Below are 69,323 nucleotides of genomic sequence, written 5' to 3'. Positions count from 1 at the left end.
GCTCGAACCCACAGACGGTGAGATCATGACCTGAACCGAAGTCGGACACTCAACCGACGAGCCACCCAGGCGCCCCGGGGTTAGCTTTTCTTAAGGATGGAGGGCAGATGAGGAAAGAAAACCTAACAGTAGATTCCTTCATTCTCCAAGGATGGTTTTGAAATGTCTCCAAGGGAACAGAGAGGCATGGACAAGAATCCCTATATCCCCAGAATCCTTACGTCCTCAAGAATTCGTATCAGTCCCCCCTGGACACTTGGAAGGACTGTGGGGTTTCAATTTTCTCTTCAAGAGAGAGGTGAGGACAGAGCAGGTGCAGACTGGGCCACAGGACCAGCGCCACCCGGGGCAAATCCTAGAGCCCACGAATCCATTCTCTTCCTCTTCCTCTTCCAGCTCCCCCCTCCCATTACAGCGAGGAAACTCAAGTCTAGGGCACAAGTTGACTTGTCCCGCATTCCTCAGTGACAGAGCTTTGTCTTGTCTCCTGAACGTTTCTGATAATTATCAACCGAAATGATGGATTGTATTGGTGCACTGGCACACACTTTGCAAAGCACGCTCATACCCACTCTCATTTAATCACGAAAAGGACGGGTGTGTGTGTGCACATGTACCTCGTTTAGAACGGGCTGTCAATAGGAGACCATTCTTCACCTTCCCCTCAAGTACTTCGTAGATGCCTGCTGTCCTCTCGGTCATTGAAAGGATATTTGTGTTCCGTAAATATTTGGATCGAAAGCCACAGACATCTCTAAAAGGCTTCTGCCTGTTTCTGTCTGGAACCTCGCTTCTTGGTTGTCTTGAGACAGTTTCTTTACCCTCGGCTTCTTTTCTTGGGGACTCAGTAGGCTGGAGGTGGCGAGGAATGAATTGGTTCAGAGGGACTTTGTAGTCTTGGGTCAGTTACTTATTCTTCCTGTGGGGTCTCACGAGAGTCACTAGCCTGTATGCACCCCCCCCCCATGTGATCATGCCCATTCCTTCCTAAAACCATGTTGGAGGTTCTGAGGGTGATGCGCAAAGGGTCCCCAAACAGCTAAGATGCCTTGGCGGTCCTTCTGGAAGGTGGGGCAGGGATTAGTCCTGCCACCTCACAGACAGGACAACTGAGGGTGGAGAAGGGCAGCAGGAATGGACAAGTGACTCAGCTCAGCCCCTCCCTCATCTCTAGCTCCCTGGCTTCCCCTGGTCCCCCTCACAGGATTCTTCCTTCCCATATCTCCGAGCAGGACAAGGGAGCCAAGGAATTTGCTCCCCTCTCGTTTGGGTTTGCAAGCCCACCTCACTGCCCCCTCAAAGGGTTGGGTCAGGGGAGACTGGTGCATTGGTGAGGCCGGCTCAGGAGGAGAGAAGGGAAGGAGAAATTCTCTCTGTGGCCAGATTCTCACCCCTGCCTCCAGTTCACCAGAGTTCCTGCTCTTTCCTGACAAGCGTGTTTTGGCCCCAGACAGGGCTTCTGCCTCTTGGACTAGACCAACCCACCTTCCAGAGGCTTGGCTTCCCTCCAGCCCCTCCGACCAGTGCCACCCTCCACAATCTTGGCATCTCTCCTGATGTTACCACTTTCTTGTGTCCTCTATCCCTGGTTCCTGTGTTGGTCCCCAGTCTTCCCACCGCCATCTTGGGGTAGAAAGTCACCAGGAAGACCCAGGTTTGATTCTGTCATTTGCTAGGTGTGGGATCTTGGGAAAAGCAGTGAACATTCTTTCCCATCACCAGCCTCAGTTTCCTCTTCAAAGTGGGATGATGATATCTACCTGCACCAAATTGTTGTAAAGGCCAAATACATTAGGTGCTCGAGTGAGCTCTTTTATTTAAAAATTTTTTTAATGTTTATTTTTAAGAGAGAGAGAGAGAGAGAGAGAGAGAGAGAGAGTCAGAGCATGAGTGGGGGAGGGGCAGAGGGCCATGGGTAGAGAGGGAGGGCTCCACACAAAGGAAGCCTTCCCACGAATACAGGACGTGGAAAGTGATGGCAGAGAATTTGGAAAAGCGGAACGTGTACACTGTTTTCAAGGTTCAGCTCTTAGACATCATCCAGCCCAAATCCCTCTTTTATGGGAGGAAAATAAAGGTCCCGGTGGGGAAATGTTTGCCCAATAATCTGCAGGGAGTTAATGGCAGAGCCAAGATAAGAATCTAATGGAGTCAGATAGGCCTGAGTTTGATTCCTGGTTAGAAGCTGTATGATCCTGGGCAAATTAGTTTTCCATTCCTTTTTTATTTTTTTTTGTTAAATTAATCTCTTTATTTTGAAAGAGAGAGAGCACGCACGCATGCGCAAGCAGGGGAGGGGGCAGCGAGAGAGGGAGAAAGAGAATCCCGAGCAGTTCGGAGCCTGGCATGGGCCTCGAACTCGTGAACCCTGAGATCATGACCTGAGCCAAAGTCAAGAATCAGATGCTTAACTGACTGGACCACCCGGGTGCCCCTAGTTTCTCATTCTTCAGCCACAGTTCCCTCATTGATAAAAACAGGGATGGTAAGAGTGAAATGAGATGGTGAGTGTGAATACACATACAGGTGCCCAGGTGTGGGGAAGAGGCTCTGTGAATGTGGCTGGACTTTCTCTCCTTTTTTCCGTGCCCACCGTATTTGTCCTTGCCTGTGTTTGAGGCTACATGGTGACCAGTGTGGTCTAAAGTCCTAAGGTTAGCCGTTTGGGTTGTTTAGGCATTGTCAGTTACAGACCTGGGGGCTTGTGAAATGTGGGTAAGCCTGTGTATTTTTTATCGACCACTCAATACCCAATTGAGAACAGAAAAAAAAGTGTTGTCAGTCTCAGGAATGAAGGGAAAACAACAGGCAGGGAAATAAAAGAAAGGATAGAAAAGTTAATGATTCAGAAATCTAGAAACTTGGCTTCAGTCCTCTCTTGGTGGCGGGGGGGAGGTGGTGTAGGAAGAGGACCGAACGGGATAGGAAGCTTCTCTGGTCCCTAGCGCTGCCACAGAGATACTCTGAGGTCTTCGGCAGTTAGTTGATCCTCTGTCCGCGCTTCGGCTCCTCGTAAGCAGGAGGAAAGGGCAGAATGAGCTGCCTGCCAGGTCTCTGCCAGCCAGGAGATCTGTGTCTGGACCTGAGAATGCTCTCCTTTGCAGTCCTAGCCTGTGTGGATGGGGAAATGCCTTCCCTTTCCCAGTTCCCAACCCTCGTGCCCGTTGGGGATTTCACACAACACAGAAGGTGCTCTCAGGGAGCTGGGGGTTTCTAGGTCACCTTTGTTTGTAGTTCCTTTAAAACTCAGAGACAAACCACCCCCTAATTCATGCACTGCTGGGAAGGGGAATCTGCCTTTTAAAAATCCAAAGGAAGCCATTTAACCAAGTTGGTAACCATTGTGACTCATAATAAGCTTTTCTCTGTAAAAAATGAGTCAGAATGACTTTCCAGGAAGTTTGGTTACTTTAATTAGCTAGCTCTTTTTTCTTGCCCTTAAAAACCTACAGTAATTTGATGATCACCTAAGTATGGGTGCTACCAGCCACGGCGCTGAGTCCCTAGAAGTAAAGAATCTAGGGGGTGAAGTTCCAGACAGCACAAACTTCTTGGTCTCCATGGAGTAGAAGAAGACCCACACAGAATCCTTTGCTGAATGTGAAATGAGAAAAACCAGCCTCCAGGGCTGACCCACTTGGCCTGACGAGAAGGGCACCCCAGCTACCGGGAGCCCCAAAGTGCTTAGCCCTGACGTGCATTCTGTAAACTCCAGAATCACAGAATCTTGATGACGCCATCAGAGGTAATGATCACAGTGGCCATGTGTCAAGCACCGTGCTAAACATCATTGCAGTGAGCTCTCAACCCACGCTCTAAGTTGGGCATTAATTGCCCCCCCTGTACAGAAATGACGAGGCTAAATTAACTTATCAGATCATACAAGTGGTGAGCAGCTAAGCTGTGATTTTTTACCCTAGGTCTGTGTGATTCTAAATCCATACCCTTCAAAGGTCTTCTATTGCTGCCTCCTAAGGAGGCAAAGTGGCTGGTAGAAGGTCACGTACGAAACCGGAGGACAGTCAGATTCCCAAAGTCCCAGCTAATGTTCGGATTCTTTCTCCTTCAACTTAGTCTGCACCTAGCTCCCGCGGTCCCAGAGAGGAGGCTAGAAAGCGCTCGGTTTATCTCTAACGCCTTAACCTTCCTAACCCCCACCAGGGATCTGAACTCCATTTCTCCCCTGGCTCACCTCCTAGGGTCCCACGTAGCTCCTTCCCACTCCCAACATTGTTAACCCTGAACTTGGTTGCGTCACTGGTAACAGAACACCCGTGCCAGCCTGCTAAGTGTGGTCTTCCCACACTGGCACTCTCTTAGTTGTGGCCCCACACACCGGGGGCAGTACAGCTGGCCCAGGTGAGCAGAGGTGGCTCCCGCCAGCCTGCTAACCAGGAAAGGGCCGCCCAGCTTCTCCCGAATAGTGGCTTCTGGAGTCTGATTCTTGTCCGGGGAAAAGGCTGCGCCTACCACTCTCCAGCTGAACTGATTTTAAAGCCTTGCTCCAGTTCTTCAGGTTGGAGGGAATTTTCTTCTCAACCGGGGAGAAAATGTGCCCCCTTCCGCAGACCCTCAGTAAGACATACTCAGCGGTTAAATCAATTGAAAATTGAGTGGAACTGGCCCGTATTCTCCTAGCCCAGCTGTCCGTGCTCACAAAGCAAAATATAAAACCTACAGCTCCAATGCGTATTGCTACCCGTGCGATAGGCATTGTTTCGATATTAAATAGGGCGGCAGAAAAGCTTATGGTAAACGTATCCTCCAGATGCCCCCGACAAGACCCCCAATTATCTTGTCCTCGACCCAAGCTTCTAGAATGGAACTAGACTGCACCTGAAGACTTGGGAAAAGAGTTTAGCTCTGGGGGACATTGATTCTCTTCCACTTCTAATTTCTATGTCTCTAATGATCCAGATGAAAGACTAATTGAGGTCTTGTTGGAAGGCTATTAAAGTTATTTGGTGGTGTTACAATTTATACTCATGTTTCTCTAAGTTCTTTTTAATTATATGGAGCTTTCAAAGCAAAGCTTGGACGGTGGAGTTAAAAGCAGAGTGCTACGAAACTTTCTTCTCAATTCTTTCCTGTCCTCTTTCTCTTCTTCACAAAGCAAAGTCATCTCCAGGCACCAAGCCTTTCTTTCTGGGTCTATTTACCACCCACATGCACATAATTTGGCCTCTTGGCTTGTTCCTTGCCTAGGCCTATTGAGAAATCTGGGGTTAAAAGGCCTTAATCCCCATCTACTGAAGGCAGGTCATGCTTCCTATCAGTCAGCAGCAGCTAGAAACACAGCCTGGTGCTTCTAAGGGTGTTGGAATGGCATATCAAAAAGTCAGTCTCGGGGCGCCTGGGTGGCTCAGTCGGTTAAGCGCCCGACTTTGGCTCAGGTCATGATCTCGCAGTTTGTGAGTTTGAGCCCTGCGTCGGGCTCTGAGCTGTCAGCACAGAGCCTGGAGCCTGCTTCCGATTCGGTGTCTCCCTCTCTCTCTCTGCCCCTTGCCCTCCTCACGTCTGTCTCTGTCTCTCAAAAAGTGAATAAATGTTAAAAAAAAAATAACAATAATAAAATAAAATAAAATATGTCAGTGTCTTCCCTAACTTTTCTGTTTCCATTTTGTTTTTGAGGATCTGGCCCTTTCCTAGACTAGTCCCAGAGATTGTGTTCCACCCTAGACCAACATCTAGTGTTGAAAGACTCCAGGGGCATATCCCAGGTCTCTAAGGAATTCCTTCATTTCCTAAGACTCTCAGCTTTGGGGTCTGATTGGCCGAAAGACTGAGTGAGAAAAAATACCGCATTGTTCGATGATTTTCAACAACTCTCTCCTGCCCGGGCTTTCTTGTTGCAGTCCCCAGAAGAGAAGACCCTTACCTGTCTCCACCTGGCTGAGGGCACTTCGAGCATCCGTGGAATCCGCTACATCCCCACTCATCTTGATATCTGCAGGGAAAACACAACTGATTTTAATAACAGGTCACAATTTTTCTTGCTATGACATATGTGGCTTTAGCTAAACAGCAAAGATGAATGTGTAATTACAACAACCATCAGACTTTCAAATTCCTGATTCCCCGAACATACAACCATTAGAATATTCATGAGCTCAGGGCACAAATCCCCTCCTCCCAGGCTTGCCTCCTTTCCCTGGCCTTTCTTCCCCCTCCCCACGGCTACTGTGGGATCTCTCACCTTTTGCATCCTTCATGGCCACTTCCTTCAATCACCAGTCTCAGTTGGTAAAAATTTAACAAGGGGAGGGGTACAGCGAGGTGGGGGGTGGGGGAGAAGGCTTCCCATTTTCAATCCTCGTTTCCTTTGGGATTGGGGGGATTTATTTTATTTTATTTTTGTAAGTAGCGTAAGAAATATCTGTCTCTCCCTCACCCCTGCCCTGTCATAACCCTACCCTGGGGGTTAAGAGTACCCTTGAGCCAAGGCTTGCCTTTCTCACCTTTCTTGCCCAACTCCTGCCCCTGTTCTCTATCTGGCTCTCGGAGGTCTGCCCACCGTCTGGGGATGAAATCCTAGCCCCTGTGTGGCCCCTCCGGAGATCCTCTCCTCTGGGGATCCTTACCTTCTTTCCTACTCCTTCAACGTGCTCAGTGAGAAAGGGATGGTGGGTGGGTCAGTGCCCCGCAGAGAGAGAATACCTACACCAGGCCTGATCTCAGCCCCCTAGTGCTGCTGGTCCGGCCTCTCTGCCCTGCTTCATTTCAATAAATTAAACATTTACCCTTAACAGACAGCTGCCACCACCTAAGAGGCCCCTAAGTCTCCTCCAGGATCAGCAGAGAGAAGCAAAGAGGCAACTTTGAACTAACTCACTCTTCTCAGCTCCTCTCCTTATTAAACCACCCAAATACTGAAGCCGTTAAAGACAGAAGAATATTTTATTCAAATCGTGTTGACCCCCCCCCCCCACACACACACCACCCCCACCCTCTTCTCTGGGGCAGCACTTTAACTCTTTCAAACCAGATAAAGTCTTGGTGAGGCAATTTGCATACCCGGCTCCCCAGCCAATCCCAGTGAAGCAGGCAGTCTTAATTTGCATCAGGTAATCAGGCAGTTGGCAGTGTGGACCCCGGAGGTCTGGAGATGATCAGGATGAGGAAAAAGGGCGGACCTCTGCCCCAGGAAAAGCGGGGGAAAAAAACTACTTTTTTTTTTTTTTAGGGCAATGATGTGTGTGACTCTGGCAGAGATTTCCACTGTGGCCCCTGGGGGTGTAGTGACTATAGTGCAGGAGGGGTGACTGTCATGCCAAGCAAGACAGAGACGGAGTGGGGGGGGAGTGGGGGGGCATGTGGTGGGAGGCAGATTCAGACAGAGGCTCTCCAACCCTTAGAACAACCCAGAAGCAGAGGCTGGAATAAGCAACTTTAGGAGCCACCGTGACTTGAGGAATATTTTGAGACCCGCCAAAGCGATGACTCCCAGGTAAATGCTCGGAGCCCCACGCGGCCCTCTCTAGACAGCCACGCTGGCCTGCGCGGTCACAGACCCTGAGGGGAGACCCTGCACCCCTACCCACTGCACTACGTTTAGGAAGGCATTTCTTGAGCCTAACGTAAGTCCTTCCGGCTGCAGTTTGAAACTCTCTGTACTGTCGTGCGTGAACATGCAGAATAACTAGCGTGGGTCACCTGGATGCATCTGCAAAGGGCTTCAGCTGCGGCTCACCTTCTGCTCCAATAAAGAAGTGGGCTTTGCTTCGTTCCACCCCTGGAGCTGGGCATTACCAAACACAGATCTGCTCAGCTCACACTCCCCCATGGGGTTCTTCAGGGGTGCCGAGGAAGAGGTCTGAGACTGCCCGGAAGGTAGGGGAGGGGGCAAGTCCTCCCTTTCAGGAGTTTTTTTTTTTTAACCTGCTTCCGTAGCACACGGAATTCAGAGCACTGGTTTTGGTGGCAGACAGACCGGGATTAAAATCCCAGTGCTATAGTTAACTAGCTGGGGGACCCCGGCTACCTATTTGAACCTCAGTTTTCCCAAGTAAAAAAAAAAGGGGGGGGAATAATGCTCCTTCCTAGAGTTCTTTCAAGGAGCAAACCAAATGCTGAATGAAAACTGCCTGGCTCAGTTCCTGGTGCAAAGTAAGCACGGGATAAATGAATGAACTAAACAGATACCTCAGCTTTATGTTAGCCCCCTTCTCCCATAACAAGAAATAGCTTTGGTTTTCTGTCTCGGCGCTATTGTAATTTGTCCTTTACCTGGAAAGCCTTAGGCGTCCTCCAAATGCTGACTTCACAGGGAAGGAGCTCATGGGGACAGTAAGAGTTTAAGAGGCAGTAAGGCTGGGATTGATGACCAGATTCTCAAATCAACCTGTTTCCAATTCCTGACATTTAAGCAGGGTAACTGTTGAGCTAAACCATAATTTCATGCCCGTAACCCAGACTCCCTTCTGACACCCTTTCCCCGCATTGCCTTTAAATATAGCCAAGAGTCATCTCACATATCCTTTAAATTAGCTTAAAAGGTAGTCCTAATCATGTCTAAAAATGACTTTTTTTTAAATTTTTTTTTCAACGTTTATTTATTTTTGGGACAGAGAGAGACAGAGCATGAACGGGGGAGGGGCAGAGAGAGAGGGAGACACAGAACCGGAAACAGGCTCCAGGCTCTGAGCCACCAGCCCAGAGCCTGACGCGCGCGGGGCTCGAACTCACGGACCGCGAGATGGTGACCTGGCTGAAGTCGGACGCTTAACCGACTGCGCCACCCAGGCGCCCCTAAAAATGACTTTTGAAGGAGGCAAAGGGCCGTACTCTGCCAGGACATCTTCTCGTTTGATGTACCCACACGGGAGCGACATGGTGACGCTTTGGGATTGGACAGGGATTGGAGCCTGAATGGAGGGGCAGACTGAGATGATCTACAGAAGCCCTTCAGAAGTCCCACAGGATGCTAAGATACTGAGAACCAGTTCTTGTGGGTAGGAGGCTGATGGGTGGGACGAGCTCTTGGGTCTCAGCCTAAAAATGGGCCAACACCGAAACTCCCCAAGCCACCATAGCCGAATGCCTGTCTGACAGCACTAGCCGGGGGTTGAGTGAGAGAGGTGTGGGGTGGGGCTAGCCTTCCCGGCTGTTCTTATCTCTGCAGGCAGGCGACTGAGTAGGCTCCTGGCCATCACTCCCTTCCCTGGGGAGGCTCGGCTGCTCTGTACATGTATCCGTGTGGATCCCAGTTACCAGACACAAGACCCTCATCTGCCTCACCGGCACCACCACACCCTGAAGCTGGGGCAAGACGTCGGCCTTGCCCTCCCTGTGCCTCGGCATGACCTATGAGCGGCCCCTCTTCACACATCTGTGAATCGGGGTGTGCACGTGAGCCTGAAGGAGCCAAGTCCAAGGGACGGTATTTCTCCCAGGCTACAGGCCGAGTGTCCATAGTGTCCTGAACCCCCAGTTCCAGGCTATGCCGGGAAAGAAGAGAGCCCACCCTTCTGTCTTCTACTGTCCATATCCATCTCTGTGAAGGAGGTCCCTCCTGACTTCTTCCTCACACACTCGCTGACGGGGGCACATCTACCAGAGGGAAAGCAGGGGGCCCACCCGGCCTACTTCTGAACTACTCATGGCTCGAACTCTTTTCCTGGAGTAGACTTCTCTCACTTCCTCTTCAAGAGAAAGCCACTTCCCCTCACAGTGAGATCTTGCAAATCCAAACGGTATTCCCGAGCTGTAACTGGTATCAGCCTGTGAGACTTACCCCAAACCTGACAGGAAACAGCTCACAGTGAGTGAGGAGACAGAAAAAGAGACGCCCCGGGGCCAACCCAGTGTCCCCGCTCCATTCCCACTGTTTTCCTCTGTTTCTTCTGTCCCTCCCCAGCTGTCTGCCTGACTCTTATCTACCCCTCTGCCTGTTTTTGACCCAGGAGTGGGAGGACCCCCCTTGGCTGGGGTGTCCCCGGCTCTGGTGACCTCATGCCTGCTCAAGCGTTCGTGTTCCTGGAGAGAGATGGCTCTAGAAAGTACAAAGAGCTGAGACCCAGGCCGACCCGAAACATGGCTTACACCTGGGTCACAGGAGTGGCAAGCTGGGCCGGGTCGGGGGCCACATTGCCCGTGCACCTGAATGCGGGACCCTACTTTTTATGCTCTTGTTCTCCCTCCTTTCCCCACCCAAATCGCTCCAGTAAATCAATTGAGGAGGAGTCTCTGAGGGCCCAGGACTGGAAATTCTCAGGGGAAGCGCTGTATGTGAAGAAGCAGCAGGACACAGAATTACTGGGAGGGAATAAAATAAAACTCGGGAGAGACCAAATTTCCACCCAGAGGATCCTGAACCGAGAGACCCTAGAGAGGAACCCTCCCTCCAGACCCTGTGGCAGAGCCCACACTGAAAGACCCCACAAGGCTGACCTCAGACTGAAAAGCCCAAGAAGACCCAGCAAGGAGAGCCCTCGAATGGAGACCCAGTCGGAGAGATCCACAGGAAGTCCCAAGCTGAGAGATCCCTTTGGGGTGCCACTAAAGGGGAACCAGATACCGCTGAGTGGCCAAGACTGAGAAAGCTCACAGGGCGGTGCAGACAGACTAAAGAAGTGGGCTGGGGAGGGGTAAGTGTGGACAGGTGAATCAGGTAACCCACCCATGGTAGATGGGGACCCCACCTTGGGTTTAGCTCAATCTCCCCTTTTGTGTTTGGAACCCCTGCCTCCAGGAGGTGAGTGAGGGAAGGGTCAGCCTGGAGCTTCCTCCAAGGCCAAGGTGTGGGGGGGCTTGGCCCTCTCCCGGGCGGCCACACAGCTCTCCTCTCTCCGCCAGATCCCTGCTGGGTCCTCGCTGTCCCACTTCCTCGCCCTTCCCCCAGAGCAGGAACCTCCGGGAGACAATGAGGTGGAAAACCCCTGGGAAGTCTCTGATCTTGGCCCTACAGAACTTCCGGCCGAGGGCCCACCTTTCTGAGGTCTTGCTCCCATTCCAGCCTGAGGCTTCTTGGTAGGAAGTAAAGCGGGGAGGACAGAGGATCTGCCCCCCAGGGGTCCCCAGCTCCGCGTTCCGTGCCACGGGGTCTGGAAACTGACTTCCTCCAGATATTGGATGACACCCAGTTGGATGCTTCCTTTGGCCTCACCTGGCCCTTCCTGACATGTCCTAGCACCTGGGGATTCACTCGGAGTCACATCTCTCCGGCAGCCTACCTTTTTCATTCAGCCCCGCCAAGACCAAGTCTGGGGAACTGCGGACCCTGGGTCTCCTCACGTACCTGCTGCTGCCTGTTTTTAGGACTGGTAGGCCCCAGGAAGGCCCAAAGCCTCCTGACTGCTCTGCTCCTTGGGGTAGGTCAGGAAATGTACCTACCTGTCCTCACTCTTCCTCCCTACTCCTCCAGAAAGGAGGAGCGGTACAAAATTCCCATCAGCAGGCCGGAAAGCCTAAGTCAAGGTCACGTGGTGCTGCCCTCTCTGAGAGGCAAGTCGGTGACTTGAAATGACCAAATCAGGTTTGGCCTTCTTCACCTTGAATCTGGTCTTCCACTCAAACCCTCCGACCTCCAGAGAGCCCACCCCAACGCCAAGCCCAGCGGCTCAGGATGAAGCAGCTCCTGCCCTAGCCTGTCTGTGGAAGGCCGGAGCAGCAGGGTGAACGGAGGGGCCCTGCCTCACGCCATGCCCCCATGCCATACACGCAGGGGAAACTGACTCCCGGAGAAGCATCTGCACCTCCTAGGTTCCCTGCCTGGAGCAAAGCGGGGCTTGGAAGTTCCTCCGGGGTGCCGCAGAGCTCCTAACCAGCCCCTGCACCCAGATTCCCCAGCGCCACCATGCACTGGGCCTATAGTACTGCCAAGAGCCACAGAGCGAGTGGGTGGGCACGCCTTCACACATGGGGTCTGCTCCACCTCCTGCCCCCACACCCCTGAGGACAGCAGACTCACCTCTGATACACAGGGACACAGGCTTCCACAAGCCCTAATCGATACATGTGTGGCATGGCACCCGCCCCAGGTGTGCCTCTGTAAGTGCCAGGCCCCCCTCACCTCTCCTAGCGACCCCCCTCCCCCCCCCCCAGACCTTCCAAATGCCCACTTTGCCTCCACTTCCCATAAACGCCCGAGACACAAAACACGTAACGTGTGGATACAAGTACTTTCCTCACTTACGCACTCCCAGGCCCACACCCCTGGCTGACTGAGTGAGCCATCCTTCTGCAATCAGTGAGCAGGGCAACTTCAGCCAGACTGTAACAGCTCAGCACACACAAGTCCCACACATCTGCCACTCTCCAGACTGGAGGCCTCAGAAGCCCTCCCGGCCCTTACCTCTCCCCCCCCCACCCATTCCCCACCTCTCTTCTTTTCCAGGGGCTCCCCCACCCCACCCCACCTCCCCACCCCATCCAAATACCCGCACCGGCCCCTGGCTGACCCGCTATCCACACTGCCCTCTCCTGGCCGCTGGGGAGTAAGACCCCCGAGAACGGTGCCCCTCTCCTTCGCCCCCGCTGCCCTTCGCGGACACCTGTCAGCGCTCACTCCCTCCGCCCCTCACCTGGGTGCATGGGTTCCAGATTCACCATCCTGCCCCAGGCGGGGCCAAAGCCAGCGCCCCCCCAGGCCCCTCGCGTCTGCCCCGGCCGGGCCCACTGGGAAGCCAGGGTCTCCTTCCTCCCGCCCCCGGCCGCCGCCGCGGTGGAAGCCGCTGCCGGGGCCGTCGCCGCCGCTGTCGCGCGCTCCGCTGCTCCCGCCCGGGCAGCGCTCGACACGGCCGGGATCGCCACACGCCCCAGGTGAGCACGCGGCGCGGCGCGGGGCGGGGGCCGCCGGCCACGCCCCCCCTGGCAGGGCCCCCGCGCCTGGCCCCGGGCCCATGCAAACCGGTGATTTGCATCCGAGGAGCCGGGGGGCCCGGGGGAGGCGGCCGGGGGCTGCTGGCGGGGCGGGTCCCGACCCTGCGGAACACCTGTCTGCCCTAACCCGGCCTGGCAGCCTCTCCCTACCGCGCCCGCAGAGACCCAGACTCCTGGTCCCGCTGGCCCTTTTTAGGAACCCCTGAGGGATTGTCCGGCCGGGGCCGGAGCTGGAGCTTCCGTCTGGACGCACTCCCCAAGGGTAAGCGCTGCAAGGAGTCGAGAGCCTTTAGAAAAGCCGTGGGGGACGTTCTGGAAAGAAGCTGGCTTTGGACTCCTCTCAAGCGCTCGCCAGCTGTGCGGCAAGAGACCGGGCTCTTTCCCTTCCTGCACTGTTTCACTCATCTGTAAACCCCCGGCGGGTGCCTATCAGAGCTCGCAGCTATCTAGTTGGAGTTTCACAGGTGGCCGAGCGCACCTAGCCCCCCAGTACATCCTCACAACATCCTGGGAGCTAGATGGGGCCCAGCTTCTTAGTCCGTTTTCCGGCGCAGACACCGCCCCTTGCCTGCCCTCCAGGCCCGCGGTGGTCGTGAGGTTCTCGAAGAAGATGATGAGAAAATTATTTACCAGCGTCAGGGGTATGGGGACAGCCACCTGCCTCATCTACAGAGCTGGGAAGTGACTTGTCAAAGGCATACACATCCTTAGTGATGGAGCCTGGCTCAGTCAGGTCTCTGGACTCCCCATTCCAATGCTCTTTGTAAGCACCCATCATGGACTTACCATCTGAGGTCCCCCCATATTTATCCTCCGTTCTTTAGGCCCCAGGAGGTGGCACCAAGGCCAAGGAACCATGTGCCTATAAACCTAGGAAGCCACGAGCACAGGACCTTGCCTTCCTTTCCAGACTGGTGTCCCTACCAACCTATCTTGACCCTAGTCTCATGGACTATTTCCTGCTCGCAGAACACGTCCAGAGCTTTTCTGCCTCTCTGCCTTGTTTAAGGTGTTCTTTCCAGACGGTATGTTACCCACCACCAACCCCAATGATCCCTATTACAATATCCAGCATTTATTGAGCTTTGACTAGGTGCCAGGCCCTGAGCTAACCAACACTTTAAAGGCCTCCAATCTTGTCTCGTCCTCATAACAGCTCATAAATGGGGCTGTTATTATTTCCATTTAGCAGGTGGGTAAAGTGAGGCTGAGAGAGTAGAACCTGCCCAGTGTTGCACAGCCAGTAAGTATCAGGGCTCCTGTTCTGAGCACTGTATGCTACTCCCTCTGCACAGTTCAAATGCCGCCTCCTTTTTCTGATGGTGGAAGTGATCTGATCTTTTACTAAATTAGCATAACGCTTCAATGTTCTTCATAGCCCTTGCGGCGGGTTCTGGGGGGCTTTTCCTATCCTACCTCCCGGTTGTTAACTGACCGGCTGCCCCCACGGCACTGAGCACAGCGCCCGTTACACACAGGCTTCGGGCAGAGCCCAGTGGCTGCCACAGTGGCCCCGGAGAAACAGGAGGTCCCAATTAGTGCCTGTTGAGGTTCACACAAACCACCCTCCCCCAGTCACATCGTCTTCTCTTCTTCCCACCCTTGGTAAGAGGGAAGAGGACCGTCTTCCTGTTTTCTCTGGCTGGGGTAAGAGATCGGTACAGGCTTCTTGGAGGCCTCCTGAGCCCAGGGACCGCCCCCTTAGGACACCTCTAACCTGTCCCTTCCTTCCCTTCTCCCTCCTTTCCCGTCCCCCCTCCACCTCAGGTGTGGCTCCTTCACCTGATGGCCACTTCTTATCTACAACAGTTTTTCACCTGCCATCATGCTAGAAAAATGCCTGCACATGGTTTATATCCCCCCCCCCACCCCCACCCCGTGTGCCTGAGATTTCCATTTGTCAGTTTGCATAGCATTTGTGTGGCTGGGCGCACGGCGGGTCTGATTCTCTGACCACCGCGTCTGGGACCTGTTTCTCTTTTCCTGTGCAGTTACCTTTCTTTTCTGGGCTTTGGTGTTCCAGAAGCCAGAGGGGGCATGTGTCTAATGATTTCTGAGGGCCTTCTAGCTCCAGCAGGCCAGGATTCTGGGGCCCTGGGGTTGAGATGGGGGTGGAGCTCTTGGGGACGGGGCCCACTGGGGCAGAGGTGGGACCTTGGAGGTTCGCAGTTGGAAGCACAGCTTGGGATTGCAGACCTGGGGTGGGAGGAAGGGAGGAGGAGACCTGGGGAGAGGGTGACAGACATTACCTCACCTTCATTCATTCAATAAATATTGACCGAGTGCTTCCTATCTGCCAGGAAAGGTGTGACATGCTAGGCATGTCCTTTCTTATTTACCAAGTACAGCTTCAGAAGGAAGATACGATTTTTAGGCTCCTTTTATAGATGAGGTTCAGGGAGGCTAATGCAGCTAGTAGATGGCTAGTAGAGTTAGGATTTAGAACGGATCTGCCTGACTGCAGTGCTGGCGCTTTTAGTCCTACCCTCCAATGTCTGCGCAGGTCTCCCCTCCTCTTAGATCCTGTCACTTGAGGTGGGAGGAGTCTCGATTCTCATGCATATGAGGAAGCCAGGTCCACCGGGGGAAGGACTTGCTCAAGGTCACACAGCAAGTGGGCAAGTCAGCACAGCAGAGACCCTTCCGTTCTCCCTGTTCCTCCTTCATGTGGTCTTCCTGGGCCTCAGAAGGTTGGGTGGGTTTGGGGCATGAGAGGAGGGGGCAAAGGCCAGAGTTGGACAATCTCTGTTCCTTCCCTCTCTGACTTGCTTGATGATCGTTTCAATTAGATGAGCTGAATGGGAATGCAGAAAGAAAACAAAACGAAACAAACAAACAAAAAACCTTATCCCTCCCTCTTTTCCCAGAACTCAGAATCTCCACGAAACCAACTTTTTGGGTTCTGGGCAGATGGGAGATGATGGGGAAGGTGCCAACCGCCTGGGCCTAATACTCCACGGCCTGGGAGAGGAAAAGCTGTGGGGAAGGGAAGAGGGATTGGAGGTTGCCTGGAGGTTAGAAAGGAACAGAGGAAAGAAAGGGAAAAAGAAGCAAGGGCAGGAAATTTCATTGCCTTTGGACATCAAAAGAATCGTATGCAAATGAGATGCAAATTAAATACAAATGAGCACTCCTGGCTTCCCTTACCTCCCCCCTCTTTCTCAATAGCTAGAGGGTTTTTTCAGCTACAGGCCAAAACCTGAGTCCAGCATACTGTAGTTCCCAAACTCTGATCAACTCTGACCCCACCCCAGATCCTCCTGGTCTTCTTCCTGAGGTGACATCTGATCCCCTCGGCTGCACCTCTGGGAAGTCACACCAGCTCCCTAGGCCCCATTTCTACTGGAGCATGCCCTCAACTTCTTGTGCTTCAAGGACAGAAAGGGGAGTCCAGCCTCCCCTTTCAGACACATCGCTGGAGGTGCCGTCACCCGTGTAGAGAAGGTGCCTGGGGGAGGGAGGTGGGCCCCCCGCCCCTGTTCTCCACCTCAGCCAAGAGAAGTGGCCTTTTTTGGCTGTGGGCCCCGTTGTTCCCTCTCATTTCCTGTCATGTCAGCTGGATTGAGTTGTCAGGGCTGGGAGAAGGGTGGAGAGCGAGGCGTCCTGGAAGGCCACCAAACAACAAGTCCCTTCTAGCTCCTTCTGTCTGCCAGATGGGCTGTAGGGCCCAGAGCGTGGGGGTGCAGGGTGGGGGTCAGCTCCCTGCCTTGGGGCAACCACAGGGAATGGATCCAAGTTCAGGCTTCCCCAAAGAGCAGATGGAAGGAGCGGAGAGGCCAAGAAGAACTTGCAGACCTCTTAAAATCACACCTCCGAGGCAACCTGATGGCACCATTGCCAAGAATGGGGGTGGAGGGGGCAAGGCGACAGAGTGAGAGAGGTGCTCTGGGAACCGGGATAAAGCAGAGTGGGCCAGAGAGGACACGGGAGTCAGGACACCGAGCTATTCCCTGCCTCTGATATTCCTAATGCAGATTCGCCAGCCCTGGACACCCGCTTCACCCTGTACCCAGCCTTGGCTCACCTCTAGAGGGAGCACACACAAGCTCAGGGCCCACGTTGCACTTGAAGGTTCCAAAAAACAGACAATTGTAATATGGATTTGATTTGAAAACAAAACTCGGCCTTCTTTTTGATCTTGGGGATGACACTGGGCCTGGGTCTGGCCACTCTGATCACACCTTCAAAAGAACCCTGCCTCAGTTCTTTCCTGACTCAGAGCTGGTAAGCCTCCGGGTCCACCTGCGCGCTCAGGGCAAGTCTAAGGCCAGCGCGCCCTCTTGTGGTGATGGGGGGGGGTGCGTGTGACTTTAACCTGAGCCCCGCTACCACCAAGACTGGAGAGATCTCCCCGCGGTCCCGAGGAGAGTGCCCATCCGTGGCTGGGGCAATTTCAGGTGAATTGCCCCCATTCCAGACAAGGTGGAGATACTGAATTTGGTTTCAGCGTGATGTTGGGGCTTTGGTCCGTGCTCCCCACCAAAGGCCGGACTTTCCCGTGGAACCCCAGTTGGAGTCAGCCGGCCTTAGCCCAATCAGTTGTAGTGGCGGGCGTCCCTGGTCTTGTCGGGTGGCCGTCCTGTTTCTGGGCAGCTCTGCTGGCTAAAATGTCCTACCTCCCATACTGCCCTCTGGAGCTGCTGAGCTATGTGTAATCCTACGCGCCGACGCATAGAAGGTCAGTGGCCATTCGCCCATTCATCCGTTCAGAGTACGTATTGAGTACACACTGGAGCTGTGGGTTAAGCTAGGAGCTGGAAATGTAATGGAGACCAGACACTGTCCCCGTCCTCAGGAAGCTCAGCCTGGTGATGCGTGTGGAGCAGGGAACAGGCAAGTCCCTCCTACCGGGGCACATGCTCTCACAGAAAAATGGAGGGTGCGACGGGGGTCTGCTGCGGGGCATGACCTACCGGACTCTGGGGGCTGGGCACCAGGAAAAGCGTCTTGGAGGAACAGAGATCGGAGCTGGGACCTCCAGCAAAGAGGAAGGAAGTGGGAACAGGAGGAAGCAGTACACGGAGAGGAAACAGTAGCATTCCCCAGGAGGGTGCATGGGACGTTGGAGTCCCCAGGAGGGTGCATGGGATGTTGGAGTCCCTCAAGCAGAACAGGCTGGCCAGATCACAGAGCACAAGAGGTAGAGAAACACAAGTGAGGGGGGCACCTGGGTGGCTCGGTTGGTTGACTGTTGGACATCTGCTTCGGTCATGATCTTGCAGGTCATGGGTTTGAGTCCCACATCGGGTTCACTGCTGTCAGCACAGAGCCCGCTTTGGATCCTCTGTCCCCACCGCACCCCCCCCCTCGACCCCCGTCCCTCTCCTGCTCATGCTTGCTCACTCTCAAAAATAAACATTAAAAAAATTAAAAAAAAATACTCTCAGGGCTGATGGGAAGAAGGCAGGAGAGAGAAGCTGAAGAGAGCGAGGGGATAGTGTCTCTGAAGAGAAGGGGGAAGGGCTGGGATTCAGAGCCCTGGGGTTGGTCGGGAGGGGGCACCTCCCCCACCATCAAGGCAGGAGGGGATCCGGAGAGGCATGTGGGCATGTGGGCCGGGTAGACACGTGGCATCTGTTTCTCATTCCCCTGGTGTAGGGGAGGGGGGTGCCATGAGCGTAGCGTCACTTCATCCTGCCTGTCACTGCTGAAGAGTCAGGACGCTGCCTCAGCAGGACACACAGCCGGAACCCGGGTCCAGGCGGTGAGATGGCCACCACAGGGGATGTGGATACCACACTGAGGTAGCTTGTGACCCGCCTTCTTTCCCTCGCTGGACTTGTGAGGTCGGGATCTTCTCCAAGGAGAAGGTGCGCACGGAGTCCCTGTCGTGCGAGCCTGTGTTTTCCAGCCCACTTTTGCCTTCTTCCTTCCCACTCTCCATTCCTCTGGGGCCCCAGCAGGGGCAGGAAAACAGAATCGACTCAACACGGGGTGCCTTTAATGAAAGTATGGCTTATTTACAGAGGTGGGAGCGGGATTAAGGGAACCAGAGGGCCAGTGACACGGAGAGGCTAGGGCGGAAGTGGCAGGAAGAGGAAATAGTGGTCTAGGGGCCCGAGGAGGTCTGGTGCTTGGAGAAAGGAAGCCAATGCAGAGGTGTGGTCTGGAAGCAGCAAGGGGTGGGGATAGATGCCTGGAATTCTCTCTCATCCTGCCCTCTGATCTCTGGTGCTCCTCACTGGCCGAGCCAGAGGTGAAGGAACCCAGGCGAGGCCGATCCACAGGTTGGTATCCTGGGGCACAGAGCAGGGCAGAGGAGGGTAGAGAGGAAATGAGGTGGGGGCAGGGGAGGGAAACAGGAACAACCAGCCGTTACCTGGCTACAGTCAACAGTTGATGTCTGAGAGTAATCCCTAGAATGCTTTACTGTTTCTCAAGGTCAAAATGGCAAACACCATATCGTGATATCCAGCGACAGCAGGTGCGATGGTTAATTTTATGTGTCAGGTCGGCTAGGTGTTACGGTGCCTGGTCTAACACTAGGCCAGATGCTGCTGTGATGGTATTATTGTAGATGTGATTAACCTCTACAATCAACTGGCTTTAGAGATTACCCTTGATAATGTGGGTGGGCCTCATCCAATCAGGTGCAGGTCTTAAGAGCAAACACTGAGGTTTCCAGAAGAAGCAATTCTGCTTCAAGACTGTAACAGAAATCCCGTCTGAATTTCCGGACAGGTGACTCGCTGTACAGATTTCAGACTCGAGACTGCGACATCATCTTTTGCCTAAGCTGCCTGCCGCCAGCATTTTGGATTTTGCCAGACCCCACAATCACAGGAGCTCATTCCTTACTAGAAATCGCTCTCTCTCTCTCTCTGTATCCCATTGGCTCTCTTTCTCTGAAGAACCCCGCCCGATGCAGCAGGAATGTGGGGAAAAGGGCCTTTCATACACCTGCTGGTGAGGGTGCAAATTTGGACAACTGCATCTGGAGGGCCATCTGGCAGCCTCGACCAAACACTGGGCTTTGTGGTGCTCCATTTTTACCATTTGTCTACAGCATGGCTTGTAAGAGCAAGTCGTGGACAATTCAATTGTCCACCAGTCGCCCAACACCTAACGATCCGAGGTAGAACGCCAGCCAGCAGTTACCCACTGATTGCCGGGTCAGGAAGCCCTTAGAGAGGGCCACCTCCTAGCAGATGAGGAGCTGGGGGCTTGCAATGGGGGTGACCCACCCCAGAATGCACAGAGCTGGGACTAGGCCGGTACCCACCTTCCTCCCAGGTAGGCGTGGTCACCCTCAACCTTTGCTTCTCGGGAGCGGTCCTGGCCCCCGCTTTTTGCCAGACTTCTCCGTGGCTCCACCCACCACATCTAAGGTTCGGGGAAGACAAGACTTCCCTTGACTAAGACTGCAGGGAGAGGAACCCGAAGCAAACCCACAGAAAACCCAGCAAGACCCAGTCCAGGCTGGGGTCACCCTGCCAGGGGGAACCTGACACAGTGTTCATCTTCTCTGGCTTGAAGAGGCTCCACCAAGGCCTAGGCTCCTGGCCTCCCACCCAGGGCCTTGCTTACCTTGACAAAAGGGACCCATCAGGAGGCCTGTTCCCGCCAGCTCTAGTCGTAGGGGACCTGTGGGCACCGCCCCCTCCCCCCCCACCCCCATGTATTCGGTGATTGCTGTTGTAGGACTGGCCCCAGTGGGTGCTGAGTACCTCGTGCCTCTCCCCTCCCCGCTGCCCCGAGGTTCCAGCTGGCCAATCTGCTAACCCATTTAGGTTAGTAGGTATGCCTGGGGCAAGGAGGCTGAGGGGCAAGGAGGCCCAACTGGCTGTCTGACCTGGTCAAGTCACATAGTTGTATTGGTGAGCCGCGTCCACAAAGTGTCACAGAATTGCTACAAGGAGCCAGTGAGCTCATTTATATGAAGTCACTTTGTAAACTCTAACGGGCCCGAGAAAGGAGCGCTCGTTGTAGGTGTGTTACGTTTTTACACGTGCACAAAGGCCTCCCGAGGAAAATAAGGCCTGATCTGCGTGTTTCTCAAATAGCTGACCCTGGTAATGGGCTGAGCTCCCAAGGGATTCTGATGCCACACAGGTGGCAGGCAGTGGATGCACCTGACAGAGCTGGGCTGGGAGGATCGTTTGGAATGAGGGGTAGCATGGACTTGGCCTGAGTGTGGGGTCAGCCCAAAGTCTCAGGGACTCTTAATTTTCATCCCCATGCCCCAAGACCAAAGAAGGGGCCCCAGGCAGAATGGAGTGTAATGAGTGTGCAGATGCCCCCTCATTGCTTGGGACAGGCAGGCTTGGAGGTGTGAGTCACTCCCAAGGAAGATCAGAAAAGCACTCTTTAGGGACGTCTGGGTGGCTCAGTTAAGCGCCCGACTTCGGCTCAGGTCATGATCTCACGGCTCGTGAGTTCGAGCCCCGCGTCGGGCTCTGTGCTGACAGCTCAGAGCCTGGAGCCTGGTTCGGATTCTGTGTCTCCCTCCCTCTGCCCCTCCCCTGCTTGCTCTTCTGTGTTTCCCTCCCTCTGCCCCTACACTGCTCGCTCGCGCTCTCTCAGAAAAAATAAACATTAAAAACAAACTTACATTTAAAAAAAAGCACTCTTTAAAAAAAACAGCATTCTTTTGGCCACTTGCGAGTGAAAAGGCATATATGACCTGGGACCCCACCTCCAGTAAAAAAAGGCACACAGACAGGGTGGGGAAGTGGGAGGTGCCTTCTCCAAATAATCCCCTCCCCCACCCAGAGCTAGGATTGGGGCTCAGGACTGAGGGCTGGGATTGGGCAGCAGGGGGAGGAGGAAAGGGCCTGGGGAGGAACCTCCCTCCCTAACCGCCACCCCCCCCAAAGGACAGCTAAAGCTGGTCCTCGAAAACAGGTTCAGAAAGAGGCATGCCTACCTGAAAAGGAGGTCTCACCACCTATCTCTGACTTGACCCTGGCCGAGCAAGCCTGGCTCCCACCACAACCCTCTGGTCTATACAGCTTCAAGGGGCAGCAGCAGCCTGTTCTGGGGAGCCTTCAAGGGGACGGGGACATCCTGAAAGCCTGTTTCCCTTTCCAAGGTGGACAAGGAAGGACTTGACTCTCCCGTCTCCTCCTTCCTAAGGATTTGGGTCCCCTGTGGGACCCCTGGAGCACTCCTGTCTCTGCCCTGTGCTCAGACTCCTCCACCTTGCCAAATGCCTACCATCCTCCAGCTTCAAGCCGTATCCCACCTGGTCCAGGAGACCTCCCTCGATAAATTCAACCTGCGCCATCCCTCCTTCCCGAAAGTTCTCCAACACCCGGCTCGGCACTTCCTATTACAGTCTCTTCAAACTGGAAGGTACTTTGGAAGCACAGAGACCTTCAGGATGTCTGGCCTAGCCGTCTCAGGTGCACAGGTGAGGAAATACCTGCTCTTCTCACTAACAGTAACGATATTAACAATAGCGAATAAAATGAACACTATTGTGCCGGGCACTTCAGATGTATGAACACCCATGTAAGTCTCACCATTAAGCCCATTTTATAGCAGAGAGCGCTGAGGCACAGGAAGGTAAAGTGACTTGACCCAAGATTGCACAGGAAATAAGCCACGCCAGGATTTGGGCCCTGGCAGTTTGGTTCTGGAGTTTTTGCCTTATTGCTTGCCTTAATCTATTTATACTATTACCGTCTGACTTGCTCATCTATGTCTCTTCTTCTTAAGTGCAGAAGTGTTGTCTTATCCTTCCCTAATACGTCCCGGGTCCATCCACTCCCTGCTGCGCAGCGAATGAGCACACAGCAGGTGCCTTAGCGGTATGTCGAGACTGGTCCCCGGCAGAGCGAACGCCCCTCCTGCCACCAGGTGGCAGCATTGGCCAAGAGTTCTTTCAGAACTCTGAGACGAGCTGTCAAATAAAAATTTAAACTTTTATTTCTGGTACAAATGATAAATACTTTGCATTAAAAATCTGGAATTCAAGTTTTCCTCATACTTCGTGATCCCCCCCGCCCCAGAACTTTACAAAAAATATTTCTGTCTCGAGGAGGGAAGCTGGGGCCTGCTCTCCCAACAGAGTCTGGGTCTGGGGAAAGGCACGTGTGGTTTGTGTCCGGGCTGGGAGGCCCTCACCTGCCCCAGTGTTGGGAGGACAGCAACGAGCAGAATGCACTGTGATCTGGTGGAGGGGCTATGGCAATGGTCCCCGACGGCCCCCTCGCTGGGACGTGGTCCCCTCCTCGTTGGGCATTTGATGGTGCAGAGGGGCCAGCTCCTTCCAGATGGGGGAGTGGGGGTGCGTGTGTGGGGGGGGGGCGGGGGGGCGGTCGGTGTAACAGGCACAGACACCTTTTAGGGTCTAAACCTTCAAAGAGTTCAACAGAATCACGGGCCATCACATTTTGTTTGCTTGAAAGAGAACACTTCAGGGGAGATGAAGGGGAGGGGGACACATCTGGAGAACCCCCTTCTCTCTGTCCCCAAGGGAGGCACAGGGTGGGAGTGGGGGCTGCCTTCATGAGTTAACCCCTGCCATGCCACACCCCTTTTCACAGTCTTGAGTGATGGGGCCAGAGGCTCCGGGATCAAGGGAAGAGAAGGGAGATAAGGCCTCAGTGGGGGGCGGCCACCCCCTCCAGTGGCTGGGGGAAGGGCGGTGGACCCAGAGCAGCGAGCTCAGAGACGGCCCCCTTTCACCCCAGCCCAGCTAGGGGTCCTCATCCCAGAGACACAGCTGCCGCTGGGGCACATAGAAGTCGAAGCTGTAGTTTTTCTCGCAGCTGCGGATGCCGCACTTGTAGGGGGTCGGCCGGTCACGGCTGTGGCAGTACTTGAGCATGCAGGGGTACCAGGCCAGGCTCAGGCCATAGCGGCAGACACAGGGCTTCCCGCCATCCCCCACCTGCCCGCAGCGGGACAGGTGCACCTGCTCCGAGGCCTCCGGCAGAGCCTCAAACACGGAGCTGTCCACACCTGCGGGAGAGAGGCAGGCATCAGCAGAGGGGAAAGGGAGGGAGGAGCCCGCCCCGCATGGCCTCTTGGAGCATCCCATCAGCCCTGCGAGCTGAGCATTTCCATTCTTGTTTTTATAGAGGAGAAACCCGGCCCAGAGAGGTTTAGTGATCTCACTGCGGTCACACAGTAAGGAGTGGGAATAGAGCCCAGGTCTTTCTGACTTCAAGGCCTCCCTTATAGGGGCACCAAGGTGGCTCAGTCAGTTGAGCGTCCGACTTCGGCTCAGGTCATAATCTCATGGTTCGTGGGTTCTAGCCCTCCGTCGGGCTCTGTGCTGACAGCTCAGATTTGGATTCTGTGTCTCCCTCTCTCTCTGCCCCTCCCCTGCTCATGTCTGTCTCTCTCAAAAACAAATAAGTGTTAAAAAGAATTAAAAATAAAATACCACTATACTAGGATGTGACGGAATAGAGACGTGGGGAGAATGAATAGAAAATCGAGGAGAGCTTCTTAAAGGAGGTGGTATCTGAGGAGGGCCAGGTAGGGAAGGACCAGCACAAACATGCTGGGAAGTCAGGGTGGCCAGGGTACACGCAGGGGTGCTGGGGGAGACAGCAGTGACCTGGCCCCTGGCTTGGCTCAGTGGCCACGGAACGGACCAGCCTCTCGGGGGGACAGTACTGAGCTTGAACCTCAGTTTGGAGTGCAGCTTACTGGGAGGGGTGTGTGTGGAGGGCATGAGTACAGCTCTTGGCTATTTCTTTTTTTTTAATGTTTATTTATTTTGAGAGAGAGAGCACAAGAGAGCGAATGGGAGTGGGAGAGGGGCCGAGAGGGAGAGAGAATCCCAAGCAGGCTCCAGGATGTCAGCGCAGAGCCCGTCGTGGGGCTCGAACTCACCAACTGTGAAATGGTAACCTGAGCCGAAGTCAGCCGCTCAACCGACTGAGCCACCCGGCTCCCCCTGTTGGCCATTTCTAAATCCAGTGGTGCCCTGGGAAGAGCAGGCACTTCTCTACTGCTCAGCTGGCAGGGCAGAGGACCAGGGGCCTGGCATCTCCCTGTCCCCTCTACACAGAGGACCTGAGGACAGTCCTGGGAACGGAATCAGGAAATGGGGCAGCAGTAAAGCCACACAGGCCAAAAGGCAGGGACCACACCAGAGACGGGAGAGAGATGCTGGCACCAGGGAAGGCATGAAGGAAAGGAGAGAGGGGGGCAGCAGGGGTGGGCAGGGAGGAGTGGGTGCCGACCCTGATGCCTGTGCCCCCTCCCCCGACAGAGGTCCTGTGTTCTCACTAATGGAAGGAATGAGGTGGGTGCTGCCTGGGTATCTCCCTCCGCACGACCTGGGAAGTCACAGGTCTGTGGGTCCCTACCTGGAAACGGTCGCTTTCATCTGGCTGACTCCTCTCCCCGAAGAGCCACACGGGCACCACCTCCTCCAGGAAGTCTGCCCTGACCGATCCCAGCCCGGTTTCGGGGTCCCTCCTCTGAACTCCCGCATCTCGTTACCGCGCTCTCGCCTGGGTGATGTGATCCCAAGCTGACCTTGCTCCAGCCAGAAGCGGACGTCCTCCCGGCGGGTGTAGATGGTATCCACGGCTTCGGCACACACGTTGCGGAGATGGGGGCTCAGCAGGCCCCCCTGGCTGAAGTTGACGGCGATGTCCATGTGCAGGTGCTCTAGGCCCCGCACCTCCTCAGCCTGCCGCACTGCCCGTGGGTTCTTCTGTGTGGAGAGGAACAGCCACTCCCACCCGGCCTCCGAATGCTCCCTGCCCTGCTTTGCCTAATCGCTGAGAGTCAGACAGGCCAAGGCTGGTTGCCTTCAGAACCCTGGGGCAGGCTGGCAGTCTAGGGGCACCCGGCCTCTCCTCCAGCTTCCGGAGACACCAATCCCCAGGGCTCAGCCGAGCCTCTGCAGCTGGCCACTGGCCGGCGTCTGGGGCTGACGGAGAATTCTGACAGTCATCAGGGCTGGTTATTGGAGGTGGCAGCCGGGCGAGCTGGCCCAGGACAGATGCCCCCGGGGTCCCACACCTTCCAACAGGCAGAGAACAGAGTCTGGGACCGGGAAGGGAGGGGAGGGCCTCGTTTAGGGAACACAGATGAGGCTGGGGGAGAGGCCCAGGGGCCAGGAAGGCACAGGGAGCAGGTCAACGGGCTGAAGGGTTCTGAACACTGTGCTGAACACTTTCCATGCATGCTCTCATTTAATTCTCAGTATAACTCATTTCTCCATAGGAAAGTAGAGGCTTGGAAGGCAACGTGTGCAACGTCCCCGGGATACAGGGGGGTGGCGCTGGGTCTGAAGGCATATCTGACCTCGGAGTCCAAGCCCAGAATCTCCACCATAAAGGGGGAGGAGCTGAAATCTGGAGGCTGGAGGGATCTGGCAGTTGGGGGTCAGTGCAGATTAGCGATCTAGGGTGATGGGGTTAGGTCTGGCCTGGGGCGATATCAGGGGTTCAGGACTACGGGGTGAGAGTGGGCCGCCGGGGGTGAGGGTGGGTCAGGGGCTGGGTGGGAGAGTGAGGTCGGGGTGCGGTTCAGGCTCGGGGCTGGCTGCAGGGCTGGGGGCTCTGGGGCAGGAGCTGGGCCAGGGAAGGCTCGAAGTGAGCACTCACCTGTCGAAGCTTGGCCATGGCCTCGCTGGGGATGATCTCATTGTGGTGCAGCCGGGTGACAAAGCAGAGTGCCTGGAACTGACTCTGCCCCTTCTCCAGCTCCCCCAGGATCAGGGCTCGGAAGATCTTCACGTCCTAACAGGGAAGGGCAGGAGCATGGGGACCAGCTGGAGTGGGCGGGGCCTCCCACCCAGCACTCAGCCCAGGCCTTGGACAGGACACGTGCCTGGACACTGCCCCGCGACGGACATTTCCCTCCTGCTGGTCTAGGAATTTTTATCTTTCCCATTAAACCCGTGACTCGAAAGAGCACACCCCAGATGTTCCAGAGCCCCCTGGAAAATTCACATGGTGAACCACTAAAGAGTCTTTTCAAACCAGAACTGTTTAAAAAGTACAGAACTTCACCTTGAAAGAAACAGCACCCTGTTTTTGGTGCCTGGCTCTTTCAAGGCTGGTGCCGCCCCTCCGTGGCACCCGTGGCACCCTGATCAGGGTGGGTCACAGCCTCTAGAACTACCTGACCAGGCCATAATAGGGGAGGGGTTGAACTTTTTACGAGTACAGATCCCAGAGTCTTTCTCATATTCTTGGTCAGTAGGTTGGGTGGGGGGAGGAGGGCGGTGCCTAGAAACTGGTGCTCCTCAAAATGCCCCCCAGTGCTTCTAATCGGCCAGGCCCCTGGCCATCCCATCTCAGACTGAGGTAGTGGGCATGGGACGGGGTTAAGGGCAGACACAGCCCAAGCTGGCTGCAGCTGTTGCCAACTTCCGGCCTGGGGGAGCTGGGATGGCTCACCTTTCCCTTCCCCCCTCCACTTCCCCTTTCCCCTCGGGGTTACTAATGGCATTACCAGCAGGCCAATGGCTCCTTCCTGTTACTCACTCATTGCGTGCGTGGGGGAGGCTGGAGGGGAGCAGAGGGAGGAGGGAGAGGGGCCACAGGGCAGGATGGGGTTCCCCTGCCAATCTGGCTGCTGGAACGCTGTGCTCTGACCCAGCTGCACCCAAGGTGTCCCCCTGCTCTCACTCAGCTCTGTGCCTTGGCTAACTGCTCCCAGCGCGAAATTAGCAGGCCCCACTCAGAAGTGGTCTGGATCTGTCATGATGCTCCCTGCCAGGGAGGTACCCTGGCCACAAGGACCATTCTCCTCTAGAACCCCAATGACCCTGCACCGGCACTGAGCATATACAGGCCTGTGTAGTTATTCATCTTTTGACGTACGTGCCCTGGCCTCGCCCACTGAGAGAGCCCGCGGTGACTCAGGGGGTATGGTACGCCCACTAGAGTATAAGTGCTCTGAAACAGGGGCCAAGGTTCCCCTTGGGCTCCTGTACAGGCAATGAGAGCAGGTCGTACCCCAACTCTGTCTTGTATTAGCCAGCGCCCAGGCTTATCTTCCAGCCTCTGTAAGCCTCACTGGCAAGATGGGGACGATAAGGCATTTCCCTGGTAGGCTTGTGTGAAAACAGTGTGGAGGCCACAGGAGAACGCCCGCCCACAGTAAGCACTCAGTAGGTGCTAGCTGTCGCGAATCTCGAGTCTCGTCCTGGCAGTGACCAGCAAATGTTACAGGTGGCCTGTGTGCTGCCATCCCGTAACCCCCGTGCACTTGTGAGGTCCCTTGACTACAGGGATGGGTCTCTTACTTTCCTCTCCTACAAATGATCTCCAGGCACAGGGAGGTGTGGGCATGTGCGGGGAGATTTTCCACCAATACCGCAGAAGGAGAGACTGAGGCTCAGCTGGCGACAGAGGTTCCACGGGGCTCTTTCCGATGCCAGATCTCAAGGAAGGTGAATCAGAGCTTGGGTTAACCCAGCTTCCTCTCAACAGGAAATCCGTTCTTGGGCCCTGAGGCTGGAATCTCCTTGTCCTGCCAGGCTGGGCCATCCGATCTTCCTTCCGTTTGCTCAGGTTGGCTGAGGGGAGACCGGAGGCCGGTACGCTCGTGTATTTTCCACTGGGGGCTCACTTCCTGCCAGGTGAGACCTGATACGAAACTTCCCCTCCCAGGGCTCCGGGCAGCCGGGTGTCCCCGGCAGGACCCCGAGGCAGGATCCAACATTATTTTCAGCAATGACTCTTTAAAAGAACCTTATCTGGAATATTCAGAGCATCTTCTCCAAGACCCCAGCCAAATGCCTGCGGTCTGGCAGCTGCAGAGTGGTCTCTTTGCTTGGGGATATCACCTGCCCACCGTTCAGAGAGAGCATTTGAACTCTTAGACCAGACAGGAGGGTTAAAAACAAAACAAAACAAACAAACCTGCTTTGAGTTGTTTTTTTTTTTTTTTCTCCCCTGCCTCTATATTAAACAACAATGTTGGTGACGGCAGCAAATGGGGGCACTACATTGGGAATCTGACTGGGGGCGAAGAGAGGGAACGAGGATTTCTCATTGAGAGAGAAGATTTACTCGTGGAGGGCAGAGATTTATTGAAGCTTATAACTGGAAGGGATAAGTCACTGTTCTTATGAGGATGTATCGTCCTGTCTAAAATCCTCACAACAACAGGAGGTAGGGAGGATGATGATTACTGAGTTTGGAACGGGTTACTTGCTCAAGGTCACGGGACAGGAGGAAACGTGGCCAGAGTTCTAACCCCCGGCGGTCTGACTCCAAAGCCAGTGTTCTCTCAACCACAATGCACCGGTGCCTCCCAGGTGTCCTTGACGCCCAGCTCGAGAAACTGAAGCTCAGGTCCAGACAGGCAGTGTGGTCCGCCCTTGGCCACACAGCTGGCAAGTGGCAGAGCCAGGATTAGAACTCGGTTCCCTGGCCCAGCCATGCCTGGAGGTCCTGCGCAAGACCTGCCCTGGGAGTATGGCAGCTCCCACTCACGGTTCAGCGTGACTACCAAAAAGCAGCGTCTGACACAGATATGAGGGCGACGTGAGGCAGGACCACCCTCCTAGCCCACCAGCCTGCCCTGCCCAGAACCTCCATAGACCAGTGTCCCTCCCACCTTCTACACCTCAGACTCACCGCTAAGGTCCCGGGGGCCCCTTTCCCTCCAGCACAGAGGAAAGGGCAGGGGAAGAAGTCCCCCTGCTTCAGCAAACATCTGGCCGGATGCTAGGCCCAGGCCAAGGAAGTTTCTATAGGGCTCCCAGGACCCTCCAGCCCTACGGGAGCCGGCCAGCAGGCCGATGCGGGAGCAGGTCGGTAGTGGGGCAGAGACCTGAGCCGTGCAGCCGGTGCTTCAGAGTCTGCTGAAGTCCTTTGCCTATGGCTTTGTTTGTTTAATTTAGAGAGCACGAGTGGGGAAGGGGCAGAGAGAGAGAGCGGGGCAGAGGATCTGAAGAAGGCTCCGTGCTGACAGCACAGAGCTCGAGGTGGGGCTCAAACTCATGAACTGTGAGATCATGACCTGTGCTGAAGTCTGATGCTTAGCGGACTGAGCCACCCAGGCCGTGCCCCCCCCCCCCCCCGCCCCCTTGGCCTGTGGTTTTAAGTAAGCATCAGGAGTAGATGGGTTGTAGGACGGCACAGTAGTTAAGGACAAAGGCTCTGTAGCCAGCAGTACCAACGTTCAAATCCTGGCGTTGCTCATACTAGCCGTGTAGCCTTGGGCGAATTAACCTCCCTGTACCTTAGTTTCCACATCTGTTAAATGAGTTAAACTAACAATACCTACACCTCCAGGGATTATTGGGAGGGAGAAGTGAGTGAAAGGTCTCAGAACACAGTGGGCTGAACTCCCTATTATTGTTGCCATCTCTGGCCTTGCTCCAACTGTGATCTATTCCAGACCTGCAGACGCAGGAGCAAAGGGTTTTCTCCTAAAGAGGCACCCGAGGCCCAGAGAGGTCGGGGGAGTCCTCTGGGAGTGGCAGGTAATCAGCAAATCCGCGGGAGAGCACTGGTTAGCATGACCTGGGGCAAGGCCTTCACAGGCACCAGGCTGGACAGGGAAGTGGCCAAAACCAAGGCAGGGGCCCCTGTCTTCACGGGGCTCATGGAGAGGCTGGCCTCCTGCAACCAAAGCCAGTGCACCAATAACGGCCGAGGGTGGAGGTTTATGATACGCGCTATGGGGCAAAGGATGGACGGAGGGGCGTTTGTTTTCCCCTTAACGATGGCGCAGGGAGGCAAGGAGGGAAGGAGGGAAGACTTCCCTAGAGTGAGGGACATTTCAGTGCTCCTGAGCAGTCAAAGGATGTTGGGGGGCTTTCTAGCAGAGAGAGGCGTTTACAGAAGACAGGGAAATGTGAGGCTCTCTTAACACCCATCTATCCCTCCATGTTGTTATTGATCTGCCTAATGCCTAATGCCCTTCAAAGACCCCTCCAGAGGCTGGCATCCACTTCACCAACAGCTCCTCTTGGACTCCCTGAGCATTCAACTAAAGAGCTGGTAGTTCCCAGAAGAAGCGATGAGGCCATGTCACTTTCCATGAGCTGATTCCTCTGCTGGGGATGCCCTGTCCTCATCTGCCTACCGTGTCTCACGACTCGGTTCCAATGCATCCCCTGCTCTGGCCCGTCCCCCCCAATGCTACCCTCACCAACCCTCCAGCAGACTCAGCCGGCCCCAACTCCTAACCTCTACAGCACGAGTCCTGTTGTGTTTGCAACCCTGTCTTGCCGTACCTTCCGGACTCAGCTCCTTGAGCCTGGGGCAGTATCTTATTTGCAGCCATCTCCACCCCCTAGAACACAGTAGGTGCTCAGTAAGTGCCTGGCAACGAAGAAACGAAGGCAGGAGCCCACAAACGAGAGCCTGGAAGCATTCTGGGAAAACCACCAGGGGCAGGGCAGGGTGAGGGAGGGCAGAGAGAGAGGTCGAAGGAGGAGGCTGGTGAGAGGGGAGGGGCAGCGGGTCTGAGAGCCCAGCCAAGGAGTCTGGGCTTCATCTAGCAGATCCCCGGAAGCCACGGGTTTCGAGCTGGACTGGAAACTTGAGTTGTGCCGGGCCCGCGTGCACCTGATCTACATCGACAAAGGACCCCGTCCTCATGTGGCATCTTCTGCCTGGGCAGTAAGTCATCCAAGCCCTGCGTGGCCTGCCCCTGGCTCAAGGGCGGAGACCAGGCCTTACTTATGCCGTAGCCTCAGGGTCTGGCACAGAGCTGGGTCGCCACTTATCAGCTGAATGAACGAACACACGCGTGCACGCGTGCTCCGGGGCCTCCATCAATTCCCTAGCCTCCAACAAGAAGGCTGGTAGCCCTCCAGCTGCTATTGTGGCTTTTAGAGGGTTTAGGGGATCATTGAGCTCACGATCCAGTGAGGTTCCAGCGGAGGACGTGACCTCCACAAGTCATACAGCTGCAGAGCCAGGACCAGAAGCCCGGGTCTCCCGACTCACAGTCCAGTGACCTTCACGCCCCCCACCAAGCTCCCCTGTCCGCCCTTGTCCAGATCTCCTCCTTCTCCACACTCACTCCCCGCCAGGCTGTGCTTCTGAGACCCACTGCAGCTCGCAGAGGGAAGGCTGTGCTGGCTCAGCTGTGCTGGGGCTCCGGGTGAACACCTATGAGACAGTGGAGGGCCACTCCGGGAAGCACAGGGGCGGCGGGGGGCGGGCAGCCCTCTGCACTTGAATGGCAGACATCCTGTGCCAGGCCCAGGTGCAGCCTTCCTGGGGAGAGGCCCCAGGGGAAGCTTAATGTCAAGGAAGGGGAGCGACGCTGCAGACAGAGCACACAGGAGTTCGGCTGCGATGACAGCGGAGCGGTCACACCGCCCTGGACCGCCGACCCCCAGCCTCAGATAAGACGGGGGAGAGGGACACAAACTTCTCTTTTGCTTCAGCCGCTGTTGCGGTTTTCTGTCTCAGCCAAGTCAGATCCCAAGTGATACGCAGGGATGCCCGCCTGCCTCCCCCCATTCACGGGCCACGCGTCTGGAGTCTTTCACGCATACTTGCTGCTTCTAGAACAATCTCTTTCACATGCAGTGGCTCCTGTCTCTCCCCGGCTCCCATCGGCTCGGCTGCACACGGCCACCCCCCCATCCCCCTGCCTCGCATGCTGGTTGCTCACAGGAGCACTGCCTCCCTCCGTGTCCCCCCGCCTGTGGAGTCTCCACCTCACCCCTTTCTCTGAGTCAGTGTGATGTCTCTCAGAGTCTCTCACGCAGCCTCACGCACTCCCTCACCCACGGTCTAACAACGTCCTCACCCCACTGTCACACTCTGCCCCGTTCTCCAGAGAGCCCACCTGGGGAGAGGAGGGGGCCTCTGCTATCTCAGACCTCCCGCCAGCCCAGCACTCCACCATGGGGAGCCGAAAACTAAGGGGGCCAGGGTGGGGAGCTGCCCCCTCCCTCAGTGCCCTCCCAGCCACCCACCCTTCTGTCCAGGGTCCTTGCGAAGCACCTGCTCCCCCCACCCCTCCTTGCTCTTGGACAGCAGGCACGGTCTCCTGGGAGTGTCCTCGACCATCTCTGTCTCCTTCCCGTCACACCAGAGCGCATGATTCTGAGGCCCGGGCTGAGCCAATCTAAATATTTATTCCTCTGCTCCTGGCTGGGGCCGCTTTATGGCTAGAGAAGGGGCCAGTTTTGTTGGACCGTGGCGGCGAGGAGAGGCAGCCCGGAACCAGCACCTTCCTAACCCACACTGGCTGCCCTGGGGCAGACACGGGAGCGCCTTGGCCCCTCTGTCCCATCTACTCGAGCAGGAACAGGGGTGGATGGGGTCAACCCAAAGCCAGGCGGGGCACATTCCCAGGCGGATGCCCAGGGACTTACGCTGCCCCCATTACAGGGATGTCTGCATACCCTCAGGGCCAGTCCTGGGACAAAAGCTTCTTGTTAAGGGGCATTAGCACCACCACCAGTCAGGCGCAGTGCCCTCTGCCCTTCTCCCAGCCCCCTGAGCCCCCAGTTCTCTGTCAGCCAAATCCCAAAGGTCACTACTGTTCCAACTGCCCCGGGGAACAATGTGAGGCTTTATGTGGATCGACTGTGCCCCACTGTCCCGCTGACTCAGGGCTCCTAAGATGGGGCTCCATACTCCTCTCTCACCCGGATTCCCAGCCCCAAATGCCTCTCTTGCTCCCTGCCCTTTATCGGAATCCACAGCGGCAGCCGATTAAACACTTGCCAACCTAAGGGACGGAAGAGCCTAATGACGCACTGGCCCCTAGAGCAGAAAGAAAGCGCCAGAACAATGGGCTTGCCAGCGGACAAGGAGAGCCGGGGAGGGGGGACCTGCCGGGGCCCTGGCTGGCACCGCTACCTCACTTCTCACGAGCCTACGCTGGCCTCTGCTTTGCCACAGCCTCTGATTCACTTCTCATCGGACCGTGAACATCACACTAGTGTCTCGGCCGTGCCTGTGCCGTATCTGGGCCTGGGGCTCCGAGAGGTCAAGGGGCTCGTCAGGACGCACAACTGGCGAAGGGCAGAAAGATGTACACAGTGAATGTTCAGTGGTCTCCATAAGATCTTTTACAAACGGTCCCTGTACCACCACCCCCCCCCCCCGCCTTGCATCCCCATCTCTCTAGAGGAAGAGCCTCTTGGCACAAAGCTGCCAAGGGCCAATACTCAAATCCACCAGGGGTTATGAGCTCCGGGGGGTAGGGGTCCAGCTCAGGTCTGTAGAGAGGAGGGTTTCTCTGTAGATCTGTTCCTCTGCATGAAGGTTTTCCGTCAGCTTCCTTCTTCCCTTTGCCCTCCCCTATTCAGGTATCTTCAGCCTTCTGGAAGAAGCCTACTTATGTTATGGTGCACATAGTCAACTGCGATACAGTGGAAAGATCCCTGGGTCCTAATCCCCGGGTCATTAGCCACTTGATCTTGTCACAGTCCCTTCACAGCTCGAAGCCTCAGTTTGCACATCTGCAAAATGGGGGTAACCCCTGCCTCACGAGGCAGTAGGGAGGATCAAAGGAGGCTGTGCGTGAAAGCACCCAACAGCGTGTGACCCGAGGGACCACTTGGCGTGTGAGATACGGGGACATGCGGTTCTCATCACGAGGCTGCACCGTTCCTGTGAAAGAGACAGCCCTACCCTGCCTCTCCCCATCTTATTTCTAGCAGGCCACTCCTCCCTGGTTCCAGGTGGCAGTCTTCACTGCCTGACCCAGGATCTTTTGCTAGGACTCCACCTGGACATTGGCATTCAGGGGTGGGAGATGTTTGCCAAGCTTCAGGGAGCATATCTCAACCTTCCCTCAGGGCTCTAGATCCCTGATCCATGGAAGAATTCCTCAGACACGGCAGAGGGACTGCTGTGAGCCCCGGGGGCCCCACGGCCACAAGCCAGGTTGTTCCATCCGGTCACTGCTCATAAACTCCTATGAGGAAATGCTCTGGACTCCAGAAAAGCCTGGGCCTCTCCCGAAAGCATCTCTGCTGCCCTCCGTTCCCCAAGAAGACAGCCCGTCCATCACATCCCTGTGTTCCCAGCTGCTACACTTCAGAGGCCTAACACAGAAAGGGTAGGGGGAGACTGGTCTCTCAAAGCTTCTCCGGCCTGACATCTGTGTGACATGACATCCTGTTATAATAAACAGCCTCCGGCAGCGCACGGTCATTTGCACATTCCACATCTTCCAGACTACATCTGACAGCATGCAGCTTCCCACGGTGCTCCCTCACCCCAAGCAGGAGCCCCCTAAGGCGGGGGCTCTGGTGCTCTTTGGACTGTTCCTTCCTGACTCCCACTCACCCATCGGCGCTCAAGTTTCAAGGACTCTTCTTGGGTCCTTCAGAGTGACCTTGAGCTGACCCACACCACCATATGGCTCCCCTTATCTTGGCTCACGGCACAGCCCCTCAGGGTCCCTCCTGCCACGCTTCTGGAGGCTGTGGTTCCTTCCTCCCCCCTCCCATTGCACCCACTGCCCTGAGACCGTTGCACATGACTTTCTCGTATCTTTCAGGCCCACCCTACCCTTCCGGTCAGCACCAAACCACACTGCCTGCAACATGACTCATCCCTTCCCTCAGCTTTTGGACACTCAGACCAGGGAGCCAAGGGGAAAGAGAATTTGGACGGGGACACCAACCTGCGGGAGGGGGACCAAGGGGTCTGACTGACAAAAAGCCAGGTTAGAGCCTGGGGGCGGGGACGTGGCCGGTATTAGATATTGCCCGGTGAGTACGCACATACGAGTATAATTGCATCCACGGGATTTGGATTATAAAGGAGAGTACCGTCGACTGGGTGTGTATTAGGAAGGACGGTGTGCGTGCCGCGGGCAGGTAGAATTGGGCCTAACGCCTATACGCTGCTTCAAGCACATTAGGGCTCCCCTGGGTAGAATGACGGGCTGCCAAGTGCTCAGTGAGTGTGGGCTCTCCCTGTATTTAACAGTCCAACCTGGGCCCCGCCTCCAAGTCCCCTCCCTTCCCTGGAACAGCTATACCAGTGGTTCCCGAACCTTCTGCCTGCTGGAAATCGTGGGGCCTCTTTAAAAATACCGTTGCCCTGGGGCGCCTGGGTGGCGCAGTTGGTTAAGCGTCCGACTTCAGCTCAGGTCACGATCTCACGGTCCGTGGGTTCGAGCCCCGCGTCGGGCTCTGGGCTGATGGCTCAGAGCCTGGAGCCTGTTTCCGATTCTGTGTCTCCCTCTCTCTCTGCCCCTCCCCCGTTCATACTCTGTCTCTCTCTGTCCCAAAAATAAATAAACGTTGAAAAAAAAATTAAAAAAAAAAAAAAAAGAAATAAAAATACCGTTGCCCTCAGAGATCAGATCTAGTTGCTCTGGGCTGCAGCCCAGGCATCGGGATTCTCCAAAGCTACCTAGGTGATTCTAATGGACATGAAGTCTGGGAGCCACTGAGCCACGGCACTTTTTTCAAAGCCAGAGCTCAGTCTGCCTGACGGTCAGCAGCCTTGGGGCAGGGTATGCAGCGACAGAGGAGGGCCGCTTGATAGCTCCAAGCGACCTGCGGAGTGTACCATCAATCCTTGCCTGGGCTCCGGGCTCTGTGTCCTACAGCGAGCGGATTACTCTGATTACTGTTACTGCCTCGCCGCCTTCGGGTCCAGCGTGGCAGGGTGGGGAGAGCCAGACAGTCCTAGAACCCTGCCTCTCAGTGGAGGCAAACAGAGAGGGTGGGAGGGGCTGGGGAGAGGGGGCTGGGGGTGGGGAGAGGCTGGGCCAAGGGCATCCGGCACAAGGGCAGTCCCTGCAGCCCTGGGTATTCTGGCGGGCCAAGAATGACCGCTCCGTGCTCGGAGGGGCTGGTCGGCAATGCTGCGGTGTGACTGGGGGAGAGGGGTGGCCAGAGGGCTGGTCAAACATTACTGCCGGGTGTATCCATAAGGGTGTTTCCAGAAGAGATGAACATTTGAATGGGCAGAAGGAGTAGCAGAGATGGCTCTTGCCAGTGTGAGTGGGCACCAACCAATCCGGGGAGGCTGTGGATGGGACAAAAAGCAGAGGAAGGGTGAGTGCGCTCTCTCTGCTCGGGCTGGGACATCCGTCTTCTGCCCTTAGACGTTGGCACTCAGGCCTTGGGACTCAGGCTGGAACCGCACTGCCAGCTTTCCTGGGCCTCCAGCTTTTGCAAATGGCAGATCGAAGGACTTCTCAGCCTCCACGATCATGAGGGCCAATCTCGTGTAGTAAATCTCCTTCCGTGTATCTCACTCTACGTCCCATTGTTTCTGTTTCTCTGGAGAGCGCCCACACGCCGTGCTTCGAGGAGAAGGTTATGATGAGGGGCTCAAGGCACCTCCAGGCTCAGCACTGACTCTGGGTCCATCATTCAACCTCTCTGGGTCCAGGCTCAGCACGGAGGGCCCATGCTGCACTGTGATGTGGGCAACGATTACGAAAGCTAGCGGCTTCCATTTCTTGAGCGCTTAGCACGGGAGCCGACGCATAGTGGGCACTTCACGTGGATTACCTGTTTACTTCTCATGATAGCCACGGGATTGGTGCCGTTACCACCCCCATTTTACAGATGAAGAAACGAAGGCCTGCAGAGATCAAGTCCCCTGCCCAGGGTTAAACCGTATCGATCTCATTTCAGTCTGGACTGTCTCCTAAAGGTGAGAAAATGGCAAACATTGCCATTCCTAAGTGGACTGGGGTGTTTGGTACACAAAACAAAAGAAACACAACGTTCAAGACTTCTTCCCACGGGAAAAATTGTTACGTCTACATAGAACCTTGTGTAAATCTGCCAAAGGCTATGGGGCACAAGGCCTTGAGGACTGAGAGGGCCACAGAAGGGTCCGCATAGAAAAGCTGCTCTGGCCAATGTAGACAGCGACTTGGGTGGGGGAAAGGCTATGATGCCCCGCCCCGGGCTAAATGAGAAACCCGGAGCTGGAGAGCCCTTCGAGAGCGGGTTCCCTTTCTGCGCCTTCCGCCCCCAATTCCAGTCCTTGCTGGTGAATTAGGAGATGCCAGGGCGGGTGTGAAATGCCGGGTTCTGGGTCAGAAGCTAACCTGAAAAGCAGACTCTGGACCAGAGTCAAACCTGGGTGGAGGTTTGAACCACTGCGGGGATTAAAATGGGGCCCTTGCCATCAGCTCCAAGTGGCTTCTTCAACTGGGCAGTCAGCCCCCTACTAAACTCTCAGCTCCAGACCCCGGTTCCGCACCCCACTGCCACTGGGGCACTCCCCTCTCCTGGCCCACAGGGTAGAGCAATAAAAGAGTTTATGCTACAGCCAGAGGCTATAAAAGCTCAGCCCTACCCGTTGTGTCTCTCACTGATGTCCTAGCCACAGCCTCAGCTGCTGGAGAGGTCCCAGGAATAGGGAAGCCTCTCCCCAGCGTTCCAGCTACCATAAAACAGTCGGCATTGGGCAGGAAGGTTAGGAGACTCTTGTCCTGGCCAGAGGGGCACTCTCAAGTACAAAGGGCTTCACTGGAAGGTTAGAGGGGAAGATGAGACCACCGCCCCCTGAGGGGTCTGGCTACTCCGGGATTTCCCAGGAAAAGAAAGCATTTGACAAAATTTCCCCTGGAGTTTAGGTGTGGGGAGGCAGGAGGTATTCTGGCCCCGCCAGCTTCCTTCTCTCCACACACAAACCCACCTGCCTCTACCTGAATGTGAGAACCTAGCTTGGGCCTACTGGGTAAGGAAGGGCCACAAAGTCTTCCCAGCCGGGATGACCGCCCACACCCCATGGTCCACCTATGTCCCATGTCAGTGACAACTCAGTAGTTTTGGGACAGGTCGGCAGTCAAGCCCTATCTCCGCTGTCCACTGGATCGCCTCACCATGCTTATCTATGGCAGTTTTGCTGGGTCCCTAGCTGCCTCCCCAAGTTCTGCCCCTTTCCTCTCAAGCTCCCACTCTCTAAGAGGGAGGAGAGAGAGATGGCTTGGGCGAGGCTCTATAGCCCTGAACTTCTCCAGCTGTCCAGCTATCTAACTGGCCTCACCTCTCCACTTCCCCAGAGACAGGGCCTCCTTTTATCAGAAGAGGGGCTGGTGTGTGCGTGTGTGTGTGTGTGTGTGTGTGTGTGTATCAGGAGACTCCTTTCAAGTACCTACTCCTCACCCACCCTCTTTCCTTCCAGAATTCCTGCTGCTGGGTCACCGTTAGTCACTCACTGCCCTTCCGGGCCCATTTACTGATAACCCCCCAGTTCCTCCAGTCTCCCCCAACCCCAACAACCTTGGGGGCCACGTCCACCTTCTGGTTCCTTACACATACCGAGTAGGGGCTGGTTTCTGCCCCCTTCCTGAAATCTGGGTCAAAACACGGAAGTTGGCCAGCCGTCCTGCCAGGCGCGGTAAGGAGTGGCAACTCTCCCAGAGTGCGGGGACCTCACGTAGGGCCTCTCCCCAGGTTCTCCTTCTGCAAGCTTCCCAGCCTTCCAGACCCAGGAGCAGAGGCAGCTTCTCTTTGGTCCCGGAGGGACAAGGGACAATCAGCTCTTACCTCCCAGCCTCCCTCCCGCCATGCCTCCGGCCTAGAACGGTGCAACACGAGAGTTGGTTCATAGACTCCAAGATGTCAGAGCTGAGGGGCCTGGAGCCACCTCACCCGACCTGTGCAGAGGTGAAAAACGAGGCCCAGAGAAGGAAAGGGACTTGCCCAAGATCACACAGCAAGAACCCAGGACCTCTGATTGCCAGCCCAGGACTTTCTCCTCTAGAGCACAGGGAAATGACTCCAAGAAGGGAGTCAACTCTTTTGAAGGAGAGTCTGCACCTGGAGGGCTCTGGGAGAGCTGGAAGAGAAGTGGGCAGAAGGCTGGGAGTCAGGGAGAGACAAGGGGCCTGGGCACCCAGAGCAAAGGGGTGAAAGGCTGGAGGGCCGGCGGAGGATTTCCTCCAGCAGAATGAAGGGGCCGGATCTGGGCGCCGGGGACCCCGACGACCCTGGCTCAGTCTCTCCCCTCTCCTGGCCCGCCTTCCACCTGCAGGCCTCAGTGCGACCGGGGACCCCAGGGCGCCCGGGCTCCCACGTCCCTCCAGGCGAGCGACGGTGCCTCACCTTCTTGAAGTCGGCGGTGAAGGAGACGAGGGTGCCGTCGGGCTTGCGCAGCTCGAGGCTGATGCTGTCGGCGTCGCTGTCCGCCTGCAGGCTCTCCTCGGTGACCTGGCCGTCCGGCAGCCGCACGCGGACCCGCAGCTCGGCCGGCGCGCCCGGCCCCGCGCCCACGCCGCGCGGCGCCCCCAGCAGCGGCACGAGCAGCGGCGGCAGCAGCAGCAGCAGCAGCGCGGGGGGCGCCGTGGGGACCCCGCGGCGGCCGGGCGGGCGCATCCCCGGGGGCCGCCGCCGCCCTCCGCGGGCCCGGCGCGCGGCGTGCGAGCCGAGAGGGGCGCTGCCAAACTTCGCGCGAAGTTGCTGGCTAGTTCGGGGCGCGCGCGGGGCAGCGGCTCCCCGGGGGGCTCAGGCGCGGGGGGCCCGCGACGTGGCGCGGACGCACGTGGACTGCGCTCCGCCGCGCGCCCCCCCGGCGGCTCCGAGGCGGACGCGGCGCTCCCGGGGTCCCCCCCCCGCCCGCCCACCGGCCCAGCGCCGCGACTGCCGCGGCCCCCGACTCCGGCGCGGCGAGACTCTGTTTTGCACTTTTCATTCAATCCCACCCCCCGTCACTTCCTTCGGAAAACAGAAACCACCAGGACCTGCCTTAAAGAGACCGCGCACCTCTCGGCCCTTAAAGGGCGCGCGGCGGCTCCCCGCGCTCCGGCGGCGGCCCGGGGCAGGGGGCGGGGACAGGGGACCGCGGCGCAGCGGCTTTGTGGGAAAAGGGCTTTCTCAATCTCCCTCCCTCCCTGCCGCGCCCCGCGCGACCCGGCCGTGTCAGGAGTTGGCTCAACGGGCAAATCCCTTCCTCCCAGCAGGGGCGGGACGGGTGATTCTTCCCCCGTCCCGTCCACCTCCCCCCGCCGCCGCCCCCGCCCCCGCCCCTTTGGCTGGCTCTTGTGCCACGTGGACGAAATAATCGGGCTTGGTGTTTTAGGGGTTTTGTTTGGTCTTTTAGTTTCTCTGACACAGCGAATTTCTAAAAACGGTTCTGCAAAATCAGACCTCACCTCGCCTTCAGCCTTTCGACTGTCTTGGGTCAGGAGAGGTGAGCCGAGGTTCTCGCCCTCATTTGACATCCCTCCGGTGTGGTGCCTTGATAAGTCAGGCCACCTCTCTGAATACGTCCCCCTCGACTTGCGCACATTTTGTGAGCCCCGGGACGGCTTTTCTTTTCAGTCCCATCGCCCTCACTTACCCCATTCATGGCCTATCCTCGGTCTTGCCCACCTCCCAAGACCCTTCCCCCCCTTCTCATAGGCTGAGCAAATCCAGGGAAATTCAGGAGAATGACTAGGGACTCGGGACACCAGCAATCGACCAACAGGGGTTCTCCCACAAGTCCCAAAACGATATATGCTGCCATGCACCCCAACAGTGACCTGAGTGAGGGCAGGGAGATCTGGATGCCTGCTTCCTCTGATCAGCTGCGTGCTTTGGGAACGTTTGAAAAATTCTTTGGGCCTAAGCGTTCCCCCGTGTACAGTGGGAGTTGCCGAGACCTGCGATATCCTGCCAATTCCACGGAAGAGAAAGCCCCAGGGAGGTGCTCAGAACCTGTTTTTCCCTGAGGTCCGTCCCACTTCTGTGGATCCTAGGTCCCCCTGTTTCTTTTGAGATCTTGATCACAGATGGTGACTACTCCCCTCGCCTCTGAAGCCTCCTTCCCTTCTAGGTTCTCCTCAGCACAGGGTTCTTATTAGTACCGGAGGAACTAATAAGTACTAATTAGTACCGGAGGAACTAACTGACAGTAGGAACCCAGGCAGCCAAGAACTGTGAGGGCACCAACAGCAGCCCCAGACCCTGTGAACTGCAGGTTTGGGCCTGGAACCTGTCTCCTTACTACCCACCCAGGGATCTTCCTACTACACCCTGCTACCTACATTTACAGGACTGAAAGGGGTTCAAGAGATGATCTAGCTCAGTGTTTTCCAAGTTGGCCTTACCAAAAGAATCATCTGGGTGCTTGTTAAGAAAACAAACACCGGAGTCCCTAAAGCTAGCCACGCAGACTCCCTAGAGAAAAGAACCAAGGATTTGCATTTTTCACAAAGGCCCAGGTGATGCTTGGTGTAAGGGGTCTGACAGCTGGTACTTAACAGAGGGCTCAGCATAGGGGATCTAAAACAAACAACATCTTTCCTGGGGAACTGTCCTGGCCCCTGAGGAGTTTATCTTCACATCAGGGAGATAAGGCAGGCTGTCAGAGAATGATGGATTAGTGCAAAGGCTGTTCCTGAGGCCCTCCCACCCTGAGCTGGCAGGAGAAGAAGAGAGAAGGAGAAGAGAGGAGAAGAAGGAGAAGAAGAGAGATGCCCAGGGTCTCGAAACTGGCCCCCTGCCTGATAGGCTACGCATCCCAATCCAGCGTTAAAGCTAGATCTCGCATGAATCAGTCCACATAGTCACTGGGACCTCACCCGCATTTCCTAACTTCCCCTATTCCAGGCATCGTCAGCTCTGCCCCAAGCCGTGTTCCCAGGCCCCTTTCCGTCACCCCGGTGAGATCCCGGGAGACCTAAGCCAAGAAGCCCTGTGTGTCTGGCTTCTTTTTTAAGTCTCTGAGGCTGTCTTTATCTCCATTCAAATCCTGGGTTTGGAAACCCAGAGAGAAGACCTCGTCTCCTCTATCACTTCCTCGCCACGATCAGCTTCCTCCGTTAATTTAACCACAGATGAAATTAGATTTTTCTTTTGAGATACGGGAGCTGATGTCTCATCCTCCCCCCCCCCCCCCCCGGGGCCCTGTCTTTGTCCCTAGTCCTGCCTTTTGGTTTCACCCGACCAAACTCTTCAAGATCCAGGACCAAGTTGGAGTTTTCCAGGAAGACTTTCTTAGCCACCGAGCTACAGCTCTGCCCAACGCCTCTCTCTCTGGCCTCTGGACTCCCACAATGACAATTACCTTATTACGTCCTTATTACGTCAAAGTTCTGTGCCAAGCGCTTTACGTGTATCATCTTAGTTCATTTTCATGGCAACTCTCCAAAGTAGGTTCTATTCTTAGGCTCTTTTTCACTGACTAGGAAACGGAGGCTTACGGAGGTTAAGTAACATACCCAAGGTCACACAGGTAGGGGAGCCAGCGGGGACTCAGACGCAGGTCTGACCGCACAGCCCTTGCTTGGAGCCACAGCAGGGCTTGCCAGGAGCCCTTGCCTTCCACCACAGGCACACAGCCTGTGCTATGTTCTCCTGTAACCAACGGTTTCATGTGCGGTTGTCTTGTGCCCCAGTTAGTTCAAACAGGCCAGCCCCCGTGCTGGGAACACACAGTGCACACACAGTGCGTCCCTTAAACCAGCCAGGCATAGAAACATCCATTCTTCGTAAATGTAAAGGCCCTCAGAGGAAGAGCTCTAACAAGCCTAATTACCCTGACTACAACCAAACAGCCCTCATTGTCAGAACATTCTTTATGTCAAATCTCAAGCCCTCTGCCCCACCATAAACCAATTTCCTTTCCTTTCTGATCTGGAGCCCTAGAAAAGCAGTTGCAAGTGGTGGTTCAAAGCAAGGGCGTCGGGACCTCAGTCCTGGAGCTGGGCCACGCGCGAGCTCTGTGACTCAGTGAGCCTGCTTCTTCATCTGTAAAGTGGGCACATAAATGCTTACCCCACTGGGTCGTTTTGAAAATTAAATCCAAGCCCCTGGATACAAAACCCTTCACAGTATGTTTGGCATAGAGTAAAGACCAACTAAGTGGTGGCTATTTTTATTTAATGCTGTTTATTCTCTCCCATGGTATCAAATACAAAGTCCCTCTGTGGCCTGCACACGACTCTCTCCTCCCTTGGCTCACCCTCTCTGTACGACTACACACTCTTTCGCGAACACTTTTTCCCTGTGTTCTCTTTAGGTCTTCCATTTTATTTTTGCTCGGGACCTCTCAAACCGGGGAGTGGGCGGCCAAACATCGGGAGGAGTCTCCCCTTTGCTCTTTGGTCTTAGCGTGCCTCGATCTGGTAGGAAGAGAAATGCCGGGCCCTCTCCCCACCTGTGACTTGGAAAACAGGTGCCGACAGAGTCCCGTCGAAGGCTGAAAGGGAAACGGAACCAATGACCTCTATCCAGAGAGAGGACGGCTGTGATAAGGGGCTTGTCTTTGCAACAGTGGACAGATTTTTTTTCTTTCAATTTCTTTCTGTGGCTGGCGCTTGGCTTGGGGTGTGGTGTGGCTCTCAGTTGCTGGGCCCCGGCACACAGGGCTGGCCACCTGCGCTGTGAGTTGGAGGAGGCGCTGGGGCTGGGGCAGGAGTGCTTGCTCTCCTTTGCCTCTCCAGGCCGCGAAGCTCGTCACTTCGCTGCCCAAGCAGAAGTTCAGGTTAGTTTTACAGCATCACACAATTACTCGGTTACATAAATCCAAGGGTGTGGTGGGAAAGTGGACCGGAGAGGCAACGGACTGGAGTAGAGAGCGGGAAGGGAAGAGAAGGCCGGGACAGCCATCCTTTCCAGGGCCGAAAACCCGGCGAAGGGGAAGCTTAGATGGAATCTGGCTGAATTGATGACTTTCAGGAAAAGAAAAAGAAGCTTGAAGAGTGAGAGCTGCGAGAGAAGGTACATCTCACTCATAGACTCCAAGCCCGCGACTCTTGAAGGTCCTGAACGTACCTGTCTTCTTCTCCGGGCTAGTTCTCCCAGAAGGCCTTTCCTGCTCCCCACCTGGACATTCATTCATTCATTCATTCATCTAGAGTCAGACGCTGTGCCAAGTGCTAGAGTTACAGCAGTGGGATAGGGCGGTTGAAGCGGTTCCTTGTCCTGGGACGGAGCCTACAGCTGTAAGGGGAGTGGGTGTTAATAGAGGACGTGCAAAAGCAAATATTTAAATTGCAGTTGTTGTAGCTGGTACCGTGGAGAATTAGAGGGGATGTGAGCCTAGACCAGGAGGCCTGGGAAGGCAGCAACATCGAAAGCTGACTTATAAGATGAATCAGGATTGATGAGCAGGGACGATGGTCCAGGCAGAGGGAACAGCTGTGTGTGGAGCCTGAGTCCGGTGGGCTTCCCAGAAACTTCACCAAGTACCAGGAGTGGTGAGGGCGGAGAGCAGCTCGAAGTAATGCAGGAGAGTTTGGCAGAGGCGGGGTAACGCAGGCCAAGGTAGGACGTGGGCTTTGTTTTCCTAAGAGCAGTGGGCAGTCACCGTATTATGTAAGGCAGTGACATGATCAGACGTGTATTTTAAAAAGAGCATTCTGGAAGTGGATTGCAGCTGTCCAGATGAGCGATAATGGTCGCTGGCCCCACGGTAGCGGCAGCAGGAATGTAAAGACATGTCGAACTTCGGCTGTGGTTTGGAAGTAGAATTTGGAAATACGGTTTGATATTTCATTGCACTTGGGGGCGAGGGAGAGGAGGAGCCAAGGACAGCTTCCTGGTTTTGGCTTGGGCACTTGGGTGGCACCGTGAGCTGAGATTAGGAGGCTGGGGGAGAAGCCCTCGGATTACTTTTTTGGCAGTTCTGCATCCTCTGGCTTTTGTTGTAATGATTTCACAGTATTTGTGTTCGAACGAGAAGGACAGGAGCACTGGGGCCACGGACGAGTGGCACCGCTCAGATTAGAAGTCTAGCATTCCGAAGCCAGGCCTAGCCTCCTTCCGTGACCCCGCATGGGGTTTCCATTTCATTGCTGGGGACAGAGCATACTGGATCTGGCCCATCTTTGTATCCACCTTGAGCTCTTGCGCCTTGTACCCCGAGGATGCTCTAAACTGAGGTCTTCTGTAGCCCCGTGTACCTGGCACTGTGCTGTAGGGAAGAGAACGTGGGGCACGGGTCCCTGCCGTCAAGAATCTTATTAGTGGCACGGTCCATGGAAAATAGGGCCTGCCAGGTAGCAGGCTGGGCCACCTCATCAAAACGGAAGACCTCAGGCCATTGGCACATGCTGGTAATTCTTCCCCCTTCGGGAAAACCCAAAAGGTACAGAGTATAGTGCAGATCACAGCAGACACACGTGTGGGTCTCTGAGAGCATCCGGTCCCCTCACACCCCAACAATTCCATCACCAGGTTGCACAGCCAGAGACCTTACAGAGGAAGGGCCTGGCCTCTGCTCTATGGAACCACACCCACAGCTCCAACGGAGACCTTAGTATGTCTGCATGCAGCAAGACGAGGGGGCCAGGCAGGGTTGCGTGCTTTGTATTTACTATATTTTTCGTGGCGAAATACGCCTTCCTTTATGCAAAGCTCCGAGGAAAATTTATTACTGAAAAAAAAAAATCAGTTGGATTTTTAGCCCAGATTTGTTCTCGGTGCACGAACACGTTATGGCGTGGGTTGAGAAGTCCCGCCTTCTCATCAGGAAGCTGAGTATGAGCAAGCTGGGCCTGGACAGGGGCCATTTCAGCCCAGAGCCATCAGCTTTTCCTGTCACAGTTGCTGCTGGGGCCCTTTAGCATCTCCGTTTTCTGTGGCTCCCATTTGGCTGATGGCATCATCTGGGCCTCTGACAGAATCACCTAGGAAGGGCCAGCGTCAGAGGGTCAGGTCCCAGTGGAGGCCAAAATTGGGGATCACATCTCTTCCTTATCTCATGGAAAAAGGGGACACCCTCTCTCCCAAACCGGGATCTCAGAACCACGATCACTGTCACGACTTTTTTTAAAAAAAGATTTATTTTTATTTTTCTGAACAAATGGAAAGATACCACGGTATTGATGGGAAAACAATATAATATGTTGAGTGTGTTATGAATTCATATCCCAGCAGAGCTTTACGTATTTTTAATAGATTTCGGTTTTTTGAGCAATTTTAGGTTCACAGCAAAGTTGAGTTGAAACTATCGCATTTCCAAATTCTCCTTGCCCGCCCCCCCCCCCCCCGGATACACACAGCTTCCCACAGGGTCAACATCTTCTACCAGAGTGGTACCTGTGTTACAATCATGACAGAAGGCTGACACATCATTATCACCCAGAGTCTACAGTTGACATTAGGGTTTATGCTTGGTGTTGGACATCCCATGGGTTTTGACAAATGTATAATGACATGTATCCACCATTATGGTATTATACAGAGTATTCTCAATGCCCTAAACTCACCTATTCATCCCATTATATATATATATATTTAAAACGCATACGATGGCCTTGGGCTACTTGAGAGAAAATAAAACCCGATCGATATTGATTCCAAATGACCTTCTGAGCTTTGTGGCTTTTGTAAACTTAGCACTTCACGCTCTCTGTTTCTTATTGTGTGTGTGTGTTTTTTTTCCGGCGTTATTTTATATATGTATTCCCGTATATTGACATCGTTCACGTGTCATTTCTAATAACATGGAATCAATTTCTAATACATGGTGTAACTCATTGAAAGCTCATGCTGGTCATTTGGTATTATCTTTTCCCTATAAGCTCTTGCAGAAAAGGTTTAAAAGAAGATCAGAATATGATTCCAATATGTATCAATATAGTGTGAATAATGACAATGCTTTTTGCAAAGATTGGCTCTCTGCATATCGGCTTTCAGTCCTGCCTCCAGCCAGGGCCATATCTAGCAGCCCCAGAGACAGAGTGTTTCATCTATCTTTTATCGATTTATTATTTTTAAAAAATTTTTAAGTTTATTTATTTTTGAGAAAGAGAGAGACAGAGAGTGCATGCAGGGGAGAGGCAGAGAGAGACAGAGACACAGAATCTGAAGCAGGCTCCAGGCTCCGAGCCGTCAGCACAGAGCCGGATGCGAGGCTCGAACTCATGGGCAGTGAGATCATGACCCAAGCTGAAGTCGAACGCTTAACCAACTGAGCCACCGAGGTGCCCTCATCTTCCTTTTAATCTCTGTGAAGGGAGAGGACCCCATAATGTCGTGAGACTTAATTACTACTAGGCAAGTTGAAACTAGAAAGTTCTTCCCAATGTACAACACAAATCTCCTTGAATTTAAGTTTTCCACGTTGTTCTCCATGTAGACAGTTTTGTCACCTGTATATGGTGTCCCTGTGCACAGCAGGTGAGTGTGATCCACGATAGGAATCATTTACATGTGCTACCGTTCTGCTAGAGAATGTCATGGGCTTTTCGCGAATTGTCATCAAATCCCAAACAATCCTCTGAGGTAGGCAGTACTATGGTTTCCATTTTTCAGATGAGAAGAGAGTCCAATTAACCCCAGCTTTTAACAATTATTTCTCATTATTGGGGTGCCTGGGTGGCTCAGTCGGTTAAGCGTCTGACTCTCGGTTTTGGCTCAGGTCATGATCTCGCGGTTTCATGAATTCGAGCCCCTCGTTGGGCTCTGTGCTGGGCAGTGTGCAGTCCGCTTGGGATTCTCTCTCTCTCTCTCTCTCTCTCTCTCTCTCACTCTATCTGCCCCTCCCCCACTCACATTGTCTCTGTCTCTCTCAAAATAAATAAATACACCCCAAAAAATAATAATAAAAATGATTTCTTATTATCTATGTTTCCTATTTGGAATTTCAAATTACTTCCCCCAGATTCCCCACTGGTAAGGGCGCCTGGGTGGCTCAGTCGGTTAAGCGTCCGACTTCGTTCAGCTCAGGTCATGATCTCACGGCTCGTGGGTTCGAGCCCCACGTCGGGCTCTGTGCTGACAGCTCGGAGCCTGGAGCCTGCTTCGCATCCTGTGTCTCCCTCTCTCTCTGCCCCTCCCCACTCATCCTCTGTCTCTCTGTCTCTCAAAAATAAATAAACATTAAAAAAAAATCAACTACCCCACTGATTAAAAGTAAGTGGTAACAAGCTGTGAGGCTTTGCACAGGTTGTTTACCGTGAACCTGGGATCTTCGGACTCATCTTCTAATTTAATTTTTCTAGTATCTCTGGGAGGCAGTTATTATTACTCATTTAATAGGTGATGAAATTGAAACTCAGGGAAGTGAATACACTTGCCCAAGTTCACGCCAGAAAGGAGGGGGGCTAGACCTAGGATCCACGTCTAAATCCAAGGTCTTGGGCTCTAGGCTCCACCTCCTGTCCTTCCTAAATGTCCCAGTATCTGTATCAACTACATAGAGTTTGTTTTTTTTTTTTTTTTTTTTTGAAAAAAAACCTTTTTGCTGCCTTTTGGAAGTTGGAGGCCTAAAAGCCTCTGTGTGTGTGTGTGTGGTTGCCCTGATGGCCTTGAACAGTCAGAGGAGACCAGAGCAGCTTTTGAACCCTAGACCTTGGGTGAGGTGGGAGTGGGGGGAACTGGTCAGGGCCATCAGGGTGAGGGCAGAGGGGCAGGAATCCGGTTCTCACAGCCCATTCAGAACCCCCATATCATTCCTGCCAATAACAGAAGGGAGCCCATCAAAGGGCTTGTGGTGGCAACAGACAAGGACAGAAAGCAGGAACTGTCCCTTGGTAGTGAGTGGGTTTGCAGTTTGAGCCCATCCCAGTTTCCCAGGTTGAGGGTGGGGGGATCCTGGCTTTGGTGTTTGTTGGGCCTGAATTTGAAATCTTGGCCCTCCCATCTACTGGCTGTGTGAAACTGGGCTGGAGATAGCCCTGCCCGCACACAGAGTCTGCTCCCTCCCGTGTCAAGTGGGGATCGTCATTGAGATGTGATGTGGTGGGCAACTAGCCCAGTGCCTGCCCCAGATGGAGTCCAGTACAACTCCTTTTTTCTCCCCTTCCTTTGCCGCCTTGTAACACTCTCAGGTCACCTCCGCTGCTTCCTGTCCCCTTGCTGTCCCTCAGACCTCCAGCTCCAACACTGTGACCCTAGGGCTCCTGAGCTCTCCTGGAGAAGGAGACGGGAGCCAAGAAACCCAAGCCCAACCCTGGCTTCCTGTTCCAGGAGGCAGAGCCCTGGCCACTCCCTGCCTCTGCCAGGACCCTCCTCCTGTTCCGCCCCTCCCCTTTGTCCAGCTCCCCACCATTAGCAATGGCTCACAGATCAAAGGATACCCCAGTAGGGATCCTAAACCACAGATAGCTTCAGGGTCCAGAACTCTGGAAATTAGAAGCAAATGTGTGTGTGTATTTGTATTTTTCTGGAATTAGAATCCTCAGGGATCCCTGAACTCTCTGGATCGATTTGGGGTGGGAGAGGGACTCTGGGGCTTCTTCTGCGTGTTCTAGAACTTTTCTTAGCAACTTGCAACTTGTGTAGTAAGAGTCTGGTCCCGTCCTCACTGGGCAAGGGAGTGAACCAGGGATGAAGGGCCCACCTCTTCCCTGAGGGAGGGAATTCCTAGGGGAAGGCAGACCTTTGGCTTTGACCCTACAGAACCATTCACAGTCTCTTCCTATTTGACTCATTGATTCATTCATTCATTCCACCACTTAGCATTTACCGTTACCTATTATATGCTTGGCTTTGTCCTAGTATTGGACACATAGACATCAGACCACTGTTATTTAAAGTGTGGTCCTACAGACCCGCCTCATTAGAATCCCATGGTGCTTGTTAAAAATACAGATCCTTGCACCTCAACCACTGAGGGCATTGCCTGGGATTATGCATTTTAAACAGGCTTCCTGGGCTCATTAAACAAGTTGAGAGCCATTGCTAGAGCCTGGCATCTTTCATAGCCCTTGGCATTGGCCCCCATAAAGTCACTCAAAGAGTGTTGGTTGGCCTGAGAACATGGTCCCAACCCTCCCTCTTCCTTCATTCCCCTCGCCCTTCTTCCCCTGCTGCAGGGGAGAGAGAGGGAAGAGCGGCCGGCCCTATCCGCCCACCACAGCCGCAGAACCAGGGGTGTAGTCTCGGGCAGATTGTGAACCCCAAGGGCAGAGACCTTGTCTCAGCCTGCACGGCTCGGTCCTCACTGGGCAAAGATCTGATAGTACCAATTAACATCAACAAGGCTTCCTCGCCGCCTGGGCCTGTCCTGAGGCTTTGCTAATTAATACCTCTATGGTCCCCTGGGTCCCTGGAATGAGAGGTTTGGGAGTCCTGGAGAAACCGACTGGTTTCATCCAGAAGGATCTTTCTTCCCCAGCATGAATACGGAGACTGGGGCTGGCATCGGCGGTGGCATGGGAAGTGGGATCTAGAACAATAACAGCTAACATTTACTACACTCCCTACACGGCAGACACTGGCCCAGATGCTTTAAATATGGCGTCCCACTTAATACCCATTTGCACCCCAGGAGACAGGAACTTTACAGAGGGGCACCCTGAGATCGGTCCGGGGATCTGTCCAAGGTCCACCTCTAGTGTGGCAGGATGCAGGACTGCAGCCGGGCCATCTGACTCCAAAGTCTAGGCACCTGCTCCTGCTCTCCAGGGCCGTCTGCACTTACACCCCTGGGCCCCCACCCCAGCCACGGCCTCTTGCCCAGGGCCAGGCGTTCACTCTCTACTGGGTCCCACAGAGGGGCGGGCAGAGGGAGATGTCCATGCTGCCTCAGCGCTTGGATTCCTCTCTCCCAGCTGTGACTTTGGACCTGATCTTGGGCTCCCTGTTCCCGCAAAGGGCAGGCCACAGGGGGGTGGGGTAGGGCAGGGACAAGCCCTTCCCCTCTTCGGGGTCAAGAGCCTAGAGGAGAATCAACACCCTGTGCCCTCCTGGACAGCACTGGCCTCTCTACTGGAGAGATGACTCCCACCTCCCAGAAGAGCACAGGGGAGGGGGGGGCGGGTTAAACTGGCTGGGGCATTATCCACACGGCCAAAGTCTTGCCCTCGGGAGCCTGTCTCCGGCATGACTATGGGGCAACTTTGAGCTGACTTCAGATTTCTAGGAACTAGAGGGAGTGTCTCTGGATCGTTGGTGGTATCACTCAGCCTCCCCCCAGATTTCTGGCTTGTGTAAAGGTGGGCAAATGCTGTAGCCCCGGAATGGGTAGTACTGTGTGGGCTGTGGTCTACACTGGCTCGACCGCTTTCTAGCTGTGTGGCCTCGGATAAGGGACCAACCTCTAAGACTTAGAGCCTCAGTTCTTCGTCAGTAAAAGGGGCCTAATAACTCCTATGTCATCAGGTTGAGGTGAGGATTAAATGAAGTTCCGTGTGCAATGCCCCTGACTTCCACGCACACCTCTGCCTCTTGGTCAGGGCCGGGCGTTCACCTCCACAGTCGGGCTGGCAGCCGAGGTCCTGGGCAGAGGGGAAAGTCCACAGAGTGGGAGGTCCTGGCTGCACAGAGATGTCAGATAAGAGCCACGCAAGGGGTGGCAGTCTTGCTGTAGGTGCGTCAGCCGTTGGCAACCTCGCCTCATATGTATTCATTAGGGACAACGGAGGGCAATTTGGGGTGACGCTTGTAGACCCCAATCAGAGGCACCGAAATCCAGAAAGAACCCCAGGGCATCTCTGGCACTCCTGCTTGCACTTCAGCTCTCCCAGTTCCCCTCCTCCTCTCCCCTCCTCCCTCAGGCCGGCTTCCAGCACCCCCTCCCTCCTCCTCCCTGCTGTCCACATCTGGATTCAACTAGGAACAACAGGCTTTCTGTGAAGGCCTCCACCTTCCCCTGCCCTGCCGTCCTCTAGTTCAGAACTTTGGTTCTCACGGGGCGGGGGTGGGGCGGGGGGGGGGTGGCGGATGTGGGGAGAAGGGGTCGGGGAAAGCCCAGAGATCTCTCTTCCCAAACCTCTAGTGTTGGGGTGAAACCCGTACAAGGCCTCCACCCCTCCCCGTTGTCCTGACTCTTACCATTCCCGGTTGGTCGGGGTTCACCGAGGCGCCTGGGGCGCTAGCTCGAAGCCGGAGCTGGCAGTCTGCAGGCACAAGAAAGGGACTTCAGTCCCCCAGCCTCCACCTTAATCCCAGGCCAGGGAGCACGGCCACCCCTCCCAGCCAGAGAAGTCCCGCTGGGCTCCTGGAGGCCAGGCAGTAAATTGGAATGCAGCAGTCACAGTTGAAGGCAGCTGTAACTCTCATTAAAGTGACATCAACCCCACCACAGGAGGATGCTGTAAATCCAGGGAAAGGGGGCATTCATCCAGGGAGAACCACAGAAGCAAAGAAAAAAAAACCATAAATAGAGGAGACGTGGTGTCTGCAGCTAATGACAGGGCCCTGCCCAAGGCCTCCGAACTGGGGGCGGGGAGGTACCCCAGGCTCAAGGAGTGGGGTGGAGGTCTCGAGGCAGGCCCTGAGCCTAGCGAAGTGTACGGGCACAGCCAAAGCCCTCCCTCTGGTTGATTCTCCTCTGCTCTTTCTGCCCAGTCTCGGGCTGGGCCTGGGGCTGGGAGCAGAGTTGGCTTACGTCCCTGCGGGAACCGCGGGGGACAGATCTCACTGTTCACGGGCCTTCTCAAGGGTAAGAGGAGCAGCTGGCGTAGGCCATTAGAATTATTTTATGGGGGAAATAAGCTGTGGGTCAAACTCTGGGCTTCAAGCTGGGCACCGGGTTTCAAATCCTGACTCGGCGACTTGGTGTAGATCTTGGGAGAGTGAGGGCATCTTTGGAAGCCTATGCTTTTCATCAGAAGGACGGAAACGGGGGGGGCGGGGGGCACCTGGGTGGCTCAGGCGGTTGAGCGTCCAACTCCAGCTCAGGTCATGATCTCGAGGTCCGTGAGTTCAAGCCCCACATAGGGCTCACTGCTGTCACTGCAGAGCCCGCTTTGGATCCTCTGTCCCCGTCTCTCCGCCCCTCCCCTGCTTGCATTCTCTCTCTCAAAAATAAACATTAAAAAAAAAGAGAGAAAGAAAGGAAAATGGAAACGGCCACCGTACCACACAGGCTTGGTGGAGGCGAGCGCATGGCAGGGTCTGGCAGTCTGAAGGCGCTGTTTGGCCAATGACTAAATGAATCGACAAATCCCTGCAACCGCGGAGGCTGGGATTTCTTTCGGATCGATTCCCTTCTGCCTGAGTCTCGTTCAGCCGGTGATTTGTTGAGACCCCTCGGGCGAGTTGCTAACTTTGGGTTGTTGTTTTTTTCCCCAGGGCTTTGGGTGTTTCCCCCTAGCATATGAAGCCACTTCGAGATCAGGAGGTTGACCCTGGGGTGGGTGGTAGTGTAAACAGTAGAAGCATGACCCCTTTGTCAGGGTCTGTGGAACAGCCCAGGTCTCAAGGGCCCGATGAATAATGGGCTTCATTCCAGAACCTTCCTCTGGATTCCCTCCTCACCACCTCCACCAAGATCCTCTGCTGGGAGGCCACACTCGCCTTTGCTCCGTAGACCAGGGGGCAGTGGTGCTGGCGGCCGCTCTATTCTGAGGAAGGGTCAAGGCCGCCATGCTCTCTTGAAGGTTGAATGCAGGAGAAACAGCGGGCCGGAGAAAGTGGGCATGTTCTTCTTTCCCGGGCATCAGAATCACCTGGAGGGCCCATTAAATGGCAGAGGGGGTGGGAGAATTCTACCACCAGAATTCTGTTTCAGCAGGTCTGAGGTGGGTCCCAACAAGTGCATTTCTAAGCAGTTCTCAGGAGGCTGATACTACTGGTATATGAGGGGTCTTGCTAGAATTCAGGCTTCCTTTCCTCTGTTATTGCAGCCCAGGCAAACGGGAGGCTCAGGTCAACCCCCAGATGCCAGTGCGCATGCCTCCAAGTCACCCGGGAGCCTCGGGGACCAGCGTTCACAAGGTGCACGGAGAGCTGGGCTGAGGCCGTAGTGGAACACCAGTGCTGTGCCTTCGACGAGCTCCCCGGGCCATCGAGGGCACCGGTGTGGAGGTTCAGTTTCCTTGGAAGGCCTCCCTCATTCCCTCCCACCAAAAAGGGTTAGTGGGAAAGGGGGTGAGGAGAGAAAAAAGCAGGGATTACATTGGGCACGGTGGTCTGGACAACAGGCTTCCGAAATGCCCAGAAATGACACGGGGCTTGGGGAAGGAAGGATGATTCACGTCTGTGGAGGGCCAGACAGACACGGAGGGGCACAGGCAGTCCTGCCGATTTAAAGGACGCTTCTGGGGCGCATCTCCCTCCAGGGAGAGAGGCTGATGATGGATGGATGTGGCAGCTGAGGCTTCCGAAGTGTCAGGAGTGGGGGTGGGGTGGGGGAGTGGGCCAGGGGGGCCACCTGCTTCGCCAGCAGGACACAAGGCACTCACAGGAAGCACCCCAGTGCGCCACGTCTGCCATTTGCTGCCCGGGCGCCCCCACACCTGTCCTTCAACCTCTTGACAAAGCCAGGCCCGCGTCCGAACCCCCCCTCCGAGGACAGCGCCCAGGGGCTCGGGACTCGCTGTCTGCACACCAAACCCACTTCGGATCCTGTAAGCAGCTGCTTTCCCACCAGGCTTTGGAGCAGAGCCTTCCAGGCCCTCTGGGGGGCGCCACAGCGATGGCGATCGAGTTTCCTCACCTCACCAAGTGACACGTTTTGTGCCTCCAGCAGGGAGGGGGGGACTTAGGGCATCGTGTGCTCCCACAACTCCAAAAGGAGGGCAGAGAGGTTGCTGGATCCTATTTAAAAATGAGAAAAATGGGGCGCCTGGGTGACAGTCGGTTAAGCGTCCAGCTCTTGGCTTTGGCTCAAGTCAGGATCTCACGGTTTGTGGGATCGAGCCCCACGTTGAGCTCTGTGATGACAGCACATAGCCTGCTTGGGATTCTCTCTCTCCCCCCACCCCCCGGCCCTCTCTCACTGCCCCTCCCTCCCTACCACCCCCCTCAGAGAAAGAGAGAGAGGCAGAGAGAATGAGAGACAGAATCCCAACTGTGAGATCATGACCTGAGCCTAGATCAAGAGTAGGATGCTTAACTGACTGAGCCACCCAGGCACCCCAATAAATAAGCTTTTTAAAAAATGAGAAAAATGAGGGTGAAAGAAATGAAAGAACTTGTCCAAAGCAGCATATCTAAGAAAGAATTTGGGCCCAAACAGGAAGGGCAGGCCTCTCGTTCCCAGTCAGCCTCTCTGCTACAGGGAATTTAACTCCCTCTTGTCACTGGCATCAGGCTTGGGGTAGGAGGAGAGAAACGAGAGGCCGTAATAGTGGGTGGTGGGGCGCAGGGCCCAGAGCCCCCTTCAGGAGGGAGGCCCTCGTTGGGAGGCTCGCAGCTCTGTCCCTGAAGGACCACCTCCACGGGAGCGAGCTCTGTTGCTCAAGGCTGTGTCCCCTCCTGAGGTGGGCGGTGGGCTAGTTTCCATGCAACGCCAGGTAGACATGAGGTACAAGACCAGCCCCCTTGCCTCAGGGCAGGGGCATCTCTGTGGGCCACCCAGCTCCAGAGTGCCCGCTGGCTCAGCCCAGGCTTTGGCTGCCACTGTGTCCCCCAATCTCCTTTCCACCAATCTCCTTCTGTCCCCCACAGGGGTTCATCCCAACAGCACCCCCATAAGTCATGAAAATCTCTTAGAGCGTGTTTCCTGGAAACTTCAGGCAGAAGCGGAAGGGAGCTGACATCAGTAGGATGCTTCTTTCTTTCTTTTTTCTTTTTTTTTTTTAAGATCGTCTCATTTAATGCAATAAATCTGCGACATGAATATTTTTGCTCTTTTATTGTTGAGGAAAGGTTAAAGAAGTTGTCAAGGGCCGCCTGGGTGGCTCAGTCAGTTAAGTGTCTGACTTCGGCTCAGGGCGTGATCTGGGCGTTCGTGAGTTCAAGCCCCGTGTTGGGCTCTGTCTGTGCCGACAGCTCAGAGCCTGGAGCCGGCTTCAGATTCTGCCTCTCTCTCTCTCTCTCTCTCTCTCTCTGCGCCCCTCCCCCACTCGTGCTCTCTCTCTCTCTCTCTCTCTCTGCGCCCCTCCCCCACTCGTGCTCTCTCTCTCTCTCTCTCTGCGCCCCTCCCCCACTCGTGCTCTCTCTCTCTCTCTCTCTCTCTCTCTCAAGAATAAATAAACATTAAAAAAAAAAAAAGTTGTCAAGACCGAATAGTATCTGGCAAAGCTGAGGCCCCTGCCTGGACTCCCGAGGCCTGATGTGGTTGTAGTCAGGGAGAAAAGGGAAGTTCAAGGTCAGTTTGCTGTCGCAGCAGCAACCCTGTCTTACAGATTTTCCCTTAGGCCCCCCCAACGCCCCGGGCATTCTGGAGATGACAATGGAAAGAGCTTCTGTGTCTTGAGGCCTGGAACCAGGTCTAGAGGGAGGCCTTATGCTAGACCGTCCCCCCAGGGGTGGAGCAGCGGACAGCACCCAGTTCTGATGGGTTTTCTGAGCATGACTAAGCCTCCGCATCCGTTTGGAAAGTGGCTCATTTGAGCCTGCCCTGGCCCCTGAAGATTCAGAATACATATTTACAGTTCACGTAAGTGGCAACGAAAGTAACCCTTTTATCTTTTCCTATTCATCGGGTCCTTCCACTGTGAACTCAAGCTGCAGAAGACGCGACCTTCCCCCGGAAGGTTAAGAGCCAGGTGTCTGAAAGTGACACCTGCCGCATACACCCCGAGGAATTAGAAATCTCTGTTCCGTAACACAGCCAGAAACTCCTCTGGCCTCAGTAATGAGATGGGGGCCTTGAAAGGAAATGGCAGCCCCCGGGTCAGGCGCTGCTGGGGCATGAGGTTGGCCTTTGCCCAGAAAGGAACCAGCTGCGGGCCTTGGTTTCCTCACCTGGTGGAGAATGTCCTTTCAGCCACAGGGGAGGCACGTCTGTGACTGCTGTCTTTTTCTTTTCCGTTCTGTTTTAAAAAAAGCCTTTGTGAGAAAAAGCCTGTGGTTCCGTCTGTTTTCTCTGAGTGGTTTGTTAGTTGAGGTGTTTGCGTGCTGAGCAACACGCACTCTTATTTTCCTCCTTAGCAAAACATTAATTATCTCACCCGGTGACCTTTCTCTCGGGCATTTTTTCATTACCACCCCCCCGAGCAATTTCTGGATTTCCCATCATCTCTGCAAGCTGACTGCAGTGTCTAAGGAGACAGCTGTCCCACTTGGCTGGGTGCAGGACCTCCTTCGTGCCCCAGAGCACCCGGAGGTGGCCGCTCTCCCGGCGCTGCTCATGCTGGGTGGGAACCCTCTGTTTACATCTCTCGTCCCCCACGAGGCTGTGAACATACTCACTTTTTTTTTTAACTTAAATTCAAGTTAGTTAACTTACAGTGTAGTCTTGGTTTCAGGAGTGATTCAGATCTTACGTAGGACACCCAGGGCTCATCCTGAGAAGTGCCCTCCTTTTTTTTTTTTTAATTTTTTTAAATATTTATTTTTGAGAGAGAGAGAGAGAGAGAGTATGTGTGTGTGAGCAAGTGAGCAGGAGAAGGGCAGAGAGAGAGGGAGACACAGAATCCAAAGCAGGGTCCAGGCTCTGAGCTGTCAGCACAGAGCCCGATGTGGGGCTCGAACTCACAAACCGCAAGATCGTGGCCTGAGCCGAAGTTGGACGCTTAAGTGACTGAGCCACCCAGGAGCCCCAAGAGTGCCCTCCTTAATGCAACACACTCACTTCTGTATTCCCAGCCCCCCAGATCAGTGCCTGGCATGCTGTAGTGGCCCTACGAAGGTCTGCTGCAGAATCAGGTGAATGAATGAAACGCGAGACTGTACCGCATGAGTTGCTGGGGTCACAAATGAGCCTCCCTGTGGCACCCCACGGCCCGCGTCTCTTGCCTCTCTGTATAAGCAGGAGTTGGGGTCCTTTGCTGTTCCTGGCACTCGGTGAGTCCCATCCTCTGTGCCTGCCTGCGGCCATTCTCAGCTGCCAGCCAGCCGGAGAATTCACTCGGGAGCCCGAGGCCTCTTCCCCGGCCTCCCTTTGGATGGAAGACAGAATTCAGGCCCCAGAGTCTGGGGATGGAGGGACCAGGGAATAACTTCGGAGCCTGGCAATGACTTGGCATCAGCTCCTTCTCTCCCGGTTTAAAGATTAGGCACCTAAGGCCCAGAGAGCTGGCCTGTCAGGTTCAAGGTTACCTAGCTGGGGGGTGACAGAGCTGGCACTCAGGCCTAGCAGTTGTGAGACACAAGAGCCTCCTTATTAATCCTGAGTGTGGGGCCTTTCTGGTCCCTCCTGCTGCCGCTTCCCCTGCCGCCGGGAGGAGGGAATGGCTGGCCTCTTTCCCCATGTGCGCAGCGCAAACTCCTGTTTCCAGCCTCATTTGATCCCTGAGCCTTCCCTCTGAAGCGGGCCGACTGGTGACGGTTGCCTCCGTTTTGCAGACGAGGAAATTGTGGGGCCCGAGTAACCGGCCCAAGAAAGCAGAGCTGGCCCGTGGCCGAGGCGGGGCTGACGTTCTGTTCTCAGAGTCTGGAGCTCGTGCCCCTACCGCCACCCTGTCCAGGAGCCCGAGGCACCCGACTCAACCTGGCTCCAGCGGAGACGTGAGACTCTGCCCTGCTCCAGCAGGGCTCCCGGGAGTTGAGACCAGAACCCAGGATCCTGCCTCCGCCCAGGGCCTCTTCCTGCTCTAGGACTGGAGTCTTCAGATGGCTCCATTTGGGATGGTGGGTCTTATCAGGGGGCTCGGCACATGCCATACAGCAGGCTGGGGTGCCAACGATTCTGCAGAGTGCCCACCTGTACGTCCAGGCCTTCTTGCACGGTGTTTGCTGAGACAAAACCTCCCTCCAATGGAAGAAAGCCTGAAAAGGGACCCCCTGCCCCCCTCGCAGCATCCTACTGTGGGGAAAGTGGGCGGGTAGCCAATCTCACAAAAGGACACTCTTTCAGCCCCCACCTACCCTCTGGCCTTGAAATCGCCTGTGAGCTATTCCCCAGCAGCAGAGACACTGGGTGCTGGCTTAGTCCACACTCAGAAGGGGGAAAAGGGGGGCTCCCGGGACAGGGTGACTGATAAGGCACTTCCCTTTTGGGGCATGCTGGGCCCGCACTCCTCATGTGTTCTAGATAAAGGCGCCCACGTGGCTGTTGCACATAAGTGTGTTTTCTCCAAGATAATAGGACTTCTGCCTCATAACTTGCCTCCATCTAAGGTTGGTTCTTGTTGGCTGGTCTCAGGGTGAAGCTAAGGAGAGGAGACTTGCCTGAGTTTATCTTGCTTATTGACGATCTGCTTCTGTCTGTCCCACCCCTACGATGTAAACCGTAACGCTGTGATAGGTTTGCGTATAAACGAATGCTAAAGGTCACGTACTTGAATCCTGTTACTATATAGTTTAGCTATCGACTGGCTACTTCTAAAACCCAGATGCCCCACAGTCAAAGGAATTTTGCACTTTCAGTAGCTGGTCCCGGGGCCTGTTGGTCTGTTCACATCAGTGGTTCCGCATTAGGGGAGTCGTCTGAGTCCACATTTGTCAGCCTGTGCCTCAGAGCTTGGCCCCAACTTCCTCCTGCCAGGCTGACCTCCATGTCGCTATGCCCTGCACTTTAGGCTCTCTCCTTCCCTTCCCCCCTTCCTCCCCTCCTTCCTCCCTTCCTCCTTTCCTCCCTTCCTCCCTTCCTCCCTCCCTTCCTTCCTCCCTTCCACTATTTAAAGAGCTCCAGACCCTAAGTGCAGTGGACCTGTTTTCACTTAGCTCACGTGACATGGGTGGAGCCAGAGAAAAACAGATATGCAAATAAGCAAGGTAGGGGTGCCTCAGTCGGTTAAGGGGTTAAGCACCCCACTCTTGATTTCGGCTCAGGTCACAATCTCACACAATCTCACGGTTCCTGAGATAGAGCCCGCTTAGGCTCCGGGCTGACAGCAGGAAGCCTGCTTGGGATTCTCTCTCTCCCTCTCCTCTCTCTCTGCCCCACCCCCCCCACGAAAGAAATGAATTTTAAAAAATGAAAAATAAAAAACCACGCAAGGGAAATTCAGGTAAGTGTTGTGAGTACAATGAAAAGTGTGATGGGGGGTGGGCGTGAGCCCGACTTCTCTGCCCTACCCCCAAGACCCGCACAGGTAAGTGTTGCCCAGGAAGCCCTGCCCACATTCACCTCTGGAGTGAGCAGCCTTTGGCTGGGGCAGACAGTGGCTTTCCCTACGGTCCGAGTCCCATCCCGCAGCCGAGCTCTAAGCTTCCCAAGGGTAGAGAGCGCGTCTCCTCCAGTTCTGTGCCCTTTCACTTGCCCAGCACATGCCAGGCACAGAGGAACTGCTGCATCAATGTGCAAGGGTCTCTCCTAGCTCAGAGCAAAGAGCAAACAGGGCCCAGCCCCCAGGTCCCTGGCTGAGAAGAGAGCCCCTTCTATGCCCTGGAGAGGGACTGTAAGGGGCGTAGTTGAATGGGAAATTTCATCCCTGGGGGGTGGGGGATTTAAACCAATCCCAAGTAATTGTCCGACAGGAACAAGTTTGTTTAAACTTTTCAATAGTTTGCCTTGATGCACCCAAGAAGAGTATCAGGCCCGTTTCTTGGCTTGGAAAGGTCTGGAACTGTGTATACGGGGGCGGGGGTAAATGGACTTGGAGGCAGAGGAGGGGGTGGGCGTGTGGGATCTCTGCGTGGTGGGGTGGGTGTTCATTTTGCCAGAGTATATTGTTGGGTCTGCGTGCGGTGGGGCGTTGGTGTGGGATCTGTGACCGTGCCTGAAATACTGGCATAGGACGAGTGTGTGTCTGTGTGTGACGACGGAGGGTGTGTGGTTAGACGTGTGGGTGACAGCGTAGTGGTGGCTCGTGTCCATGTGTATGTGAGGTGTCCCCCTTGGTGTGCTGCCAGTGCTGTGGAGGGTATGGACGTGTGCTAGTGTGACCTTCCAGAAGGCAGCGAGGCACGTGCCCAGGGCCACTTGCGTGAGGGATTCCGCACGCTCACAGAGAAAGGGCCAGGGAGAGGTGGAGCAGTGGTGGTCTGGGCTCTTGGGGGCCCTGGCAGCCGGGACTTCACCCTCCTGGGTGGTAGCTGGGGCTTTATTAAGGATTAGAAGCCACCAGAGAGAGCCCTTCCTGCTCTGCTGGCCTTTGGGGGGATACCCTGGCCTCTTCAGCTTTCCTTTGATTTATGATCCCTTCGTTTCAAAGCCCTATCCTCAAACACCATCCCCAGTTCTTACGCTCCTACCCAGAGCAGACACCAAAATATTTCTGTTTCCTCTGGAAAAATCCTGGGAGGTCTGTTTATGGCTGCCGCAGAGCAGCACACATCTGCGCGCGGTTTAGCTGGGACAGCTGGAAACTCAGGATCTGGAATTTTCTGGAATTCAGACCGCACTGGCGCTCCCCCGCTTCCCCACAACTGTCACACCGCAGTGAGTTCTTGTGCCCAGAGGCAGCCCTCTGCTGGTCCCTGGACGCCCACGCCCACGTATGCGAATACACTCTTGGACCCAACATTTCAGTTAACGCACGGAGGCGGGACAGAGATGCCCAAGCACGCAGGCGTTGCTGGCACTTTCTGAGAACAACCTCAAGCACAGCTTCCCCAGGGTACAGAGACCCACTGACACACGCAGGCTGGCACCCCCTGGGACCCGTCCACACGTATAACGCCTCAGACATGCGGGACAACACATGCTGACTCACAACTCCCACGCAAGGACGTGCGAGGCACCCAGAAGGTGTGATTCACGTTCAGCCACCTACCGAATCCCACCCTGAGCCAGTCTGCTTCAGGCAGCACCTGTCCTTCCAGGTAACACGATAGGCCCGCCCTCCCCTGGAAGGGTCAGGTACTTTCAAGCCCGGGAATGCCCAGGCTTCCCCATCCTCTGCGCCTTCCCTCACAGAGGCTGCCCCTCACCTCTTCTTTGGCTCTGGGCACCCTGGATCGCCTATTCCTTGGGTCTCCCTGGGCTGCCCTCGGCACCCACGTGCCCCGGGCCTCAGCCATCTCCTTGCAAAGGGCGCTGGGACTTCATGGTTGCTCTGACACCGGACTCTCCCGGCCTATCTCTCTGGGGCTGACCGGGCCAGGCACAGGCCACCCTCCCAGGTCCCAGTGATCGGGCCATCTGGGCAGGCAGGGCCGCCAGGCTGTTGGGAGTCCTGGAGGCAGGACTGGGAACAGGGAGGGGGGCAGTGCTCCAGGAGCTGGCTGGGGAGGCAGAGGAAGGTCACTGTGTCCTGGGAGCCATAACGAGATGTGCCAGGCGGGGCTGAGACGGGGGGCAGCGCCCAGCCGTGCAGGGGTTGACCTGGGCTGGCGGGGAAGGGGCCAGCCGGTCCTGCTGCTGGGGCTTCAGACTCTTCTCAGACACAGGCCTCGAGGAGAGCTGGGAGCGGGGCCCGGACTGAGAGTGGCCACCATTCCTGGTGAGGGCCCGCAGAGCTGCCTGTCTCCTGCAGACTCCTCAGTCTCCTGTGACTCTGGCCCCTCTTCTCTGTTTTTGCTTCCGATGCAGCCTACCTACCCAGGCACCCCGGGGGGCTGGCCTGGGACTGAAGCCCCTCCCCAGTGTCCCCACCCACCGGGTGCCCCCTCTGTAGGGCAGAGCAGGGGACCTGACCCGGAGCTCTTGCGTTCCTGCATCCCTAGATCTCTCCAGAAGCTCCATGGGTTCTGGGGCCACTCATTTCAGCAGCCCTCCCCCTCCCCTTCCCCCCCCCCCCCCCCCCCCCGCGCCAGAAGCGTCCCCATTGCCCACCCCTCCTCCTGCCCCTTTCATTCCTTCGGGCCTGTTCTCAAATCTGCAGTTGCTTCCTCTTCTCCCTTAGCCAAACCAGGCCTCCCAGATTCCAGCAAAGCTTCCCCGGAATTTGCTCTTTAGGGCAGATGGGGGTGGGGAAGGGGGGCAGGCAGAGGAAGAAGGAGAGGGTAAGTGGGAAATAGAAAGTGGAAAGAAGCAAAAAGAACTGACTTTCGCTCGGGCCCAGGAGGGGAGGAGGGGCCGGTTTAGTGCAGTGGCAGGATGCCCAGCGACTGGGTGGCCAGGGGAGCAGGTGCGGAGGGGGCAGAGAAGGAGCTATGCTCCCCGAGCCCCCCTTGCCTTGCTGGGCACCCGTTCTAAGGCCGCACCTGGCCCACATGAGGACAAGACCTATGAACTCAGCCTCTCCAGCAATGTGTCCCAAACTCTCGATTGTCTCAAGCAAGACCAGGATGCACTAGGGCTCCCAGTGTGGGGACCCCTGGGCCTGGGGCGCTCTTTCACCCCCTCCATCTGTACACAGGGCTGTCGTGGTGCCTCCACGTCCAAAGAAACGTCCAGCCTCGTGGGCCTTCCCAGTCCCCCTTGGAGCCCTCCCTCTGCCTACAAGGGCAGGCTGTCCACAGACCCCACTCTTCGGTTCCTGCTAGCACTTCCCGGACGGCCCTGCTCAGCGTCCTGTCCGTATTCTATGGAATATCATGGAGTTCTCTAACCTAATCATGGGTTAGAAACCCCCTCAGAACTCCAGTGGAAGCCTCAAGCTATTCTCCCCCCTCCCCCCGCCCCCGTTGTTTCATATTTGGGAGATAGGGGACAGTTTCTTTAAGGCTTTTGCATCTCAATTTCTTAATTGCAAATGGGAGCTTGCATTTAACTCCTCCCCACCGGGAGGACACTTGTGAGGTCAGCATCTGCTGAGCACCCAGCCCAGTGCCCGGATAACAGCAGGAAGCTAAACATTAATTCCCTTCTCCTTCTCCCCGCCTTTTATTCTTCCAACACTAAGCCCGAGGAGAGCAAGCCTACCCTATTGCCCTGGGACAAAGGAATGATGGCCTGGATTCAAGGGCAAAGTACAGGAGTTTTTGATTAACTCAGGAACACCACGGCCTTCCAGCTGCTGTAGGGGTGGGGAAGGGAGGGGGAGGTTGCTGGTGGGGGAATGTAGGAAAGACAGTGGGAAACTCAGAAATCCACAGGGGACCGGAAGGCAGGAACTGCTGAGGCCAGGGCCTTCTCCAGCCTGGAAATGAATGTCACAGCCGGGAGCAGAGTGCTCTGAGGCCCTGCACGAGCCCACCCAGGGCCTGTCCCTGAGCCTCTTTGAGAAGGCCTTGAATACCCTCTCTCCTCTGCTCCTGTCTCCCGCCCCCATTCCTGAATGCATCAGAAGACTTTCTTTCTGGAGCAAGGTCATCGTGGCTTCGGAGGGGAGGGGCTGCTCACCAGGTTAGGTCAGGGCTCCTGTGGACCAGAGACCTGAGGGCACTGGGTGGGGGTGGGGTGGGGAGGGGCCCAGAGCTCAGAGAGCACAGCACTCCCTGAAGAACCCCAGCGTGCTTACACCCCATCTGATCCATCAGGGAGCCCCTCCTCCGCTTCCAGGCCAAAGGACTGTCATCCAGCCCCAGGGAGAAGGCCAACTCTGTCGTGTCCTTGACACCCAATATTCCCCACGGTGGCCTTCCTGATTTCTATCTTGAATCCTTCCCGCAAATCCAGTGGGCTTCTTCTGGTTTCAAGGAGTTATTCATGATATCAAGTAAGCAGTTTGTTTTCCCCCTGAGGATCAACCAAATTTGGGGAAGATGCTAGGCCGCCGGTCTCCACCCCCTTCCGCCAACTGGAGGCCCTCCCTGCCTCCTCCCCACCCGGCCACATGGGAAAATCCCCAGTGAGCCCTTCCAGCCCTGTGAACGAGGCCACGATTCAAAGGCAGTGGGCAAGAAGGAGACCACATAAAGCAGCCAGAAAGAACCAGCCCTTTGTGCTAGACTGGGGTCCGTGGGGGGATGAGTGCATTTTTGGCGTATTGAGAAAGATTTCTTTTTTATAATGAGGAGGGGAGGGGAGGGGAGGGAGGGAGGGAGGGCCGGAGAGGCCCAAGGCAGGACTTGGGAGAAGAGAAGTGAGGAGGGGCGGAAGGAAGGGCGGCAGGGACCGCACCAGAGCACGTGAAGCCAAGGGCCAGAAATGCAGACAGAGGGAGGAAAAGGGCAGCTCTTGGGACCGATGCGAATGGTGCATGGCGCCAGGATAGAGGTCCGCCGAAGAGAAAGGTGGTCATTTGTGTGGAGGCGGGGCGGTGTGACATGAAAATGCCAAGAAAGGATTTGACTTCCGTTGTACACGTGGGAGACCAGACTCAAGAGGGACGCCAGGTGATACCAGCCAGGCCGACTGAGCTCTTGGAGACACTGGGCGGCTGCGCTGAGTGCTTCGCCAGCAGCCCCTCATGGAATCCTGGAGACCAGCAAAGGAGGCTGTCATTATCCCCTCCTTACGGGGGCAGAGCCGGAGGCCCGGGGAATTAGGCTGCGTGCCGATCCCTGATCCAATGTCAGCCAGCTCAGAAGCCCTGGGCGGCTGGACCCACAGAGCTGGCGGCGGTTGCTGGGGGGACACGGTACGAGCCAGGGGGAGACAGAAAACACAGGGGCGTCCCAGCCGATCGTGCCTAGAGACCGCTCCTGGTCCCAAGACGGTACACACACGCCAGCTGTAAAGCCAAGCCCGGGTCCCTCCTTGAGGGTCAGTTCAGAAGGTCCCACACAGCGTGGATGGAACACACCGCCTTCCTGCCGCCTGCCAGCCCTTCCCTCCCACCGGACTCCTTTCGAGAAGAGACCGAGGCTGTTTTGCTGTCTTCAAATGCTCTGTGCCCCCCAGGGCCTACGAAACACCTCTCCCCCTCCGTTCTCTGGAGAGCAGACAGGAATGAGGGTCCTCGGAGGCCCCGCCCCCATGGCCCCACCGGCTCACGGCCTCTGGTTTTCCCTCTGCTCGCTTCTTGTAACCGCCAGTCCTGTTTACACATTCGTCTCACCCAGGGACCGCCTTTGCTGGCCTCTGAGAGCCGGCCACCTGGCCCTGTGCGGGACACAGCTGAACGGTGGTCCAGGCAGTGTGCAAATACTCGGGTTGATGCATTCACAGACACTTTTAGAGCACACACGTGGTACTCGGAGCACGGAAGGAGTTGGAGAGCGAGGCACAGCCCCTATTGTCATAGAGCCCGGCCTAGCTCTGGAGGTGGATGAGTGAAACGGTAATTAGCTGCAGGGTCATGGGGATGATTGCAGGGGTCTTAGGGGTTGAGGAGCCTTAGGAGTGGCAAGTCCCTGCGGGCTTCCCGGAGGAGGTGGGGACAGACAGCGTCTTGACAAAAGAGAGGATCTCAACTCGATCAAATTCTGGAGGATTCTGGTTTGCTATTCCCCTTTCCTGGTCTTACCACTCCTTAAAAGACACCACAGCCTATCCATTTGTTAATTTATTTGCAAAAATCCTTATTGCCTGCTAATACGTGTCAGGCACGGTGCTGTGCTGGTGTCTGGGAAGCTCCCAGACCAGGGAGGGAGCATACAAGTGGGCAGGCCATGATGCCACAGAGACCACCGTGGAGTCCAGGCCAGGGTGGCCCTGGCATTAACCCTCCCTCCCGTGGCCATTTACAGAGGACAGGGGGCAAGTAAGCATGGGATCTTCGGCCCCTCCTCGGCTCTCAGCCTCCAAAGCCCTGTCCTGGCTCTGACCAGCCTGGTCCCTTCAGGAGGGAGGGGCTTACCGCCTGGGGGTGACTGCTCCGTGGGGGCTGGGCTGTCGGCTCTCCCCTAAGAAAGTGGGAACAGTGCACCTTTCCTCCCAGGCTGTGTGTGTGTGTGGAAGCCCCGGATGCTGCTTCCCTCGCTTCCCTAGCTTTCCTGCGGGCAGGTGCGCCCTTGGGAGGTAGGTAAAGGCAGTCTTGGTGCTCAGAAAGTCTCTCCTACACTTCCCTGTCTCCTTCCTCCTCCTTCCAGCTTCCCGTCTCCCCCTCCTCCTCATTCATCCATCCCTCTCCCCCTTACCTTTCCCCTGCTCCTCCACCTCCCCCCACCCTCCCCCTTTCATCTTCTCCCTCCGCCTTCTCCTCCTCCTCCTGCTTTGCTCCCAGGAGCTAATTGCTTGAGGGGTGAAGACCAGGTCGACTCGTGAAAACTCGGGTCCATCGCCATGGTGATGCTAATTCAAGCTGAGTTCAAAGGAAATTGTTCCAGTTAAAACTCACAAGCTGGAGCTGGGGCCCCAGGAAGGACCAGTGCCAGGAGGAGCAGCCCTGAGCCCAGAAAAATAGGAAAAACAAACCCTTTGCGAGCTTCTCCCCCACACTCCTTCTGGGTCCTGCACACCCGCCTGCGGCCTCCAGACCAGCCCAAGCCCCAGGAAACCCGAGAGGTCACTGCAGGGAGTGCCCTGCCTCAGGTCCAGGCCACCCCAGCTACCTGGGAAGCCCTTCCATAAAGTCCTTGCACAATCTCCCTCAGCCTGTGGTTCTGGGGCTTAACCACCCTGGCCCTCGGAGAGTTCTTTGCCCACCACACAAGCTCCTCCCACTGCTTTCTAATAAGCAGGGTTTGGAAAGTACCAGGAGTAAAGTAACAGGTCCTCCGAAGTGCATGCTCCAGGCTAGAACTGTTCCAACACTCCGTGTCTATGAACGCACGACCCGCTGGCTGCGGGTGGTATTATCGCCCCTACTTTCTGGGTGTCCAGGGATGAGAAAGCTTGCAGGGGGAGAACCACTCAGAGCTCGTTCTGAACTCAGCTAGTTCTGGCTGATTTAAGGATTGGCACTGAAGGCCTTGAACTGAGGGGTGAGGCTTACACAATAAAGAGGGGGAGGTGTTGGTTCCAAATTACCAACGAGTAACCTTCTGGGCTTTCACCCAGTCCTTCTTCCCCGGTCCCCAAACATGATGCCTGTACCTCCTTCCCTGCCAGCTCATGTCCCTCTCGGTCTGGTGGCCTTGTGCATGTTTCTTCTGTACTCTAAGGGCACGAAGCATGTCTTGTTTGCCTGTAGCACCGGACTGGCCCAGAGTGGGGTCCGGCTAGCTGTCCTCTCTCTGTCAGAATGCAGAATTGGAAACCCAGCTTCTTGGGAGGGGGGTGGTGCGTTGAGGTCCACCAGATGAAGGGAACCCAAGCCCCCTGGGTTGAGGTCCACCACGTGAAGGGAACCCAAGCTCCCTGGGTTGAGGCCCACCAGGTGAAGGGAACCCAAGCCCCCTGGGTTGAGGTCCACCAGGTGAAGGGAACCCAAGCCCCCTGGGTTGAGGTCCACCAGGTGAAGGGAACCCAAGCCCCCTGGGTTGAGGTCCACCAGGTGAAGGGAACCCAAGCCCCCTGGGTTGAGGTCCACCAGGTGAAGGGAACCCAAGCCCCCTGGGTTGAGGTCCACCAGGTGAAGGGAACCCAAGCCCCCTGGGTTGAGGTCCACCAGGTGAAGGGAACAGAATTGAAGACCTGTTGCATTAGGAGCCTTACCTGGAGGACTTTGCAGTTCTAGTCCATTGGCAGGGGCCAACACCAGGATCCTGTCCTTGGCAATGCCCACCTCTCTACTCTGACCTTCCAGAAGACCTCCCTCTCTTGCCCAACCCTTAGGTGTTTTCCTTCACCCTAAACTATCTAGTGACCCTTCCACATATTAAAGAGATACTGGTTGACCAGGAGCAGAAATTCCTTGAAGGCAAAGCCCGTGTAAGTGCTGGTGACACCAGGCACAGGGTCAAGAAGCTTGTAGGACGGCCTCCTATTTAAAAGAATGAGTAACCTGGGGTCTGGCTGCCCTCTGGGGGAAGGATGCAGGGGTTAGAAGGCTTTAGATCTGCTCTCCCTTCAGATGTGCTGGGAAACCTCGGGAAGCCTCCTTACCTCTTTGTTCCTCGGTGTCTTCAAGTGTAACAAAAGGATGCCCATCCCTGAGCCACCTCACCCTCCCACCCATGGGAAGAGGAGCGTCATGACTATAAATGTGTGGTAGCACCCCCACCAGCATCCAGACCAGCACACCCCCCCGGGAGTGGGTGTGGGGGGCTGTGGTGGGAAGTTGAGAATCATGCCTGGCCTGTGTCCCGCTTACACTCTTTGGGAAGACCTCCCCACCCCACCCCCTAACTGTCCTGAAAGGAGAGTTCAGATCCTCTGGATCACTGAGGCAAAATCCAGGCAGGAGGGAGGAAGTGAGTCAGCATGGGGGCTGGAGGAGGCCCAGGGCCAGGCTTGCACTGGCTTTGTACTCCACTCCGGTGCCTTTCATCCCAGCCTCTCAAAGCCCCTTTCAAGCTACAGCAGCCCTGGGAGTTG

General features: G+C 55.5%; 1 protein-coding gene and 2 long non-coding RNA genes across 3 annotated transcripts; 1 reads left to right on the top strand and 2 right to left on the bottom strand.

Annotated features, from left to right (window-relative positions):
• The first annotated feature begins 18,452 nt into the window (after nt 1–18,452).
• LOC124504959 (uncharacterized) lies at nt 18,453–19,951 on the top strand. The gene is made up of 2 exons (XR_006960550.1): nt 18,453–18,629; nt 19,501–19,951. It is a non-coding gene; the product is annotated as an uncharacterized LOC124504959 (long non-coding RNA).
• On the bottom strand, nt 18,744–20,385 carry LOC124504960 (uncharacterized). Its single transcript, XR_006960551.1, has 2 exons — nt 20,042–20,385; nt 18,744–19,055 (listed from the first exon to the last, which is right to left on the bottom strand). It is a non-coding gene; the product is annotated as an uncharacterized LOC124504960 (long non-coding RNA).
• A 2,281-nt stretch (nt 20,386–22,666) lies between these two features.
• OAF (out at first homolog) lies at nt 22,667–40,188 on the bottom strand. Its single transcript, XM_047070669.1, has 4 exons — nt 39,707–40,188; nt 26,340–26,474; nt 25,261–25,441; nt 22,667–23,727 (listed from the first exon to the last, which is right to left on the bottom strand). Exons 1-4 carry the CDS (start codon nt 39,974–39,976, stop codon nt 23,462–23,464), a joined length of 852 nt encoding a protein of 283 aa, XP_046926625.1. The 5' UTR covers nt 39,977–40,188; the 3' UTR covers nt 22,667–23,461.
• Between the last annotated feature and the right edge of the window lie 29,135 nt (nt 40,189–69,323).

This window comes from Lynx rufus, unplaced genomic scaffold, assembly GCF_022079265.1.
Source record: "Lynx rufus isolate CCGP_SWC_20201006 ecotype Redwood Valley unplaced genomic scaffold, mLynRuf1.p SCAF_9, whole genome shotgun sequence".
Lineage (NCBI taxonomy): Eukaryota > Metazoa > Chordata > Mammalia > Carnivora > Felidae > Lynx > Lynx rufus.
The sequence above is the reverse complement of the archived record's forward strand: the minus strand, read 5'-3'. Positions and strand labels throughout refer to the sequence as shown.

Coding starts and splice junctions, on each gene's coding strand:
- OAF (XM_047070669.1), bottom strand. CDS start 39,976: ATGCGCCCGCCCGGCCGCCGCGGGGTCCCCACGGCGCCCCCCGCGCTG. Junction 25,442..26,339: donor CCATGGCCAAGCTTCGACAG/GTGAGTGCTCAC, acceptor CTCTCCACACAG/AAGAACCCACGGGCAGTGCG. Junction 23,728..25,260: donor CCGCTTCTGGCTGGAGCAAG/GTCAGCTTGGGA, acceptor TCTCTCCCGCAG/GTGTGGACAGCTCCGTGTTT.